This window comes from Lutra lutra, chromosome 4, assembly GCF_902655055.1.
Source record: "Lutra lutra chromosome 4, mLutLut1.2, whole genome shotgun sequence".
NCBI classification, from domain to species: domain Eukaryota; kingdom Metazoa; phylum Chordata; class Mammalia; order Carnivora; family Mustelidae; genus Lutra; species Lutra lutra.
In genome coordinates this window covers 124,377,503-124,438,450 of record NC_062281.1, presented here as the reverse complement: position 1 = coordinate 124,438,450, position 60,948 = coordinate 124,377,503, and the positions used below count along the sequence as shown (strand labels likewise).

The following is a 60,948-nucleotide window of genomic DNA, read 5'->3' as shown; positions in this document are numbered from 1 at the left end:
TTTAAAATACTGTTATAAATCAGTAATAAAAAGGTAAAGAAGCCAATAAAAATGGGCAAAAATTTAAATAGACACTTCTCAAAAAGTATATATAAATGGCCAATAAGCACATACATAGGCTATCAACACCACCAGTCATTAACAAATGAAAATAATAAATATCATGAAATACATCTCCATTCCCACCAGAACAACTAAAGAATAAAGATTGACAATAAGAAATGTCAACAAGGATATGGAGCAATTGGAAGTTTCCTACATTGGTGAATGTGCAACCATTTTGGAATACTGCTTGGCAGTTTCTTAAAGTTATATATCTAACTCATGACCCAGCAATTCCACTTCCAAAGAGATGAAAAGATGTCCACCAAAAAACTTCCTCAAGAATTTTTATGGGCCACTTTAGGGGCACCAGGGTGGCTCAGTCAGTTAGGCATCTGCCTTTGGCTCAGGTTATGATCCCAGGGTCCTGGGATGGAGCCCCATGGGAGGCTCCCTGCTCACTGGAGAGTATGCTTCTCCCCTCCCTCCACTGTTCCCCCTGCTTATACTCTCTATCTCTCAAATAGATAAAGTCTTCTAAAAAAATTTTTTATAGCCACTTTATTCATAATAACCCCAAACAGGAAGCAATCAAGTTTCTATTAAAAGAATGGATAAAATAAATGTTGCTGTTTATATGAATTCACAAGGAACTACCATTCAGCAGCAAAAAGAAACAAACAACTGACACATGCTACAATGTACATGAATCTCAGACACATTATCCTGAGCTAAAGAAGTCAGACTCAAAGGAACCCACACTGTATGACTCCACTTCTAAGAAGTTCGAGAACAGTAATATTCTTTGGACACAGAAATCTAATAGTGGTTGGTTGTCTCAGAGCAGAAGTGTTGGAGTTGCCTGGAAGGGGCAGAAGGAGGCTTTCTGAAGTAATGAAAATTTATATATATTGATTGGGATGGTGGTTTACATGGGTGTATACATTTGTCTACATTCATTTATTTGTGTACATTTGATCTGTGCATTTTATTGTACATAAATGTTAACTCAAAGAAACAATATGAATAAACTTATTATATCCTTACCGTTATAGCAATCTTTATAGCAATTGGTCTTAACCGGAGGTGATTTTACCCTTTCAGGGAACACGTGGCAATACCTGTGGACATTTTTGTTTCACAGGCAAGGGAGTTCTCTAGTGAGTACAGGCCAGGGATGCTGCTGAACATCCTACAATGCATAGAACAGCCCCACAACAAATAATTACTCAGCGAAAATGTCAATAGTTCCAAGACCGAGAAACCATGCTTTATAGTAGGAAAGTGAAAGGGGTCATTTGTAAGGATATTTGATACATTAATATAAGAAAAAGTGGACTTAGTGATGTGGAAAGGGGACACAAAACTGTGAGGCAGATTTAAGTGTGGTTGAGAAGACAAGAATGAAGAGAATTATACTGGGTTCTGGGATTGAGCCCCGCATCGCATCAGGTTCTCTGCTCAGCAGGGAGCCTGCTTCCTCCTCTCTCTGCCTGCCTTTCTGCCTACCTGTGATCTCTGTCTGTCAAATAAATAAATAAAGTATTTTTTAAAAATTGACTCTTAAGTATCCATGTCTTCAAAATACATACTGGTCATTCTTGATACCATCTAATATAAAGCCCCAGCTTTCTCCAGCTTGTTGCTTTTTCTCCTATCTCTTGCCACAAAGTTAAGGTTTGGGTGAGTAGAAAAGAAGGGGAAGCACATTATTTGTTTGTTAAATAAATTTTTTGTTTATTAAATGCTTGTTTTTGTTTTTATTTTATTTTTTGTTTATTAAATAAATTCTATGTGCCAGACATTGTGCTGTGTTATATTTATTTTGCTTTGTTTTTTCAATATTTAAATACCAGTATACCACAGCTAAAGTCATAAAAAAGTAGATTTGATGCAAGAAATTTTAGAGAAAATATAGGTACTATAGAAAAGGCATTTTATAATGACAATGATATAACAATCCTAAATTTGTATTCAGCAAATGACATAGCTTTAAAATACATAAAGCAAAAGTTGACAGAACTAAAAAAAGAGACAGAAAGAAAGAAGAAAAAAAAGAAATAAACAAATTCACAATCATAGTTGGAGATCTTAACACAACTCTTTCAATAACTGAAAGAACAAACAGACAAGAAATTGATAAGAATAAAGAGGATCTGAATAATGTGATCAACCAACTTGGCCTAACATACATAGAATACTATTCCTCACAACTATAGAATGCCCATTTTTCTCAAAAGCACATGGAAGATCTTATCAAAATAGACCAAATCTAATTCAAAAAGCAAGTTTCAACAAATTTCCAAGTATTTAAATTTACAGTATGTTTTCTGACTATAGTGAAATTAAACTAGAAATCTGTAATAACTTAAAGTAACCCCAAATGTCTGGGAAATTAAACAACATACTTCTATATGGTTCCTATGTTAAAAAAAAGAACTTGAAAGTTAGAAAATAACTGGAAATGAATGATAATTAAAATGTGATATATCAAAATTTCTTACATGATGAAGCTAAAGCAATAGTCAAAAGGAATTTTAAGAAGGAAATAATATCTGTTTCAGAGAATAGAAAAAAGGAAATTCTTCCCAACTCATTTTTTGAGGGAGATAGTTTTGACTCTAATACCCAGCAAGGACATTACAAGAAAGGAAAAGTACAGACCAATCTTTCTCATGAACATAGATGCAAAAACCTAAACAAAATATTAGCAAATTGAAAAGGATACTATCTATCTATCTATCTATCTATCTATCTATATAAAATAGAATTTATGCTAGAAATATAATGTTAATTTAATATTGAAAAATCAATGTAAGTCACCACATTACCCAAACGAAGAAAAATCACAATCATCTCAATAGGTGCAAAAAAAGCATTTGATAAAATTCCAAGATGCGTAGGTGGCTCAGTCAGTTAAGCATCCTCCTTCATATCAGATCATGATCCCAGGGTCCTGAGATTGAGTCCCACACAGGGCTCCTTGCTCAGTGGGGAGCCTGCTTCTCCCTTTGCCTATACTGCCTGCCACTCTCCCTGACTATGCTCTCTCTTTCTCTCTCTCTCTCTCTGACAAATAAGTAAATAAAATCTTTAAAAACAAACAAACAAAAATTTATAGAAAAGCATTTGATAAAATTCAACACTTATTCATGGCTTAAAAAAAGAAAACTAGGAATAGAAGGAGACTTTCTTAATCTGGTAAAGGTATCTATAAAATATCTCTAGATAAAAGCATTCTTAATGGTAAAATATAGAATGTTTTCCACTCAGGATTGGGAACAAGAAAAAAGATGTCCATTCTCTTCACTTGTATTCAACATTATGCTGGAAATCCTAGCAAGTATAATAAGTGAAAGAAACAAAATAAAAGACATAAGATTGGAAAGGAAGAAGTAAACAGGTTATTATTCACAGGTGGCATAATTATATATGTATAAAATCCAAGAGAATCTAGCTACTAAAAATAATAGGAATTTAGGAAATTTACTGAATATAAGGTCAATACATAAAAACCTATTATATTTCTAAATACCAGCATAAACAATAAGGAAATGAAAAGTTATAAAAATATCATTTATAATAACACCCCCCCCAAAAAAAACCTATAAGTAAATCTAATGAAAGACCTCTACCCTGAAAACGGTAAGACATGGTTGAGATCAATTAAATAAAACCTAAAATGAGAAAGGTCATGTTCATGGATTGAAAGACTCAGTATTATAAAGGTGTCAATTCTCCTCAAACTGATATACAAATTCAATGGAATCCTACCAAACCCAGCAGATTTTTTGGCACGGGGGGTGGTGAAATTGAAAAGCTGATTCTAAATATTATGTCAAAATGCAAAGGACTTAAAATATCTCCAAATAATCCTGAAAAAAAAAAAAACAAATCTAGAATGATACCAGATGTCAAGACATGCAAAGCAGCAATAATTAAGACTCTATACTACTGAGGTAAGGAGAGTCACATAGACTAATGAAACAGAAAAGAGTTCAGAAACAGACACGTACATTTGCAACCACCTCATTCACAACAAAAGCACAACTGCAATCCAGTGGGAGGCAAGTATGGTCTTTTCAATAAATGGTCTGGGCCTACCGGCCACCCTTAAAGGAAAACCAAACAAAACAAGACAAAAATCTTGAATCTTACCTCATACTATGTAAAAAAAAAAAAAAAATGACTTGAGACAGACCACAGACCTAATTATGAAAGGCAGAACAATACAGCAGAACAGAATACTGTATATTTTCATGAACTTGAAAAAGCTGTCCTAAATATGACAAAAAAACACTACCCATAAAAGAAAAGATTAGACTCCCTCTGCCTGCTGCTTCCCCTGCTTGTGTTCTCTCTCTCTCTCTGACAAATAAATAAACAAATAATTTTTTTATTTAAAAAATAAAAAAAATTAAAATTGGGCAAAAAGACTTGAACAGGCACTTTACAACAGAGGACATCCAAATGACCAAAAGTACCTGAAAAGGTACTTAACAACATTAGTCATTAGGGAAAATGCAAATTAAAACCACAGTACAATATGATTACATCCCTACTAGATTAGCTAAAATCATAAGGACTGACATTACCACATACTGATAGAAATGTGCAACACGCAGTGAAACCACTTTGAAAAGTGTTTGGCAGACCAACTAAAAAAAGCTGGACAGGGACGCTCTTCCTCTGTAGCTTCCCACTGCTTGTGCTCTCTCTCTCTGTGTCAAATAAATAAAATCTTAAAAGTTAGTAATAAATAAATATATAAATAAAGCTAGACCTATGTATACCCTGTGACTCAGCAATTCTGCTCTTGGTATATATCCAACCGAAATCAATGCTTATAGTTTTATTAACAATAGTCCCAAACAGGAAATAATCTAAATGTTCTACAACAGTAGCCAGTGAGCAAACTGTGCTATATTCTTAAAATGGAATACAGTGGATAAAGAACATATTGCTGCTACATGCAACATGGCTGAATTTCATGCGGCAAATGTTATGTGAAAGTAGCCAGATACAAGAGGATGTACTGGGTATTTCTATTTACATGAAGTTCAAAAACAGGTATAATTAATCTACATGGCAATGGAGGTCAGAATAGTGATGACCAGGGGCGCCACGGTGGCTCAGGTGTTAAGCATCTGCCTTCGGCTCGGGTCCTGATCCTAGGGTCCTGGGATCAAGCCCCACATCGGGCTCCCTGCTTAGCAGGAAGCCTGCTTCTCCCTCTCTCACTCCCCCTGCTTGTGTTCCCTCTCTCACTGTGTCTCTCTGACAAATAAATAAAAATCTTTTAAAAAAAAAAAAAAAGAATAGTGATGACCATTTGGGTGGGGGTTTCTGCCTAGAAGGGAACAAAAAAGAGACTCTGGGACGCTGAAAATACTTTACACCTTTGGCAAAAGTTGTCACTCAGGGTGTAAACTTCCTGTACCTCTGCTTAGTGTCATCTGGCCCATCTGGGCTGTCTCTGACAAAACCAGATCCCATGTGCCATCATACAATGTTTTATCTGAGCCAAAGACTCTGTGAATCTGTTTATGCTGAACGTGGACACCAGCGAGAGTGGAGCTGCCACTCCAGCTCATACTAAACGAGGCACTCTCCCTGGAGAGACAAAGATGAGACGAAGATGAGGAAATGAGGCAGTCACGGCAGCTGTGTGAAGTCTCCACTGAGCAAGGAGCCAAGGCCCAGTCAGCAGAGAAGGCCAGGCAAATCTGGGGAAGTGCCTAAACTGGGTCTGTCACATCTTTGTCACAGACAACTGCAGAAGCCACAATCTAATAAGAGCAGGGCAGCTAAGGGCTCAGATTCTTCAGGAATGAAGTCTCTGGTTATACCAACAGGCAAACAAACAATAAGATGAGCCAAAATGCTGGCTAAAAGTGAGGGAAATTGGAGATAAAGGAAGGAGATAAATATCCATAATGGCTGTGAAAATTAATACAGGGCAACATCAGTAAAGTGGAATCAGGAGGACAGGAGGGGAGGCTGGAAGGGGGAACCATAGCACTCAACATCAATTGCAGGAAGAACTGTCAGTTATAGACCCCAAAAGAGAATCATCAAGAGGAAAAAATAATCCATTACATACCTCAACCAGGAAAGATGTACATGGCATTTCCTATGAGAAATCAACTACCCCTGCAACTTGGTCAATTTCCCCAATGGATGGACTTTCTTTCAAAACAACTCTTCCCAATTTCCTCAAATAATGTTCCCTTCCCTTCCTTTTTTTTTGGAGTTGCCATAGCTTGCATGCCCCAAATTACAATTCTCTATTATTCCTGAATAAACCCATTTTGCTGGCAAAAGAACTGACTTTTATTTTAAGATTAACATGGTCTTGAGACCAGCTCTAGCAGCAGACTTTAATTTATTTCAGTATGTCTCTTGCTTTAGGTATTTTAGGAGATTGCAAATGGTGACCACTTTGAAGAAGATTCTACGAATGATTAGACTTGTACCTTCTTTCAGAGAAAAAAAAATAGCTTGGGCCCACACACACAAAATGTAAACTTTACCTTATAACATTAGAGCTAAATATTATGGAAGGACAACAGTGGATCCCAGCAGTTGAAGGGGTAAATTATGTTGGATTAACCTGACAGAACCCCCTTAGATTTTCTTGGCCCAATCTGTGCAACTGGACCCTCAGTTACTTACTACCCCCCTCAGTCCCTACCTCCTACTTGAGGGCCCGAATGGTTCTACTGCCAGAAGCCAACCATTCACCACTTGGAATGTACCTCCTTAAGCACAAGAAGGCAAATGATCTCTCTTTCTAAGCTGCTGCTGAAGGGGCTGGACAACACAGCCAGAAAGTTCAGGGAGCTGATCACCTATAGGAGATGAGAAGCCAAACACTTGCCCTTCCTCCCTCCCACAGACTATTCTAAGGCCTGGTTTCTTTCCACAGCCTCTTAGTAGACATCCCAGATATCAGGGCAAGTGCAGTGGTCAGCTTCAATAACATTTCACCTTTCACTGCTTCCCAGCCATCCCCAACTATTTTCCCTTTTCCCTCACTCTCACTGTTCTGGGATTAAATTCTCTAATTATTACACACAACCTTGCCTTAGGCTCTGTTTTTTTAGGGAACTCAGGAAAAATGTATATAGTTGGGGGTGTGAGATGTTTTAGATATAAATTTTTATGTATAATAAATGCATGTGCTTATTCAATTATTGAGTAAGTTATTTCTGTGTAAAAGGATATTTAGATCATCTGGACAACCACTTTATAATTGAGTATTTCCACTCCTATGAGAAATCAACTACCCTGCAACTTGGTCAATGTCCCCAAGGGATGGACTTTCTTTCAAAACAACTCTTCCTGATTTTCTCAAATAATGTTTTTATCTCAATCTCAATGGCTCACTTTGTATTAAAGATTATGTATTTAAGCAGTAAGTTCTATTTATTAGCTATAAATACTAATCTAATTTTTATGAGCCAATGTCAAAGAAAGGGGGTGGACAAAGTGAAATAGATGCTTACTACAGTGTGAAGACCAAATGAAGCCACAGGATGAACAGATATTTCAACTAATTTGAATATAGTGAAATGGTGGACCAATTTGTGTTTCCACCTGAGGTTCAGCAAACTTAAAAGTGTCTATACAGTAGCTGGCAGTTCATAATTCATATTCTTTTTTTTTAAAGATTTTATTTATTCATTTGACAGACAGAGATCACAACTAGGCAGAGGCAGGCAGAGAGAGAGGAAGGGAAGCAGGCTCCCGGCTGAGCAGAGAGCCCAATGTGGGGCTCGATCCCAGCACCCTGGGATCATGACCTGAGCTGAAGGCAGAGGCTTTAACCCACTGAGCCACCCAGCTGCCCCCATAATTCATATTCTGAGAGACATTTAGTTTCAATAAAATAATTTAATGTTGTTAATTTTCATTATATTGACCAATGGGAGCTTTGGAATAGAGAAATAGAGATCTGATGAGGAAACCGGAGGGAGTTTGCTTTGCACAGTGATATGGAAATTTTATCTTTTCTCTCCATTATAAAATATCCAATAGTATGTTGTTTTCTAATGTTTTTTGGTGCAAGTGGATTCTGTAAGGGAGTACGAAGAGGTGATGAGGCTATGTCAAAATCAATGAGGGTTACAGAAAAGGGGGGTGACACCATAAAGGATAACTGGGAATATGGCTTACACTTAATAAATGCTCACTGAATATGCAGAACAGTCAGACCTCCATGGGCAGGTGAAGGTTGGAGGGTGGTGTTGGGTGGGTCAGTGTCCCTGGTTGGCAAACATTTGTAATAAGTAAATATCTTTCAATGGCCAAGCTGCTTGTCACCTGTGAGTCCCTCCAGGGAACCGGATGTGGGCTCCCCACCCTCATTCCTAGCATCTGGCACAGGTGAAGGCAAGGCTAATAATCCTTTCAAAATGAAACATTTGAAAGTACACAGAATTTGAGACCAAGCTTTATTTCCTTATGGAGGAAACAAATCAATAGTGAAAGAATTTTGGGTCAAAGGGTTAAACACTTTGATAAACTACCTCTGATAGCTTGGAAAAAATGTGTGTCTATATATTCATGTATATATATATAGGTATATATAGGGGTAAAGAAGACCTCTAAAAGCATCATTCTCCAAAGAGAGAAATCAAAGTGCAATGTACAGCAATGGAGTCATTTAAGAGTTCTGTTTTCATCTTGGTCTTTCATCTCCTTGAAGGGGCCCTGAGCAATTCACTCATTCAGCTCAATAATAATGGCTATGAAGGCATTGTCATTGCAATTGACCCTAATGTGCCAGAAGATGAAACACTCATTCGAAATATAAAGGTAAGTTCAGGGGCGCCTGGGTGGCTCAGACTATTAAGCCTATGCCTTTGGCTCAGTTCATGATCCCAGGGTCCTGGGATCAAGACCTGCATTGGGCTGCCAGCTCAGCAGGGAGCCTGCTTCTCCCTCTCCCACTCCCCCGGCTTGTGTTTCCTCTCTCTCTGTGTCTCTTTCTGTCAAATTAAATATATAAAATCTTTTTTAAAAAATCAATCAATTAATCAATCAAGGTAAATTCAAAATGGTAATTATCCATGCTTTAAAAAAAAATCAAGTGTAATCTTGTGATAGAGCAAACGTGAGTTCTCTAAGTCCAACTGTGTGACATTAGCAAATTATTTTCATATCTAAGCCTGTTTCTTCAGCTATAAAATGAAAATAATAACACTAAACTACTAGGATTCTTGTGACAGATGAGATTATAAATGCAGTCACATAACTCAGAGTTTGATACATTGTGGGAGCTTAATAAATGACAGGTTATAGACGATATCGTTGAAAACTATTTAGCTTCACACTAAGGTAGGGCCAGCATTATTTGACAGATATTGTGAGATATGGGAAGGTTAATTCCTTTGCTTAATTTCACCATTGGCTTATATCATATTCTCCTTTTATGGTCCCAATTGTAACCCCCTTGTCTGTTATCCTAATATAGGAGCCTAGGAAGCAAATCTCTGATTTTAGAAAGATCCCAACTCTTCCAATGAGAGGAAACTGTGCATTTTACCAGCCCTAATGCAAAGGAACCCTCTCAGGGCTGCTAGGCAGCCTCACTTCACTTACTACTTCTCCTATGGGAGAAGGAAAAACTAGGGAAAAAGACTCTGTATTCCAGCAGAGGCATCTGACCGCTGCAAGGTAGAGGGATGAGGGAGGTCGTGTGCAACAGCAAACAGCTAAGAATAAAAAGGAAATGCCTTACAAAAGGCTGTAGCACACATCCAGAGGCAGTATTGTATAGTGAGTAGAAGTGTTAGTCTGTAAAATGGGAATAATAATAAGTACCTTCCTCATACGACTTTGTGAGGATTCAACGTAACAATGCATGAATATAAGGGAAGCAGAGTGAAGTGTATATGGGAACTCTGTACAATTTTTGTATATCTTCTGTAATCCTAAATTTATCTCAAAATTTTAAAAAAAACAGCTTCAAAAACATATGCATAGGGACGCCTGGGTGGCTCAGTTGGTTAAGCAGCTGCCTTCGGCTCAGGTCATGATCCCAGCGTCCTAGGATCGAGTCCCACATCGGGCTCCTTGCTCATCAGGGAGCCTGCTTCTCCCTCTGCCTCTGCCTGCCATTCTGTCTGCCTGTGCTTGCTCTCTCTCCCTCTCTCTCTGACAAATAAATAAATAAAATCTTAAAAAAAAAAACATATGCATAGTGCCTTGTATGTAATGAGAGCCCAGTAAATGGTAGGCATAGTCATCAACTACCAGTACCACTTTTAATTCTTCTAGATCAGGAGTTCCTCCCTCTTAACTAAGCCAAAGGGACTGAAGCTTGTTTCTGGGCAAAGTTCCTGAGTGTGAGCTCAGAAGTTAGTAGAGCAAGGGTTCCAAAGGTCACCCTCAAAGGTTCTTTGCTCTCAGCAGCAGCAAGGCTAAAAAGATGAGTTTGGAGAGAACCATTTTATCACCAAGAGCATTTTAGGGTTGGAGAAGTGCAGCAGTTGATGGGGCCAGGGAGTTTACCTATTGAACTAGAAGACTATCAGGTTTACCACCATTGGTGAAAGAAATTCACACCTTTTGAAATCTCTCAATATCAGAAACCTTGGGTAAGTTTTTGATTACCTCTAAATTTAGAAATGACTACTTCAAAAATGAAGTAGTCACTGGAGCAACAGACAAAGTATGGAAGAAAAATGTGGCCAGTGATGTTTCTGTCTCTGGCTGGACAGTGAGAAGGGCTCAGAAACTGCCAGAAGGAGGATACAGATGACTTACTTGAATGACAAAGGTCATTTGTATTTATATGGCGCCTTAGAGCTTTCAAAGTGCTTTCACCTAATATCTCTGGGGGTTTTCCTCCTGAAAAAAATGCACTTCTCACTTCAGTTCGACTTTATGGTTGAAGTCCTGAATGTGCTGCCTGTAAGTTCGTTTCCACATCTTCTCTATAAAAGGAACACGGGGAAGGGCAGTAAGTGTGCTCAGTGTCCCTGAGTAGCTAATAAAAGTAGTTTCCCTTATTTGATGTTCCAGATCCGCAGAGTTGAGGGCTTTGTCGCCTTTCCTGGCCATTCCTGACTCTGCTTTCTGAGGGGATTTTCTCCCTCCTGCCCTCAGAAGGACAGAAGCTGCAGCTCTTAAATACCGGCTTCCCCAGGACAGTCCCCAACTTTTCCCCACCTACAAGGCCGGAAGATGGCGCTGCAGCTGTTCTAGCCACCGTGCCTACACTCTACCCAGCGTTAGAGAAGCAATGGGAGCACATCTACAAGATGAGGGAATGAGAGTCAGAGACTCACTCTCTGTGCGTCCTCTCTCTCTTCCCCCTTCTCTCTCTCCCTCTCCCTCTCTCTCTCTCTCACACACACACACAAACACACACACACAGATACACAATTGGAGTAGTTTGGGGTCTCCTCGATGCATGGGAGCCCAGGCATCTCCTGACTTGGCACTCCTGGACAGTTTACCACTCATCATAACCACTTACTTCATTCATTCAGTTTGTTCATTCATTCAACAAATATTTACAGAGCATTTACATTATGTTGGCACCAGGAACCTAGTGATGTTACGATATGATATCCTTGTCCTTAAGGAATTATCAGCCCTTTTATAAACTGTCATCGTCAACTTTCTCCAAACCTCAAAAGTTTAAATGTCTATTTGGATGTGAGGTCATCTCAAAACCTGGAACAGATGCCGAAGCAAAGATCCCTTATTAATGGTTCCATTAAAACATGGAAGATAAGAGCATTTCATGCTACTTATTGTTCCGGGAGATACTGAAAATTCACATTTCACAAGTCAAATTGTGATATAACACCCTAAGGTCGGAAGTTTTATACCAACTTTTCAACTTTTTGGCAATCTTGACTCGATGTTTTTGTTTTTTTTTTTTTAAACAGTTAATCTACTTTTCTTTTTTTAAGTTTTTATTTATTTATTCGACAGAGATCACAAGTAGGCAGAGAGGCAGGCAGAGGGAGAGGGAGAAGCAGGCTCCCCACTGAGCAGGGTCCCCAATGCAGGGCTCGATCCCAGGACCCTGGGACCATGACCTGAGCTGAAGGCAGAGGCTTTAACCCACTGAGCCACTCAGGTGCCCCTCTGTGTTTTTATTTCTAAAAATGATACAATGTTAAATTCTCCTAGTGGATTGTTAAAAATCTGTCTTTGGGGGAAGGAGGCAATGCAAATTATTACAAGAACTTTTATAATATCCAGGCAGCCATAATTATTATCACTATCTGAAAGGAGGGAAACAGACTCTTTGAGATAAATTCCCCAAGTTTATCCTGTTAGGAAGTGGCAGAGCGAGAGTCCTCCTGTATCAATGCTCAAGCGCTGCTTCCCCATGTAATGATGAACTGTTCCTGCCTCTAAGGCCAGCCCCACTGGGCACTGGGGGCTAGTCACTTTGGTCTGCTCCTGCAAGGACTTTGCTCCCGCAAGTCTCTTTTCTCTTACATTATCTGGGTTGTTTTTTGTCGTTGTTGTTGTTGTTGTTTTCCCCATAGTGTACACATATAATAATTTCCATTTTAAAAAAACAAACAAAACAAAACCCTTTACCCTGAAGTCCTCCTTCAGCTACTTCTTCATTTCTGCATTCCTCTTTAATTCATAGGAAAACTTCTTGATCTCTTGTATTCACTGCCTCTGCTTCCTCAGCTCCTATTCTTCTGAACTCATATGGAGCTATCATCTCTCTTCCACTAAAACAGATCGCTCAGGTTGCTAGATCCATTGCTCAGTTCTTAGTCCTCACCACACTTGATTGCCCAGGAGCATGAGACACCGACAAGGCCTCTCTCCTTCTTGAAACACTCTCACCCCAGTGCCTTTTGACTTCCTCACCATGTACCTGCTGCTCTCTGAGTCTCCTTTGCTGGCTCCTCCTCACCGCACCTCTAATGCTGGGGGCCTGAGGCTCAGTCCTCATCCCTCTTTTTTCTTCTAGCTGTACTTGCTTTACTTGCTTTTGCACTTTTCGGTGGGTTTTGGTTCCAGTAGACCCAATGCCCCCTGGTATAATGAATCTCCTATAATACCCTCTCTACTCTCTTGTCATGAAGCAACTCAGGGAATCTGCAGAGGCATTTAAAATTTAACACTATGGCTCTTTCATTTCAGAGAAATAAAGTTAGGTGTAACCTGAAGATAGATTAATTATGCCACTTCCTTATATTGAACACTTGGTACTATACTAAAAATAAATGCTCTCATAACATTTAGTTAACCCCCAATTTATTACAGTGACGTGAGCAGCTGTACTCATTTTAATTTGGGTTTCTCTCCCAGTACTACTTGGTGCGTGACTTTGAACCCTATACTCTCCAATTGTTAGTTTCTCCCTGAAAGGTTTATTGATACTCCAAAACGCAAATGAAATGAAACCAATAGCTAACATTTCAAAAGCACTTGTGCTAAGTAAACATGGTCTGAAGTGCTTCCCTGACTTCCTTTGACCCTCACGACAATTTTATGAGCTAGTCAATAGAATATTTTCCACTCTATACCTGGAGAAACTGAGGTTCAGGAGGGCTTGAGAAAATTGCAAGATGTGCTAATGTAAGTGGTGGAGCTAGAATTAGTGTCTGCCTCTGGGGTCTGCACTGTCAACCATTACAGCGTGACACAGCATATGGTAAGTGCTCAGAAAAGGTTAACTATTATTATTAATAAAAGGCAATTCCACATTTCCCTTTCCAGCCTGATAAATAGCTAGTCTTTGGAGATGTGAAATACAGGTGTAAATTTGAAGGATTGGCAGCTTTGCCTATTTTCTGTCATAATTGTGCTGGTTACATATGTTTTCTTTTTTCCCAGGACATGGTGACCCAGGCATCTCCATATTTGTTTGAAGCTACAGAAAAAAGATTCTACTTCAAAAGTGTTGCCATTTTGATTCCTGAAAAATGGAAGACAAAGCCTGAGTATGTGAGACCAAAACTCGAGACCTACAAAAATGTGAGAATCTCAAGTTCTTTTTTTCAAGTTCAATTTCCTTCCCTGATTCAGATTTTTTTCATCAAAATATTCTGGAATCAAGTGAAATTGGTTCAAAATCGTCCTGTGTGAATAAAGTCATTTATGTGCTGATACTGATGTGGGAAACAAAAGTAGAAGAAAACTTACTAAGTTTCCTTACTACCTACAGCCTATGGATGGATAAGTCCTTAAAACAGGCAGAATGACATTCCTCTAGGGACTCAACTGTCTTTGTTGATACTTTGCTAGCGGCAAATGCAACCTTAGCCCAACTTCCTGGAACCCATAAGTCTACTTTAACATATAAAAATTCCTTTGGAAACTTCCTTATCTCTACCCTCCCAAGATACTTGGGATACATCCCCCAAGCATATGACCTACTGATACACATTGGAAAGGTCTTATGACTAGGTTTTACTAAATAAGAATATATGACCTTTCCTAACAATAGCTAGCCCCCTCAGGATCCCGGAAACCTTGTTTCCAAAATACTGGGGAGTCTTACACTATCCCTAACCCCTTTCCAACTTGAAAGTTTTTAAGGAGCCACTCCTCATGACTCCAGTGCAGCTTGTTCTGCCCACAGGTTCTGTCCCTGTGCTTTAATAAGACCACATTTTTGCACCAAAGATGTCTCAAGAATTCTTTCTTGACCACTGGCTTTGAAACCTAATGTCTTTCTTACATCAATATTTTGTAATAATGACTTTTCCTTAAATTTCAGGCTGATGTTCTAGTTGCTGAACCGAATACTCCAGGTGACGATGAACCCTACACAGAGCAGATGGGAAACTGTGGAGAAAAGGGTGAAAGGATTAATTTCACTCCTGACTTCCTAGCAGGGAAAAAGTTGAATATATATGGATCACAAGGTAGGGGTAGAAATAAAATATTCTGCTATATTTCTCACAATTTAATAATTTTATGTTCAAAGTAGATCAGCAATCAACATGATCTGAGTGAGCATATATAAGCAAAATAAACTATTATAACTTTCACTTAAAATAGGGAATAAGAATAATGCATTTCTCGGTTAAAGTTTAACTTCTTCGTATTTAGCATACATGTGTAAATGCAGTATTTTTAATTTTTAGAGACTGTTATCTGGTAATATTAGTATGAGATAATAACTGTAAGATAGTTTTATATGTATATTAGGTTTCTATGGATCCTGGGGTGGTGGGTGAACACCTGAACAAATTAAACCTCCCACCTGCAACTCAGGTAGTAGCCACCAGATGGCAGAGATGTACAGTGTGCTCAGACTCTTCTGTACATTCACTTCAGAAATGGATTAAAATGCAGATGCTGTTTAATAGGTGTGGGACCAGACTCAAGAATTCACATTTTTAATAAGTTCCCAGATAATGCTGATACTGTGAGGCCATGGACCACACTTTGAGTACCAGATAGAATATCTCAAAAACCCAAGACTAAAGAAAAGGTCCAATTGTCCTTCACAAAATAAACTACCATTCCCATATCAGCTATTTAGAGCAACCTTTGGAGAAAATTTTAAAAGAAACAAGCAATGGAGTATACATATTATGTACTTTCCAAGTATAATAAAATATGATTCCTTTTAGATAATTAGGTTAACTAATAACTAGTAGTAGATTGTAGTAGATTTCTTTACTATCTTGAAAAGGTTAGAACCAGTTTGATTTTCTTCATTTAAATGGGCAAGGCAGAGAAAACAAACAAAAGAGTGCTAGCACCTCCATACCCCACCCCCAAATACCCTAGAACACCTACAGACCTTATCAGAAAGAGGTGTCAAACAAATGTACTTCTTTGTTGTTCGTTTACAACACTCGATCTCAACTCCATATCAAAAAGAAAATTCCCAACATATGGCTCGATGTGTGTTGAATAGATTTACCTAACTGCCCCCTCCCACTCCTGAGCCCACCTTAGCCACCATGGTCACCACATATAATGCCATTCCTTTATAATCTTTCCTTTCTGTACTGTGATCCATGCCTGCTCCCCCAAAACCTACCCTTTCCTTTAAGAAGCCATGAGTTTTTCACCAGCACTGATAGAATAGTTTAAATCTTCAGTGTGATATACAAGGTCTTTCTTAGCATGTGCCCTCTCACTTAACCTTCCAAATTCAGCATACCTAGGAATTTACATTCCAGAAAAACTGAGCTGAATATAAGTCACTAAGATTCATGCAAATTTAATAAATACTGAGTGCCTATTTAGTTCTAGGCACTATTTCCAAGGCAAGACAGTGAAGAAATCATGGTGTCTGTTCTTATGAAAACAAGTGTCTAGGGGAGAGACTAGCATGTAAGCAGCAATGAAAATATAACATGTTAAGTGTCATAATGGAATGTAATGAAAGCGCAAAGAAGGAGTATCTGGACTAGTCTGAGGGTGTCTGAGAAGGCTTCTAGGTGACTATGAGCCTGATTCTGAAAGAAAAGTAGGAGTTATCCAGATGGAGAAAGAGAGAGAGAGAGAGTGTTCTGAGCCAGAGGAAAAATATATGAAAAGAACCAGAGATGAGCAAGAGCATGGTGTAACCCTAGAAAGTAAAAGGGAGTTTAGGAATTCACTGTGCTTGGAACTGGGTTAAGAACAGCAAGAAACATGGCTACAGAGAAGAGGAGGGCCTGGATCATCAGGAACCTTGTATGCCATGTTGAGAAATGGGATTTCACTTGAGCACCATAGGGCAGCCACCAAAGACTAGCGATATGGAGGCGAGGTGGGTGTCTACTGCCGTGATTCAGGAGTAGGTGGCGGTAAGACTAGAAATATGAGACTAGGCCAAAGCAAAAAGGCAGAAGTATAGTAGGCAGGCCTTGACAGTTAACCAGAATGAGCCATGAGGGAGAAGGACACACTGGTGATGCTGCCTAGGCTGCCTCGTAACTACCTCTGCCTCCACAGCAGCCCGCACTGACTTCCATCATGAAACTTAGACAACTTGGGATTTAGTTATCTGGTCTTCTGCATCATCTGCTGGACCATGATCTGTATGAGGACAAGGCAGTTGTTTCGTCTTTGTATGAGCAACTGCCTAGCACTTACTAGTGTCTTAATTAACATTTGAGGAGCCAAAATAAGGAGTTACATTTTTAAGAAATGTGCAGTTGTTATTTGATTTTTTCCTAAGAAAATCAAACATTTAATTAAAAAAAATTAACATAGCAAAGTATAATGATGTTTGGAAAAATTATTTTCTCCCAGCATGAGAAGATAATCTTGCCATTCTTATTGTAATTGGGTGTTTCAAATATTTCTTACAGGAAGGGTCTTTGTCCATGAATGGGCTCATCTACGATGGGGGGTATTTGATGAGTACAATAATAACCAGAAATTCTACTTATTCAATGGAAAAAGAGAAGCAGTAAGGTATGTATATTTTGATTTAACTTCTCCTAAACTATTTTAAATTGATACCAATTTTTTCAGGAATTGATGGCATTAAAATTATCAGGTTTTTTTCATCTTATTTTTGATCTCTCATTCTTAGTGTCTTATTTTTCAGCTTCCCAAAAACTACCGATTTTGTTCACATTGTAAGTGCTTCAAATAGTTGAATTCTCTACTGTGTAGCTACAAATTATTTGCTTCTGTTTGTGTGTGTGTGTGTGTGTAACTATAAGAAATCCACAGGTGCTATGTTCAGTGTCTCCATCTTCCTGCATCAGAATCAGGGACATAAACAAATCTAACGCATTCTTCAGTGCCTTCAGGGCAGAATGATATCTATGCAGACTTCATTAGTATGATTGGGCCTGGGAGGGACAGTAGAACTTAAAAGAATGACAATCCAAATATTAAAACAAAACAGAATTTATCCCAATTAAAAAAAATTTTTTTTTTTTTTTTAAATTTGGAAGAGAGAGAAAGAGCATGAGGAGGGAGGAGGGGCAAAGGGAGAGGGAAAAGCAGACTCCTTGATGATCAGGGAGCCCGGTGCAGGACTTGATCCTAGGACTCTAGGGTCATGACCTGAGACAAAGTCAGACACTTATCCGACTGAGCCACCCAGGTGCCCCCATCCCAATTTAAATTAAATTTTCTGTGGTGTCAATAGAAAGCAAACTGAATATTTGTAAAGTACTCTTGGCTGCCATTATTTTATGAGTGAGATCGGTTTCAGTGAATATAAACTTCTTTAGCACAAACAGGAAAGACAGGGAACTTCCTAATCTACTTTGAAGAGCTAGCATAATTCAGAATACTAAAACCTGACAGGCGGGGGACCTGGTTGACTTTTTAGATGAATGGGTAAAGAAGATGTGATATATATAATATTATATATTCCACTCTATGTATATAATATATATATTTCATTCAAACTCTGTTATATGGAATGGAATGATGGGATAATATATTCCATTATATATACAATATGCTGTTAATACAATATATAAAAATGGAATATATATATGTAAACATATATATATATACACACAACACACACATATACATATAATGGAATACTACTATTCAGTCATAAAAAATGAAATATTGTCATTTGCAACCACATGAATGCAGTATAATGCTAAGTGAAATAAAACAGAGAAAGATAAAAAAATAAGTAAGGTAGAATAAATTAAAAAAAGACAGAGAAAGACAAATGTTATATGATTTCACTCATATGTAGAATTTAAGAAACAAACACATGCGCAAAGGGAAAAAAAGAGTGAGAGACAAACCAAGAAAGACCCCTAACTAACTGAACAAATTCATGGTTACCAGGGAGGAGTTGGGGGTGGGGGAATGAGTGAAATAGGTAATGGGGATTAAGGAGTGCACTTGTCATGATAAGCAGCAGGTAATTAAAATAAAAACTTAATAGATAAATGAAATAAAATAATTTTTAAAGTAGGGGAAACTCTAGGCAATGTGAAAATCAATATGAAGAAAACAACAAAATCCTTCTAAAGGGTTTAAAAGGATATCAAGATAAATTGGGAGACTTTCAATTCATGGAAGATGTAAATTCAACCCAAATTAATATATAGGCTTTATGAAACTATTTAAGATGCTAACAAGATTTAAAAAAAAAAAGAATAATAGTAATAATAAAGGGAAATTCTACTTATTGAATTTAAGTATACACTAATGCTACATTAATTAAAACAGTATGGACTGGTAGACACATATATAATAATTTATTATTTAATACAGCTAGAATTACAAAGCTATGAGGAAAGGCAGAATTTCTTAAGAGATCAGGACAATTTTTAAATATGTGGGGGAAAAATTAATAGACCCTTCTCCAATTGGATAGAGTCATCATATAGTGAGAGAGTAGGAAAAACTAGATGAATATTAACTCTTTTGTGGTGAAGGTCTTTCTATGCATTCAAGAGTTAGAAAAAGTCATAACTAAAAGAATAACAAATTTGGCAACCTAAGAATTAAAATTGTTATTGTATACAAATCAAACATAAACTAAATAAAAAGGTAAAAACAGAACACAGTATTTAGAAAAATTAAGAAATCAGGCTTTTAAAAGCTTAGTATTATAACTCAAAATGAACTTTTGAAAACCATAAGGAAAACAGTAACATTCTCATAGAAAAAGGGACACTGGAAAAGAAAAAATAATTCATAAAAGAAGAAATAAAAATGGCTGATAAACATACAATAAATATTTAGACTTACCAGCACAAATTTGCCAAAGATGAGAATTATTTATTATTACTCTCTGTGGGATGAGCACTCCCACGATGGCTGTAAGAGGCATGAATTGGCACAGCTTTCCTATAAAGCAATTTGATGACACATAAAATCTGTGAAATTTTTCTTATTTTTTGATTCTGTAATTTCGTGTTTAAAAATCCATTTTAATTAAAGGGCACCTGGGTAGCTCAGTCAGTTAAGCATCTGCCTTCAGGTCAGGTTATGATCCCAGGGTCCTGAGATAAAATCATGAGTCAGGCTCTCTGCTAAACAGGTAGCCTGCTCTCCCTCTCCCTCTGCCTGCTGCTCCCCCTGCTTGTGCTCTCTCTTTCTGTCAAATAAATAAATAAATAAATAAAATCTTTTTTAAAAAATCCATTTTAAGGGAAATCATAGAATGGGCTGTATCAACAGATTTTAAAATGTTCAAACTTCTACTCCGGGAATCAATCCTGCAGCAAACTTGGAAACAGTGTCAAAACTTTATGTGAATTTTTATTTATTCATTGAAGTTTTACTTTTAGTACTGACAAATTGGGGGAAGCATATTAAATAAGTTAAGACTAGATTCATATTATAGTATCAAAACATATAGCTATTAAAATCACATTTTAAAAGAATATTATGAATTATAATGATATATTAAAATCTTAAATATACTAATATACCAAGTTTTTTAAAGCAGGAAACAAAGTTATATGTACAATGTTATGCTGATATATAGAGAAGAAAATACTTCAACATGTTAACAGTAGCTTATTTCTTATGGTGGGACATGATTTTTTTCTTTTCTTCTTAATATTCTTGCTATTTTATAAACTTCCTCTAGTGTTCATATATTGTTTATATACTCAAAAAATAAAATGTTGGGTAAAGGCAGTCCATTTATAATAGCCACAAACTCATAAGCATATAAGGAAAAACCTAAAATACCTATGAACATACAAGAACTATGCAAAAATTGTATGACATAAACTAACTGGAAAAGAAAACCAGGAAATGTTCGCAAGGCTTTTTTTTTTTTTTTTCAATAGTACGTTTTATTTACGCCAACATATATCAACATGATAATATACATATTTCAAATGCTCACTAGCCCATGTGGCCAGTGGCTCCTATACTGGGCAATGCAGGCTCATACTATTTTAATTTTTAATTTTTTTTATTTTTTCAGCATAACAGTATTCATTATTTTTGCACCACACCCAGTGCTCCATGCAATCCGTGCCCTCTATAATACCCACCACCTGGAAGGCTTTTAAGGGAAACAAAAGAGAGCTTCTGATTTATGACCTAGGAAAGAGGGTCCTAGATGAGGATGTGGCTAAGGATGTGGATCCTTATTACCTGATGGTGATCATAAGCCAGACTTGGCTTTTCTGCTGCAGAGAAACAAATTCTGATACTGTTTTGGGAACCCTTCACTGTCTGGCAAACAAAAATGACACTGATGTGAATTTCATAATTTTGCTATTTAAGGTGATGTATTTGTTCATTGAATTATAAGAGGAAGTGGTAGACATCAGAACAACCTGACCACAGAGTCTAACCCTCTGAAATGATTATAGCACCTAAACTTCTAACTTTAATATATTTTCAGATGTTCAGCAAGGATTACTGGTAAATATGAAGCACTACAGTGTCAGGGAGGCAGCTGTGCCCCGAAACCATGTAGAATCGACAAAGTAACAGGGCTGTACCAAGAAGGGTGTGAGTTCATACCTAATAAAGGCCAGACTGAGAAGGCTTCCATAATGTTTTCGCCAAGTGTTAATTCTGTAAGTACCCTGTTCTTTTGCTTTCTTGGCACTTACGAATTTAGTGAGGTTCTCATTCCTGATTGCTGCAAGGAAGGATCTTATTTTAGGAAACCACCAGTGAGCAGCTGATTCTCTGTGGGACAAGCTGGAAGTACAAAATCAGGGATAAAGTCGTATCTTCCCCCACCCCTTTCCTTAGGTCAATTCCTGCGGCTCCATTATCTCCCTCCCAGAAGCTTGGAGTTTTTTTGTTTTGTTTTTTAAAGATTTTATTTATTTATTTATTTGACAGAGAAATAGCACAAGTAAGTAGAGCGGCAGGCAGAGGGAAAGAGAGAAGCAGGCTCTCTGCTGAGCAGGGAGCCCGATGTGGGACTCGATCCCAGGATCCTGTAATCATGACCTGAGCCAAAGGCAGCAACTTAACCAACTGACCCAACCAGGTGCCCCAGAAGCTTGGAGTTTCAGTGCTTAGAATTACTTCAAATATCCTTAAAGGCAGACAAGCACAAAAATTCTTAGTTAAATAAGAAATTTACCCAAAAGGATCAGACACTTGTTTTTATTTCTTAATAAGGACACGATTAATAGCCTTAAATCTGACTTGCAGAGATCTTTTCAGCCTGCATATTTGCTTTTGGTTGTTAACTGTTATTTTCTATCTTTTTAAAAGCATTGGTGAAGGAGTTTGTAAGGAGTTTGTCATAGTTTTAATAGGTTTAAGTAGTTTTAAAATACTTCCTGGGGCGCCTAGGTGGCTCAATGGGTTAAAGCCTCCGCCTTCGGCTCAGGTCATGATCCCAGGGTTCTGGGATCAAGCCCCGCATTGGGTTCTCTGCTCAGCAGGGAGCCTGCTTCACCCTCTCTCTCTCTGCCTGCCTCTCTACCTGCCTCTCTGTCTGTCAAATAAATAAATAAAATCTTTAAAAAAATACTTCCTAATTTTTTTTAATGACAAACAGGTGATAAAATAAACTTGACAAATTATCCTTATTAGTACTAAATAAACATTTTGGCAAATCTGGACAAACTAAACCTAAATACATCAGTTATCACTGACTAAAGTCAGTGGAGAGACTTTGTGGGAAGTCTCTTATCTTTCAGCCTCTTATATAAAATTCTGTTTTCCTTTTAGAATAGAGGATGAAGTAACTTATCAGAGTTACTGGTGGTCTAAGTTTTAAAATGTGATTTACCATGCTTCAAAAGGCCCATCCTTTGGTCTGGCTTTGCAATCCATTTCTAGACTTACTCAGAAATTCGTAAGAGGGGGATGCCTGTGTGGCCCAGTCAATTAAGTGTCTGCCTTCAGCTCAGGTCATGATCCCAGGGTCCTAGGGTTGAATCCTGTGTTGGGCTCCTTGCTCAGTGGGGAGCTTGCTTCTCCCTCTGCGTGCCCCTCCCTGGCTTGTGCTGTCTCTCTCTCTCTCTCTGACAAGTAAATAAATAAATAATCTTTTAAAAAAGTATAATATAGAAAAATAAAAAGAAAGAAACTTTCAAGATGGGGCCCAGATTTTGTGGTTTTGTGTTTTAAATTAACCACAAAGTTAAATTTGTTGTACAGTCAGGTTTGGGAACCTCTGCCTACAGTTTACATATAAGTTTTTCTGATCCCCTGCTAAAATAGAGCCTTATGATATTATGGAAACACAACCAAAACGACCTGGGAAATGCCAATGAGGAGAAAAATAAGTGTTTTACAGATAATGATTACTTTCTAAGTTACTAGAATCTTGGATAATTAGGATTTTTAATTGAATGATAATACTATGAATAACAGTCTGAGGGGAGGAATGAAATTACACATGCTTTGGGTACTGTGGATCCTTTTTTAATCCCTCAAATGCTAGAGATACAAATCTTAAAGATAGGGGAGGAAACTGTCATTTATCGGCTGTGTTAGTATGGACCCTATTCCATATGTTCTCATGTAATTCTTGCATAATAACTATTGCCCTTTTGTAAATTAAAAAAAAAAAAAAACCTGACATGTAGATTTTAGGTTACTCAAAAAACAACAAACTTATATTGAGCTTTTATTATGTGTCAGACACTAAGCCAAGTTTTTTTTTTTTGTTTTTTGTTTTTTGTTTTGTTTTTTTTTTTTTAAAGATTTTATTTATTTGACACACAGAGAGAGAAATCACAAGCAGGCAGAGAGGCAGGCAGAGAGAGAGAGAGGAGGAAACAGGCTCCCTGCTCAGCAGAGAGCCCGATGTGGGGCTCGATCCCAGGATCCTGAGATCATGACCTGAGCCGAAGGCAGAGGCTTTAACCCACTGAGCCACCCAGGCGCCCCTGTTTTTTGTTTTTAAAGATTTTATTTATTTATTTGACAGAGATCACAAGTAGGCAGAGAGGCAGTCAGAGAGAGAGAGAGGAGGAAGCAGGCTCCCTGCGGAGCAGAGAGCCCAATGTGGGGCTCGATCCCAGGACCCTGGGATCATGACCTGAGCCGAAGGCAGAGGCTTTAACCCACTGAGCCACCCAGGCGCCCCACACTAAGCCAAGTTTTGAGGAAGCAAAATTTAATGAGACAATTTTCTACCATAGATGGGTTTGTAGCCCAATAAGTGTACTAACAATGTTAAAGAGGTCTTACTGAAGTATCTCTAGGGTACTGTGAAGCCACAGGGCTGAGTGAAAATTCTTTGGGGGGAGTAGGAAATGAGAAAACATTTTGAAAATGACCTTTTGGCTGAAACGTGAGGGTAAAGTTCATGATGCAGAAGACAGAGGAAGAGGAATTCCTTGACAAAGGGAGAAATCATGAGCAAAGACGAGTTTGAGAACTTATGGATTACAGTAGGGGAAATTAGAGACTTGTAATGCACAGCCAGAGTGAGGATGGAGAGTGAAGCAAAGTCTGAATCATGGAGATTGGTGCTTGCTATGTGAATAGTCCAGAAATAGTGTGTGAGAAATGAGGAGCTGCCAAAGGGTCTTGAGCACAGAAGTAAGAAAGAAGCTGTTTCTGGAAACTGTGGAGTGGACCAATCAGAGGGCAAACAAGATGGAAAAGTCAGATAGGAGACCAAAATAGTCCGAGGCAGGGACCATAAGGCTTTGAATGACGGAGATTCCAATGGAGAAGGAGAAAGATGATGAACGAGAGAAGCAGTGAAATAGATGGATCTTGGTTATTTTGTAGAAGGAGGAAGATAGGATTTCCTGATGGAGGTGACTGGGTGGACAGGAGGAGGAACAGAGTTAAAGGAAAGGTGATAAGTTCGACTGTGAACACATGAAGGTTGAGGAGCTGGTGGGATGTCTTAGTGGAAAGAGCTGGAATGCAGGGTGTTGGTAAGTGAATGGGAAGAGGGAGTGGAAGTAAAAGGATGGAGAGATAAGATGTTACCAGCAGAGAAATGTTAGGAAGTGGGTAGTTTGAAGACAGTGGTGATGCTTGAAATGGCAGTTTGAGAAGTAGGAAGGAAGCCAAGAGCAGATAAATAGATTGCTGAGGAGTACTAAGGGTCTAATAATGTTGAAGATGTGGTATGAGACAGGAAGTCTGAATTATGACTGTGAATTTCCCCAGCAGTGCCCTGTAGTGATTGCGGGATTAAGCCAAGTTTATGGGTTAGCAGGGCAGACTAGGAAGGAGGGCAAGGGATTTAAATATCCTCTCTACTGTTTACCTCTATAATTTTATTGACAATTTCAGGTGGTTGAATTCTGTACAGAAAAAAACCACAATAAAGAGGCCCCAAACCCACAAAACCAAAAATGCAATCTCCGAAGCACATGGGAAGTGATACGTGATTCTGAGGACTTTCAGAAAACCACTCCTATGACGACACAGCCACCCGCACCCACATTCTCACTGCTGCAGATTGGACAAAGAATTGTGTGTTTAGTTCTTGATAAGTCTGGAAGCATGACGGTACGTTAACTGGTCTTGGTCTTCAGGGTGCTGTTCTCACATTTGTGTATGATATGATCTGGACCACAGTTTGTAACAGGCTAGGAATAAACACAACCCTTAGGGTCAGAACAGTTACAGCCATAACATTACCATTAGAAACACCCACCTCAACTCTATTCAACAGGAATTCAACAGCAAGAGTCTCATTTGCCAAATAAAATTAGCTTTTAATTTGTGAGCAAGATCTGCTGAAGTACATAGCCTTGACATTTTTTAATGTTTCACTGACAATATGTCCATCTATAGAACTCTTACTAAAGCAGTAATGATCTAACTACTGCCTAATCTAGCTTGATCTTTTAGGGCTAGTTAAACAAAGGCCCTAAAATTCTACCCAGATGTTACTAATTACAAAGGAGAAATTTAATATGAAAATTTAATTTAATATCAAGACCCCTGAATAGGCTTATTGTCATTTACTCGATGTTAAGGCAGCCATTTTCAAATTTCCTCTCCCCTGTTTTGTTATTAGTCTGCTCATCTAAACCCAACCTGACTGCTTTTCTTTTACTTTTCCATTCAGAATGGTAACCGCCTTAACCGACTGAATCAAGCCGGCAAACTTTTCCTTCTGCAAATAATTGAGCAAGGCTCCTGGGTTGGGATGGTGACATTTGACAGTGCTGCCCAGGTACAAAGTGATCTTGTACAGATAAACAGTGCTGCAGAAAGGGATGCCCTCACCAAAAGGTTACCGGCAGTGGCTGCAGGAGGAACGTCCATCTGCTCTGGGCTTCGATCAGCATTTGCTGTAAGACGAGTTGCCCTGTCATTTGTCAATGTTTACAATTTCTGTTTCCTAAACTTAACTCTGTTTTCAACAAAATTAAGTCAAATTTTCTCCAATATTTAAATTCTTTCATAATAGAGCACCACCTACCTACCTTTCTAAGGTCCCATACCAGGAACGCTCTTCCAGGTGTCCTATATCTCAGCAACTTGGATCACTTGTCCTTCAGCACTTCCACACCTTTGCCAGGCTCCCCCCTTAGAATATTTTCTCCTTCCTCTTCTGTCCCTCAAATCACAGTCATTCTTCAAGGATTCATCCCAGACATCACCTACTTCTGGACATCTTTCCTGATTCTTACAGTTGTACAGAATCACTCTTTCTAAATCCTGTGAACTTTAACAAAAAAATTTCTTCTGACTTCTAAGCTCTTCTGTCTGATTTTCTAATCACGTGCTTCACTCAAGCAAAATTTCATTAGGGATAAGACTTACCTCTTGACCTCTGAGGCTGCTGCACAGTATCTTTTATACAGGAGGGTCTCAATAAAATTGAATTATTTGATAGCACCTGATACCTCTTTGCTCCAAACACATAATCTAATATTCCATAGTTATTTAGAAGATCTTTAGCCCCATGAAACAAAGAATAAGAGGCTGAAAGAAGCTGGCTGATTAAGGTCTCAAAATCTCTGTGACATCTTGGGCAGGTCAGCCTTTTGTCGAATAGGGGGCACAACACGCCCCGGGGCTGTTTCAGATTCCCAAGCAGCAGCAGCAGCAGCAGGAACATTTAGTTTCCAGCTCACACTATTGTATGTGGACAACAGACAACCATTTCCTCAAATTCAGTCTGTCCCCCGGGACCTTTTATTCCACCTTTAAGTTCAGTTCCCTCAAAGTGGTTTCCACTGAATGCACAGTCAGCTGCAGAACCCTTGTCCAGAGGCCTGTGGGCATCTGGATTCTCTCGCCTCTGCCACTCACCTAAGCTTTGATTAAAGAAGAAAATGAGGGAGGTGAATGGACAGTGAAATTGCTGACATGTTATATTAAACTCCTGCTATGCAAAATCTTAGGGGAGATGAGTAATGCCAGATGGCCTAGTGGTGAAGAGAGAACTTCTGGCTCTGCATTTTCCACTTAGATGGGTGAGAGAGAGTGTGAAAGATACAACTGGAATTTAGATGCTCCCCCTGCCCAATGGAGTCCAGTTATGGGATGGGAGGAGCTTGTGTGTGATGAGGCAAAGAGTCTTGGGTCCTACACTGTCCCAAGTTCCCCATTGGTTCCTGCAGCAGGGCCCTTGTTAGGTCTGTTTTGGGCTCCCGTATCTGCTGAGGAGCCCATTGGACTTTGTTCTCTGGGCTTGATTCGGGCCCAGTCATCTTTGCTGACTCAGCCGCACCCTGGATCCCACTACTGAAGCAGAGCCCTAACCACCACTTTGTCCTCCATCCAGCTCCTGAGCAGACTGAACACTCCTCACCCTGACTGGTGAGATGACCTCTTCTCTTTCCTGCTGACTTCTGTCTTCCCAGTGGGATATGTGGGAACTTACACACATTTTCCACAGCACATAGCAGTGATAGAGAGTAGGACAAAGGAATCCAAATTAAGGCCTTTCTCTAGCCTCTCAGTTTGGTCAGATCAAGGCCACAGCCATGGTTGAGAGGATCCTGGGCTCTAGGCTCTATCATGTAGCAGCAGGCACAGTTCTGCTCTCTTCCCTTGTGTGGCAGCCCCTCAGAGTTCAAACAGTACAGCAGAAGTACCCTCTGCTCTTAGCTTTTCTTTCAACCTACTGAAGATGCTTTCCCTTTCTGAGTCTGCTCCAGGGAAGAGAGGTTATTCAAGCTTGATTGCTAGTTTTCCTTACTGGGTCTCTCCTTCTACTCTTTTTAGGGGAACACTGGACTCTTGCGTCCCTCTTCTGAAATGAGTAACACTATTTTTTAAATCTAATTTTCCTTCTATCAAAATCTTATCCAACACTTGAAAAAAAAAAAGATCTGTGCTTTCTACACAATGTAAAGAACTATAATCCATGTTAATCAGGAATGGTTGAAACATCGATGTCATAAGACCATTAGGAGCTGGGGTTAACAGAATAAAATTGTTTATTTTAATCAGAGGGAATGTTAAAAATTTTAATAATTCCCGTGACCTGGGTACTTACCAGTCAGAACTAATACCAACCATAAACAGCTGGTATAGTCAGATGGTGAATATCATACAAGCTAACTCTACCCTGTGTCTAATATCTCCCATATATTATCCCTATTCAATGAAGGTGGTTTCTGAAAGCATCTGGAAACCTCCAGAAGCCTGTCAAGGAGAGATCATATGAAGGAAACTAGAAAAACCTCCTTTGCTGCTTCCCCAGTGCTATGAATCTCTGTAACTACCCTTTTTTTTTAGAGCCCACTCTGCAGTAGAGTAACCAAGAGAAAAGACTATTGTCAAATTCCATTAGTGTTGCTGATTTAAAATTTTATTACTTCAAGAGAGAGAGCTATTTGACCATTCTCAGGCACTTTTGTTCAATCCCTCTGGAATTTCTCTTCTCATTCCCGTTAAATGCTGTTCTCCCAAATACCCTGGCCACACTGATAACTCATATGCTGCATTATGTTCTTAGGTTATTAGGAAGAAATTCTCAACAGATGGATCTGAAATTGTGCTGCTGACTGATGGAGAGGATACCACTATAAGCTCTTGCTTCAACGAGGTGAAACAAAGTGGAGCTGTCATCCACACAGTCGCGCTGGGGCCCTCTGCAGCAAAAGAACTAGAGGAGCTATCTAAAATGACAGGTGAAGGACGGTCTGCTGCTGCTGTGTCCCACTGAATTGCTGAATTGTCTCTTCCACTGTACTGTGAGCTCCAGTGAACAAGGGAGAAGGGGAAGAGTGGTCTATATAGAGAGAGGGGGAATCTTATTAACCAACTACCTGCCTTTTCCTCCAAGTGACCATTAGAATTGACTCTCCCCATTTCTTTTAAGGCCTCAGTTCTAGGATTATGGCAGTCTGGAGGAAGATGGGATCAGCACAGCACTCTAGGTAGGACTCAGGTCTCTTTTCCCAGACACTTTGTAAGTAAGGACTGCAAAGAACATAATATATTAGCCAGGAACCACTCTTTTCCAACTGGCAGCTGGCCTACAGACCCAGCGGGGAGAGATGATAAGCCACTTATTATATAATGCCATGATACAAGTACTCTATTAACTATAGAAGGCATACTAGAATGGAAAGCCTTTGACCTTATTAAGGGAAGGAGAAGGTCCAGAAAGGTGACCTCTAAGTTGAGACTTTAATAAGGAGTAGCAGGCAAAAAGCAAAGAACCCGCTGAGCCCACAGAAGGTCACTCTGACAATGTAGAAAACAATGCATTTTCTCCATAAAATATTAATATATTGAGCTTCTAATCTCACACACAGATGATTTTAAAAGATTCCATATGTGCCTGGCTTCTTTAGCAGAGTAAGTGGGCACAATATTTTTTTAACTTAGGGCCAGCATTATGGATATCAATTATTATGCTGAGTTGTCTCCTGAGGGAGCTAAAATGATGGACTGCTTATTCCTAATACCACATGTCTTAGGCTGGGTTTCCTAGCAGCAGAGCCTGAGACAAGGATTTGGGTGCATGTGATTTATAGAGGGAGAGCTCTCAGGAGAACAGGAGAAAGGGAAGTAGGATAGGACAGGGGAAGGACCCAAGCACAGAAGTGGACTTAGAGTCTAGCTGAAGCCTAACACTACAGGGAGCTCTCAATCTAGAATTGCATCACACGTTTGGTACAATCTTGAGGCAAAGGGCTGACCTTTTGTACCATCGTGTCCATTAGTCATCAGCCGTGGACAATCAAGGCAAGATGGAGGTGAGGGAGCATGTTACTTCTCCAGCAAGCATAGCCTCTTTTGGTAAGGCAATTTTCTGGAAAAAGGAGCAGTTATATGCCATTAGCAGCTAACACTTAGAGCAGCAGGGGAAAGATTCGATTGCCTCGGTAAGGGTATCTGGGTGGGGCCCCAAGAGCATTACCAAAGTACTTACCTTAAACCTTGGATGGCATTAATGGTTTAAAAGTGTTTTCACATCAACTGTCTTAGTTACACGTACTCTAAATAGCCCAAGACTGGGAGACCTGGTGTATAATCTATTTTTTACTATATATTATACTTTTCTATAACTGTCCCTTGTAGCTGTTATTTCTTGCTGTTGTTAACATATATATGTTTTATGATTTAGGAGAAAACCCAAAAGTCAAGCTTGTTAAGATTATGTCTAAAATAAGAATAAACCAATAGGCTTGGAATAAGGCTTAATGAATTCTCTTATATGAAGCATATGACCTTTAAAACATGAAATTTTATGTTACTAGTTTTGACCTATCAGAGATTCATGGCTGCTTTGCAGATAATTGACCTAGCTGGGCAACTGAGATGTTGCCGAAGCTATTATTTAGTAGGATTAAAAATTTAGTATCGACTTCTGAATTAATCTGGATGCCTGGTTGATGGTGATTGATTAATATTTTAAAACTGCAATAGAATATTTATGTCATGTATTCTGCTATCTTAACAGTAGCTAAAATGGTGCACATACTTGCTTTCTAGAAAACAACTTCTGATAATATAATTGTGTTTTAGGAGGTTTACAGACATATGCTTCAGATCAGGCTCAGAACAATGGCCTCATTGATGCTTTTGGGGCCCTTTCATCTGGAAATGGAGCTGCCTCCCAGCGTGCTATCCAGGTCAGAATGTTTCTAAATAATTATAACCAAAATGGAGAGTTTAATGGTTAAAATTTTTAAGTGCAACATTCATCTAGTAGTAAGTTAAAACTAAAAATAGACGTTTTACCCTGATATTGGACATTATTCCTAAAATGTAACACTACTTTTTTAAAGCAAAGCAATTAGTGTTTACTTGTTTGGAAACAATATTGACTTCTCCACAGAAACCAGCAACATACAATATAATAGGTCCAAAAATTCTTTTTTTTAACATCTGTTAACAAGCACCCATAGCAATATAATTGGCTCAAAATTTTCTTCACAGCAGATCAACTTAACACAAATTTTCTGGGACAAGTCAGTATTCGTGGATTATGTGCTCTATTTTTCCATTACCTCAAATCTCTGATATTTGCCAGGATTTCCTTATGGGTGAAAAGTGTTTTGCTCTGTGAAAAGCCCATGATGTCAGTCAAGACACCTGGATTCTGGTCCTGGGCCTGCCATTAACTCTCGAACTGTAGGTTAAGAACTTCCCCTTTCTGGGCCTCAGTTTCTCAGCCAGATATGAACCAGAGCCATAGGCCCTTCTGGTTCTAAAATGTCAAGTAAACCAAATTTTCTTTCAAAAATTTTGGGACTATTCATTAAGAAAAGGACAAATATATTTTAAATGTTCTTCTTGAGTTTCAAAAGCTACTCATATGAATTTTTAAGCTAGAGAGTAAATAATCAGAACTCACATCTATGTGAATTATTATTTTTATTGTGATAATTTTATTGTGAGAGTTTGGATGAAAGTAAAAAAAAATGTCATGTTAAAGCCAAAAATTGACAGATTTTGAAACAACAGGTTTTCTGATGTACCAGGGTAGCATTTATTCACTCAAAGAAGATAGCAATTATACTCATTTGTGTTACCCTAGCTCAGATTTAGAAAACTGAACTCAAGAGTCCAATCTGGAAATTGGAGGAATGTGTCTGAAAAAAGTGATTAAACTGATGAAAGGACAAGTTCACGGTCAGGCAGTCTCTGCCCATTACTTTTGTATTTAAGAAGCCTAACAGTGAGAGAGATAGAGAAATGAGCAGAACTCATTTACCCACCTGCCTTAAGAATCAGATTTAGAATCCCTTCAGTATATGCGTATAAGAGTCCTTTATTTTTTCCACATCCAAGATCAAATCTACCTATGAAATTAGAAATCTGACTCTATGACCCAGCCACCCTATCTTCTCTTAGATATCAGTTTAAGGACAAGAGATAATTATCTAGGACACAGTCCTCAAGGTCACATTCTCTGTAAAAGTCCTGTTAACCCTTCCCCACCTCAGTCTTTGTTCTAACCACTTCTTCATTCTTCTCCAAACAACAAATCAGCCTTGACCCTTGACTTATTTTCATTTATCTTCACAGGGACTACTTGATTTAGTATTGGTTATTTGCAAAAAGTCCCAGTAAGGCCCCTAAAGAGTTAAGTTTATAGTCTAGTAAACAGGATGAGATATAAACACAAGTAGGTATAAAGGAAAACACTGGGAGAACATCAAAGGAGTGACAGAATCAAGATTCTGTGAGAACTCACAGGAGGGAGAGATAATTCTCAGTCAGTAAGTGAGATGGACTTTAGAGAAAATTTCAGAGAGAAAGTGCCATTTGAACCGAGTTTTGAAGGATTGGTAAGGCTTAGATAAATGGAGTTGAATGTATAGACTTCCAGAAAAAGCAGAGAGTATGATAAAGTTAGAGTCAGGGATTCATGAGTGTCATTTGGGAAGTGGTCTAATTTGGGTGTAGGAATAAACATTGTGGAAGCTAAGGCTGAAAGAAAGGTAATTTAGAACTGGATAATGATTAAGACCTAAGTACTAAGCCAAGGACTCAGGCATCATGGAAGGCGTTTAATGGGACAACTGGGAATTGGAGGCAGAATGGAAGAGACTGTGCGATGGGGGCTATATTCTCCAGAATGTAAAGAGTTGTTTTTCTTTCTTAACAGCTTGAGAGTAGAGGCTTAACCCTCCAGAACAATGAGTGGATGAATGGCACAGTGTTTGTGGACAGCACTGTGGGAAAGGACACGTTATTTCTCATCACTTGGACAACAAAGCCTCCCCAAATCCTTCTCAGTGATCCTAGTGGAAATAAACAAGATGGCTTGGTAGTGGACACAAGCACTAGAATGGCCTACCTCCAAATCCCAGGCACTGCGAAGGTATGGACTCAGGTTTTATCCTTCCCACAATTTGACAAGATAAATTGAAGTTTTTACAAAATAGCTTTCTCAATGTGGGTGGTTGCTAAAAGGAGTTAGTATTGAATGAAGGAGAGAACAAGGAAAATTCTCTATCTCATTAGTATGACAGCAAATCAAGGGAAAGGAAATTGATGATATTTTCTACAGGTACTAAAGGGAGAAGTTTCAAATTACATAGAAGTCAACATGCAAAATGGTCCTTGAAACTTCGGGATCATGAAAAATATCACCTCAGGAACCCACTGATTTGATACTGCTTTTTAGAAACCAAGGAAATAAGCATACAGCTTTCAGACCTCATTTTCCCCAACTAGGATTTTCTTGACAGTAAGAACCATGTAGTTAATCCAAATGTACCAGAATTTCCCTTGGTTGACAGAATATCAGAGATCTTCTTAAATATGCTTTTGTAACATGCTTATACCAGATAAGCTCTTCCTATAGGTAGCATTAAAGTCAGGTCTGTGTCATTTACAGTTATTAATTGGAAATGTCTCCATTTGTTTTGGTCAGGTTGGTACTTGGAGTTACAGTCTGAAAGCAAGCTCACAAACCCTGACTCTGACTGTAACCTCCCGTGCTTCAAGTGCTACTCTGCCTCCAATTACAGTGACCTCTAAAATGAGCAAAGACCAAGGCAAATTTCCTAGCCCTATGGCCGTTTATGCAAAGATTCATCAAGGATCCTCGCCAATCCTCAGGGCCACTGTCACAGCTATAATAGAATCAGTGAATGGTAAAACAGTTAACCTTGAATTACTGGACAATGGAGCAGGTAACCATTCCAAAGATTGGAAAACACATCTTTCTTTTCCAAAAAGCAATCAAGGAACAGAAGGAGGGCATGATCTGGTGAGGACAGTTAGAATCAGGGAGTCCGCCACTGGGGGTCTGGCTGGGAGAGTTCTCTGCTTCCCCACAATTCCTATATTTTAAAATGTTGGACAGCATGAAGAAGTGCTTACCTTTAGCTTCTGCAAAGACCAAACACATTAGTGGCTCAAGTTTGATACACTTAGATACTCTAGGGAGTTGTCAGAGGGTATTCCACACTCCCCAAAAGGGAAGGAGGAAAATTAATAGCTATTTTATGTTATGTTATCTTCATTTTTATCTTTACCACACTTTTGAGATATTATTAACCCTACATTACAGATGAAGAAACTGAGGCTTTCACATTCAGAAAGCAGCAGAGATAAATTCAAGTGCAGTTATATGGCACATATAACTGTGCCTGCTATATGTATGCAGACTCTGCATTAGTTTGCCCCCAAAATGAAAATCCTGCCCATTATTTTTTAAATAAATCTAACAGGGAGTGAGAGAAAGAGAATTCTACATTTCTTTATAGAAGGCACATGACTGCTTACTCTGATGCAAGTAACCTTATTAGAACAAATTCTGTAAATGGATTTCCTACCCAAATCTACCCTGGTGAGAAGTCATAAGTTTAAAAAAAAAAGAAAGATAATCATATAACTTTTTTTTCTTCATAGTAATGAGCAACAATTCAACTTAGCTCGACAGATACATTTAATGAATAGTTACCTTGAGCTATGTTGGATGTAGCAGACACATGGCATGACCTCTGATTTCAGAAAGAAAGACAATTCAGGAAGATAAAATATACACATACGAAGCTAAACATACACAGAGACATATACACGCATGTGCACGTGTGCCTAAGAGAAAAAATAGATTTCATCTTTAACGGAATCAAATCCTAAACTCTCTTGGAGATAGTGCAAGGTTATCTTTGCTTTGAAAATTTTTAACCCACATATGAGTTGGAAATATACAAATGCACATCCGCCTTTCAGATATTCATCAATTTCTTCATTTTCCTGTCAAGGTGCTGATGCTACTAAGGACGATGGTATCTATTCGAGGTATTTTACAGCTTATGATACAAATGGTAGATACAGTGTGAAAGTGAGGGCTCTGGGAGGAATAAATGCAGCTGGACAGAGGGTGAGACCCCAGCAGAATGGAGCCATGCACATGCCTGGCTGGGTTGAGAATGGTAAGTAATCTGTAATAACACACCTGGCTTGAGTAAAAGGCTTAGGATCAAGAGAAAACCAGTAAGCCTGTGGGGAGAATGGTGTGATTTGATATCAGGGCTTTTCAGTCTGAACACTATATTTTGGGCCAACACTACATTTGTGACATTTTGGGCCACATAATTCTTTGTTGTGGGGGCTGTCCTGTGCATTGTAGGACATTTACTAGCATTCCTGTCCTCTACTCACTAGCTATCAGAAGCATCCCCCACAGTCATGGCAATCAAAAATGTCTCCAAACATCATCCGCTGTCCTCTAGAGGCAAAATAACCCTCAGATGAAAGTCAATAGATTGAAAGCAGCTTTCTACTGCCTGGGTTCACATTCCAGCCCTCTACCAAAGTATTTTAGATAATCTCTTTGTGCTTCACTTTCCTCAGTTATAAAATGGGAATAACAATGGTAACTACCTCGTAAGGTAGTTATGAGGAATGAACAAGGAAATACATCTAATGAGCTGTTGCTGGTAAATAAAAGTGTTAAATAAATGTTTGCTATTATTTTTAATAAATTTTAAAACATTCTATGATAAAGCTCTTTCCACTGATAGTGGCATTTCTATAGAATAAGGGAATTTACGGCTTATTATATGCATCAATATCACAAGCCCCACTGTCTCCTTTCTCTTGCTCAGACCTGGGAGAATAGTAGATGAACCTAATATCAGCCAGTACACTGAGCCCACATGTAAGCAGGTGGGGAAATTGTGCTCCAAGAAACAGACAGTCCTATACACTCTTGGTCATAAACACTTGCCCTGGATTAGAGCTGGAATTGGGACCAAGTAGTACTGATAGGTTCCAGGACTTGTTTTCCATCAATCTCTTTTACTTAGCACCTGGTGTATTGTAAGGATAGCTCCTCCAAGAAGCTTCCATTGTCCTGTTTACTTGAGTGTGTGCTCAGTAAAAGGGGGATTTTAGGACATGTGGTGTTTCATGCAAAGGTGAGCACAAGAAAAAACAATGCTTTAAAGACATTGCTTCCAAAGCTCTTTCACATATTTAACTTAGTTTATTTTCATTTGTTCTTCTTTCCAAGTTACGGGGAAAACACAGGAGCTTCTTGGTTTAATGGCTATATCTAGCCTCATGCTCAGTGTTTTGCTCACATTAGGACATTACATTCTTCTAATTATGCCATTTTACGGACAGAGAAACAGAGGCTAGAGAGGTTATTGGCCTGTGATAGGACTTGGCTTGGCATTGGAAAGCCATATTTTTCTCCTCTATCCCTTGATGAATACCAAGAGAGATGCTCTCTATTGGTGAATTGAATACTAACTCTGAACCTGCTACAGTATCTACTTTATCTTTGCCCAAGACCAGATGGATGGGTATGAAGATCAATCTGTCTTTACAGACAAAAATTTTAAGGGTTAAAGAAGTAGGTTTTAGGAAAGAGTAAATTCTGTGTAATGCCATGTTAGGATATTATGGAATATTTTTTTTTTGTTATGGAATATTTTTATTGAAATGAGAATTGGAGAACCCTACTGATTGAGCAGGTCAGGGTATTCTTTGAGTTCCAGGATTATTTTTATACAACCTTACAGCAAGAATGTGAAGAATATTGAAATTGCTACAAGCACTAATTTCCTAGGCATTCAATGGAAAATCAGAAGTCTTCCAAAAGCATAAAATTTTAGGACCTCTAACATAAAATAGTTTATGAGAAGCTGCCATCTAATAAGAATGATAAAACACAAATATAGAGAAAGAGGGGGAAAATGCATGGAAGAAATAATCAGGGCAATTCTTGATGGTCCAAATGATTAATTACCAAATAAACAGGAAAAATAATAAAACTAACCACATTAACTAGGTGAAAGAGATTTCTTGAGGCAGTCTAAGAAGGCTTAAAATAAAGGTAGGATTTAAACTGATCTAGGAAGAGTAAAATCAGGATGGGCAAAAAGATGGGAAGAGAAACAACTCCATGACAAATGTCATGAAAATAAATTACGAGAATTGTTATTCCAGAAAATATCTGTAAGATAAAATAAACTGTGATTCTCTCTTTGCTTTTTTCCCTCTGATGCAACCTGATTTGGGATCTTTACACCAAATAGTTAAAATTAATTTTGTGTGTGGAAGGAAAGAAGGCAAAGGCGAGAGTAGGAAGAGGGCAATCTGACAACAAAACAAAGGGAAGTATAGTCATATAATTGCTTGTAATGTAATGTAATGTAACGTAATGTAATGTGTTGCAGGTGAAATAAAATGGAATCCACCGAGACCTGAAACTAGTAAGAACGATCTTGACGGCAACCAAGTGTGTTTCAGCAGAACAACCTCAGGAGGTTCATTTGTGGCCTCTGGTGTCCCACAGGCTCCCATACCTGACCGCTTCCCACCTTGTCAAATCACTGATCTTAAGGCAAAAATCCATGGGAACAAATTTATTAATTTGACTTGGACAGCTCCTGGGGATGATTATGATCATGGAAGAGGTAAGCTGAATGTGGTGTGAACCACGTAAAGGAGTTTTCCAGCCAACAGGGGTGCAGAAGGAGGTGAGGCAGGCAGACATGTTATGATGCATGGGGAAGACAGGAGGCAAGAGGGATTGTGAATGTCCTATGAAATGAAGGGTTAGGATTTTTAAATAGGAGAGGTTTAGAACCTGAAAAGCTGGCCCACATTTATCTTTTAAGAGGTTTCAACCAGTAACAGGCAATCCTTAGATTTTTTTGAAATCTTGCCAAACTGTCTTTTAATAAGCCCCATTCTTAGCAATCACTCTGGAAAGGCTTGGGAATACAGCATAGATCTCTATGGAGCAGAACTGACCTTTGGGAGAAAACTCAGGTCCTACCAGATTTTTGTCTTGAAGTATAGTCTTCAGATGGCAGCATGGGCATCATAGAAATGCTTGTTAGAAATGTAGAACTCCAGTCCCCAACAAGACCTATAAAACCAGAATCTGTCATTTAAGGTCCCTGGGTATTTTTTATGTACATGAAAGTTCGAGAGACACTGGTACCCAAAACTCCTCTATAAATGATAAGCAATAACAATAGTTTAAAGACTTCCTCTCACAGCCAGATGCATATATAGAAATACTGATCAAGGCTTTAGCTCATGCCTGCCCAGTTTTATGTACTTATTTATTTATTTATTTATTTATAGAGAGCATGTGCATGCATGTGATGGGGAAGGATGGAGACAGGTGAAGGAATAGGGACAGAGGGAGAGGGAGAATCTTAAGTAGGCTCCATGCCCAGCAGGAAGCTCTTCAGGGCTTGATCTCACCACCCTGGATCATGACTTGAGCCAAAATCAGGTAAAGATGCTTAACCAACTGAGCCACCCAGGCACCCCTTGATCCAGTTTTACATTTATCACTCTGTTGAGATACACAAACAAGAATGTAAAAAGAATACTAATGCTTATAAATATGGACCATCAATTACATTTATTCACCGGAACTTTATGGAATGGTAATATAGTTTCTTATAGACTTAAAACTTCTTTAACACTTGAGAATTACAAGTCACGATTTTTTTTCTTTTTAGCTCTTAAGTATATCATTAGAATAAGTGCAAGTATTCTTGATCTCAGAGACAATTTCACTGAATCACTTCAAGTGAACACATCTGATCTTATCCCGAAGGAGGCCAACTCTAAGGAAGTCTTTGTGTTTACACCGGAAAACATCCCTTTTGAAAATGGCACGGATCTCTTCATTGCAGTTCAGGCTGTTGATAAGTCCAATCTCAAGTCAGAAATCTCTAATATTGTGGGAGTGTCTTTGTTTATTCCTCCACCGACTCCTCCAGAGATACCTACTCCTCCTTGTCCTGATATCAATGTCAATAGCACCATTCCTGGCCTTCACATTTTAAAAATAATGTGGAAGTGGCTAGGGGAATTGCAGCTGTCAGTAGCCTTGGGCTGAGTTTCATGAGATGAATAAATCATCCACCCTTCTTTTGATTATAAAATTCTCCGAAATGTATTTTAAACTTTCCTGTAGAGGGTGATATAATAAAATCAAATGCTAAACAACTGGCTACATATGTATAAAGACTATCATTTAAATCCAGAAGTTTAATCATCATACAGGCATTTATTAATGATTTTTTAAAAATATTTTATTTATCTATTTGACAGACAGAGATCACAAGTAGGCAGAGAGACAGGCAGATAGAGAAGAGGAAGCAGGCTCCCTGCTGAGCAGAGAACCCCCCCCCCCAATTATGGGGCTCAATCTCAGGACCCTGGGACCATGACCTGAGCCAAAGGCAGAGGTTTTAACCCACTGAGCCACCCAGGTGCCCCTATTAATGATTCTTAAAGAAGAGGTGCTTGCATCAATAAATGAAAGTATGTTTAATTCATTTTAAGGCGCTTTGCCAATTAAAAAAGGACATGTAATTGCATGTGAAAAGTGCCAGATGCCCAACTAGGTCCAACTATCTAAATATAAAAGGCACAGTTTGCTATTTGTATCAACATTACCAGGAAAATGGATTCTCTTCTCTAAATTTGCAAGGATTACGCATTTCAGGAAGAGATTGCATTGCAGAAAGAAACAGTAGGATGATGACGTCTCCTTAGGCATAGAAATGTATGTTATGTCCATGAAATTACAAGTCAGTGATGCTTAAAGCCACAGTGGTGGGAGATGAGGTAGGAAATGTAGGTTCAAGCCAGATGTGAAGTAGAAGTGACTAAGAAATAAATGTTTTTTGTGTGTGTACTTTGTGCTAAATGCTCTACCAATGCCCCATATGCATTATCTTATGTAATACAATTCAGTTCATTCAACAAATGTTCCTCAGCTGCCTATTATATTCCAGGCCCCTGCTAGGTCCTGAGTACAAAAAAAAAAAAAAAAAAAAGAGTAAGAGTTGGCTTTTTTCCTCTAGGTAATAAAGAACATCTGAGAATATCTGATTTTTTTTTTTTTTAATTAAGAGACAGGTATAATCAGAGCTATGCTTCAGAAGAGGTACTTTGAGGACCATGTAAAGAACTGAATAAAGGTTGGAGATATGTGACAGATTAAAAGGGAAGGAGAAGAAAAGGAAAAAAGGAGCCAAATAAACTTAGCAGTATGACAGTCCCCATAGAGACTGATCACAAACTGCAGGGCCTCCCAGAAGTATTCCTGCAAAAGACGTTTCAAGATCTCAGTTCATTAGCATAATGAGTTCAAGATGTGGGTGGCTCTCTGATTGAAAATAAACTATTTTCAATAGGAGATTTTTCTACATAGGCCCCAAATTTTTTTTTTTTTTTTTTTGAAGATCCAATTGGCTTTATTAAGCAATTCATGATTTGGGCAGCATCCCCTCTAGTGAACAGAAAGGGAGTTCTGTGGAGTATACAACATGGAAAGCTTTTACAGGAAAAAGGGTGGGGGTAAGAAGTTGTTAGCAAAAAAAAAAGGTCACCTTCCCTTAAGGGGGAAGGCCAGAAGGTCTTATTACGTGGACTACCTCATCTTTTTTTTTTTTTTTTTAATTACCTCATCTTTCTGTGGAGAAGAATGAGGGTCCATGTGACAGATTACTTCATTGATGCTGACCAGAAAATTCCTGACTGACTGGTTAAGACTACAGTTCCAGGTTGAGGTTGAAAATGCAGTTACATAGGCCCCAAATTTATTTCTATGTAGATCTTCCTTATTTCAAAATAGGATTTCAGGTACCTTAGAGATACATTCAATAAACACAATAAAAAATTAAGAAAAATTAAAAATGAAGTGAAATAAGTATATACTAAAAATAAAAGGAAGGTTCAGTACATCCAATGCCTAATATAATGTTCTGTACAATTGCTACAGCCTAGTTGCACATTTCTTTTTTTTTTTTAATTTTTTTATTTTTTCAGCATAACAGTATTCATTATTTTTGCACCACACCCAGTGCTCCATGCAATCCGTGCCCTCTACAATACCCACCACCTGGTGCCCCCAACCTCCCACCCCCCACCCCTTCAAAATTCTCAGATCGTTTTTCAGAGTCCATAGTCTCTCATGGTTCACCTCCCCTTCCAATTTCCCTCAACTCCCTTCTCCTCTCCATCTCCCCTTGTCCTCCATGCTATTTGTTACGCTCCACAAATAAGTGAAACCATATGATAATTGACTCTCTCTGCTTGACTTATTTCACTCAGCATCATCTCTTCCAGTCCCGTCCATGTTGCTACTAAACTTGGGTATTCATGCTTTTTTTTTTTTTTTTTTTTTTTTTTTTTACAGCTTTATAAACATATATTTTTATCCCCAGGGGTATAGGTCTGTGAATCGCCAGGTTTACACACTTCACAGCACTCACCATAGCACATACCCTCCCCAATATCCATAACCCCACCCCCCGTCTCCCAACCCCCTCCCCCCATCAACCCTCAGTTTGTTTTGTGAGATTAAGAGTCACTTATGGTTTGTCTCCCTCCCAATCCCATCTTGTTTCATTTACTCTTCTCCTACCCCCTCAACCCCCCATGTTGCATCTCCTCTCCCTCATATCAGGGAGATCATATGATAGTTGTCTTTCTCCGATTGACTTATTTCGCTAAGCATGATACCCTCTAGTTCCATCCACGTCGTCGCAAATGGCAAGATTTCATTTCTTTTGATGGCTGCATAGTATTCCATTGTGTATATATACCACCTAGTTGCACATTTCATTTTGAGCTTCCAAGTAGGCAGAACAAAGGAAATATACAGAGTAACAAAATTAACAGAGTCTACAGTGAAAAACATATCAGAGGCTCAGGAGGAGCCAGGTGAAGTTTTACCCTAGATTCTTAATAAATCAGGGAACTGTGATATTAAGGGCTGCAGCCTCAGTGGAATCTATATCATAATCACAATAGCAAGTTTAACAGAGTGCAGATCATAGCATTCCTCTCTGTAATCCCAGGTCACTGTGATGATACAGTGGAGTGACATCCCAGCATTATTTAGGAAAGACAATTATACAGGAGGGAATCAAGCTCTTGAGTTTGCTCCAAAGATAAATTTTGGAGTAACGGATTGCCTGAGAACATTTTCTAAGTCAAACTTTCATTATATCAAGTTTGTTATAATAATTGAACAGCAGAGAGTTCTGAGGCCAGGAAAACTGATGTTCTAAAATTCAGCATTGCTTATTAAGGACACATCCAGGTACTCAGCCAACCAAATGGACAGAAGTTCAAATCAAAGTCTTCTTCTGAAAGTTACAAAACCAAACTGAGGCACACATATGACCAGAGGGCCACTCACTTGACCCATGTGGAAAAATGGACCTGACGTCTCCAACTCAGCCCCATAGAACTTGGCTGCTATGGGTTTCACTTGGAAAATGTCTAAATCACTCATTGAGATTTTAATGTCCCATTTGGGCAAACTCAGTGGAATGTACCATGGGATAAGGCCAGGAACTGCTCAGGATGTATAGTGATAGTTCAGAGAAAAGATAAATGTCAGCGTGTAAATAAGAAAGCAGAGAATGGCAAAGAAAAACATTTTTATTTCCTCTGGGATGTAGGGAAGCTTGTTGCAAAATGAATCTGGAGTCATATGTGGTAAAAAAAAAAAAAAAGACAAAAAAAACAAACAACAACAACAACAACAACAAAAACCCCAAAATTTTGCCTTATGCCATTACTACCCCACAACCACTTTAGTTTTGTTTTTTTTGTTTTTTTTTTTTTTTAGTTTCTCCTAAGCCACTTAAGTGAGTGGGTTAATCTGGTGAATATATCTAAGACATTAGTAACTTAGGACTTTCAAATAAAGGCCTGTGTCCTATGTAGGCTTTTTCATCTGAACCAGAGTTTTACTCTGCTTCCTCTGTGAATCTTCTCTCTGCCTTTATTACTTAACTGAACCTGAACCCTTATTGGAAGACTCCCTTTCCTCTAGAAGATACTACTCCTCCCAATACACAAGTACCAGGGCTGGGTGGGGAGCAGTATTCTCTAAGCTCCCCTTTGCAACTTCCAAACTAGTCCATTACTCCTATGGTCTCATGTTTGTTTTTTCATGGGTTTTTGGAGAAAGTCTTCATCCTAATCTATCACTGATCTATGTCATCATCCATCTGTTTTCTTCACTGTCATCTACCAATCTCACCTAAGACAGGCACCTGGGTAACAATGTTTCCCCCTTGCCTCCTAAAATCATACTGCCTAGTATCAGAATCTATATGAATGAATCCATCAATATCTTAGCCTCAAAATTCTTTGATCTTCACCCCATCTCCACTAAACTTTAGCAAACTATTGGACTGAATCATGCCTACACACACACACACACACACACACACACACTTTTTTTTTTTTTTAAGATTTATTTGAGAGAGACAGAGAAAGAGCACAAGCAGAGGGAGCTGCAGGCTCCCTGCCAAGCAAGGAGATGGATGCAGGACTCCATCCCAGGACTCCAGGATCATGACCTAAACTGAAGGCAGATGATTAACCAACTGAGCCACCCAGGTGTCCCATATATATATATATATTTTTTTTTTTAAGATTTTATCTATTTATTTCAGAGAGAGAGACAGCAAGAGAGGGAACACAAGATGGGGGAGGTATATGAGAGGGAGCAGCAGGCTTCCTGCTGAGCAGGGGGCCCAATGAGGGGCTCCATCCCAGGACCCCAGGGTCATGGCCTGAGCCGAAGGCAGATGCTTAATGATTGAGCCACCCAGGTGCCCCAAAAGTGCCTTTTTCTAAGTAAAAAAATGACAGAAAAAAATGAGAGAATATTGACAATTCCACCTGGTTTGATCTAATACATCTTTTTAAAAAAGATTTTTATTTATTTGAGAGAGAGAGAGAGAGTGCATGCACATGAGCTGGGGATCGGGGAAGAGAGGGAGAGTGAGAAGCAGGATCCCCACTTAGCAGGGAACAGGATGAGGACTTGATCTCCTAATACTTCTAAGGCCCAATCCAGAACTAATAATCGCATAGAACAACCTCACCTAAGAAATCTTAAAATCCAAAAACCTATTCTGACCACAACGTCTTAATCTCTGAGTTGTTCACTTCCTAACCCACTAAACTGGCTTTGCAATTTTATGATGACCTCTCGTTACTCAATAGCCTCTATTACCTAGCCCATTCTCTTTTTTTCTGTACACCCTGATATGGTGTGTCACTTCAAGTATCCCCTTGACAACCCTTTCCATTCCTTCATCTACTTCTACTTATCTTGTTACCATACCTGCCCTGAAAGTCCCTAGCTTTGCATTAAGCATATTGTCTGTGTGCTAGAGGCATTCATTTATCCATTCAACAAAAAAAGTTTTTAAGTATCTACAGTGTCCCAAGTACTGTGTTAGATGCCAAAGATACAATGAGTGAACAAATCAGGTAATGGTTTCTGGTCTCAAGGAGTTTACAGCCAGCTGGCAATAAACAAGCAAGCAGGCAAGTAACAATGCACAATATGTAGGTGCTATTTTGGGGGAAGCATCTATTTTAAGAACCTATAGTTTGGTAGCCAGTCCACATGTGATGTCTGCCAAAGGAAGTGATATTTAATGTCATAATGTCTGGCTAAAAACTAAGAGAAGGAAAAGAAACAAAATGATCCTAAACAAACTTCCATTTCTCCAAATATTACTACATCTTTCCAGTTGGTCAAAATCTACTGCCAGATGGAAGCTGGAGTGACTCTGGAATCAAGTTCTTTTCATTCACTCAATGATAATCCGGTGAGCAAGATCAGCAAAAGAATAAGAAAGAAAATATAAACACCATGTTTTTAAAATTATACTTTAGCTACCTGCATGTGAACCCAATGAATTCTACATGCTTCCAGATAATCCTACATGGTTTCAGACTTTTAAGGAAATATCAAAATCTTTCCAAAGAACGTGCTGTCTAACCATGTTCATTAAAACAGAAGACAAATCAGTGAGACAATGTTCAAGAAAGCTTACAGTAAAATTTCACCAAAATGGTCAAAGATGACAAACCTGATAAGAACTAAATAATGAGGGGCGCCTGGGTGGCTCAGTGGGTTAAAGCCTCTGCCTTCAGCTCAGGTCATGATTCCAGGGTCGCCCCACGTCGGGCTCTTTGCTCGGCGGGGAACCTGCTTCCTCCTCTCTCTCTGCCTGCCTCTCTGCCTACTTGTAATCTCTGTCAAATAAATAAATAAAATCTTAAAAAAAAAAAGAACTAAATAATGAGGGCAGGAAATTCATTGAATAAGAAGCCTAAGCAGTGCATAGTTATTGTAATTGAGAAAAATCTATTTAACCCAGTTCTGGGCACCCAATGTGAAAAGGGAAACATGTTAAATTGTTCTTCTTATCCTATTTAATTGTTAGTAGAGATAAATCTTTTCCTAAATGTCAGAAGTAACCCCAAATCCATTAGAAAAACAACAACAACAGCAACAAAACATATGTGATGAGCTGCAGAATGGATAGCACAATGCATACTGTAGAGGGCAGAGCAAGCTCATGCATGAGTCCAGCAGGAATAGAACTGTAGCTAAGCCTACTCATAGGGTTTAGCTGTGAGACCCAGAGCAATATTTCAAGAAACCAGACAACCAGTCTGCTTAGAGGAAGCCTTATTCAGTATCTGGGGGTTGGAAAGCAGAATACTACCATCACCATGACTATCCCACTGACTTGGGGGTGAGGAAGAGGTGTTGGTGGAGGGAGTTGTGAGCAGGATTTCAGGGCTTTGAGCACAAAAAGAGAAAGGTATTATATTATCACCATCATCATTTGCTCTGTTACCTGATACTGATAACAGCCATCATTTACTGATTTTACCAAGTGCTAGGCACTAAGTGCTTTCCATACTCACAACCTGGCCCTACCCTATTATTTGAGAGGCCTGGAGGCAAAAGTACAAACAAGGGACCCACCTAAAATATGTCTAAATATGCAAACATTATAAATCAGACTAACAAACTATTAAAAATGGTTTTTTTAACCTCCTATCTTCATAAATATACCTTCATTATGACTTGGAAAGCCAGATTCAAATTTAAACTTCTTGGACTCCTCTATGGGTCGCTTGGGTGGCTCAGTCAGTTAAGCGTTCAACTCCTGATGTCAGCTTAGGTCTTGATTGTATAATCATGAGTTCAAGCCACATATTGGGGTTTGAAAAAACAAAAATAAATAAAATAAAATCCTTGGGACCCCCCACCCTAATGTCATGCTGGAATATGGCAGGTCAGGAAGAGATGGGCCATGGAGCACCCTTTTTTTCCTACTCTTCCCACCTCCAGTCCTCACCCTGAGGGACCTCATGTTCATGGGTGTGGCCCCTTCAAGCCCATGTATAATATCAACAGCAGCCCTTTGCCCATTTCTCTAGCCTGGAAATGCACATACTTCTGACACAATCTGCTCTAGGGAGAACTGTCCCTGGTACCCAAATCAGTTCTGGGCCATATAGATCATGGAAGGAGGGTCATTAACTAATCATGGAATTTCCAGTTTCAGGCATGAGTGGTGTGTTCTAAAAGTGGGGAAGAGGGTCATCCACTTGAAGGGTACAATTCCTTAGCCCTCTGGACTCCTTACCCCATAGAAAAGGCCAGTTACATAATTATGGGAACCTATCGCAAAATGAAAATGCAGGACTCCTTGTTCAAGCAGCAGTAAATAATGTTATTAAAGCCACCAAAATGCAAAGCTTTTTCCTTGCTTTCATAGTCTTTCTCAGCTTGTCCTGGTGTTTTAGTTATTTAAAGTTGTTCTAAATAAAAATAAATTATAATCTTAAAGTGCTTATATGACTTTTCTATTCATCTTTATATGTACAATGGGAGTCCTAAATGCAAATATAAGAATACCTAGCTTGTATAAGAAACACACACAATCTGTATTTTGTAGCTTGTACATGCATGCATATTTCATTCTTGCCAGAATGGTGAAAACAGTGCACAAAACCAACTCAAGTTTTGGTTTTTGTTTTTTTTTTTTTAAATTTCACATCTTATTATATGTGCTCTACCTTTAACTTCCTTGTAAGAAGAAGGAACTATGGGTGGCCCTATTTTTCCCTTTCCTTCTATACCATCATTTTCAACATAAGTAGTTGGCTAACAAAGGGAAGTAAAAAAGTAAGAAAAAATACAAGACAATTTCTTTGTTGTTTGTACTTCTTAGATTATCATTGTCTTTTTTCTTGTTCAAAGAAAGTTCTGGGTTGAACTGAAAGCTCAGCCTCTAAGAGCTGTCAGGGAGACACCTACTTGATTGTAGATATAACATGTTCACCTGGTACTCACTTTGAGTCGCATTGAACTCCAGTGCATTGTGGGTCCACTCAAAATTCTGTTTATGGGATATCATGAATGCTTTATGCAAACCGGGTTGCGAGGAATGGTGCATGCTCATAGTGCATGTATTTCCTCTACTTAAATGCATGGCTTCATTTACAAGACACAAGCTCAAAGACAAAATTAATGAGAATTTCAAGACAATGACAACAAAGCATTAAACCAAGCACAGGACATTTCTGAGTAGAGGGCCATTTGTGACTACACAGATCAGGCCTGTGAAGCCAGACCTGGAGATACAATTATCAAAGAGCCAGAGCAGGGAACTCTAAAGGGAAGAAATGTCACATTAAAAGGCTATAGGGGGTTTAGTCAGTTGGGCACCTGACTCTTGATTTTGGCTCAGGTCGTGATCTCAGGATCGTGATATGGAGCTCTGTGTTGGGCTCTGTACTGGGCATGCTTAAGATTCTCTCTCTCCTTTTTCCTCTGCCTCTCTACTCCCACACTACTAATACTCTCTCTCTCTCAGAAAGAAAGAAAGAAAGAAAGAAAGAAAGAAAGAAAGAAAGAAAGAAAGAAAGAAAGAAAGGAAAAGTTAGTTATATAGATGGGTAACTAGGGCTTGGAGTTCAGTAAGCTGCCTGAAACAATTGGTAAATGACTTCAGTAGTATTTAAGCACAGTAGGTTGAAATCTGGACACCAACCTCTTTAATCAGTTTACCTTAGTCCCTCATGAAACAGACACTTAGTTGTGTGAACTGGATCAATACTGTACAAGCCTCATATTTTCAGACATTCTTTTCCCCATAGCCAAGAACTTCCAGGTTGATTCATTGGCAGACTGGCTCCAGCAACATAGTGGCAATGATACTACTGTTATGCATAAAGCATTAGCTTGATGAAGAGAGAGGAGGCAAGTGACTTTCCTTAGTAGTAATAATTAGAATACACAGAATAATAAGAATAACAAGAATACTTATTGTTATTTAGTAGTAATAATGAGAAGCGCAAATATTTACCATGTGCCAGGTATTGTTCTAAGAGCTTCTGCTCTGTTATCTCATTGTCTTCCCAGAAAGTTTATGAGGTTGGTAATATTATTATCTACATTTTACAAATGAGGACGCAGAGGCAGAGTGGTCCAACAAATTGAGTATGGTCACACAGATAGTGACAAAGTCAGCATTTTGAACGCAGGCAGTTCTGCTATTTTGAATCATCCTTCTCGTTTCATAGATCCATCTTTACATTAGTCAGGTCTGTTTGCAGACAGGTGGAACTAAACCAACTGACCCAGACAAGATGATCAGTAATGTTTCCAGAATAGTAGTACAAGGAACTATTTTATCTGACATAACTAAAATCTCATGTTAACCAGTTTTTCATGCTTTTTTTTTTCAGAAAATAATTTTTAAATGTTCCCCTTATAGACCTAATTTTTTAATCATGTAGCCAAGGCTCCATATGGAAACACATTTTATTTTTAATTCAACGTCCTGTGTCCCTTCCTTATCTACACTTACACTATATCCAGGAACCAGGAAATAGGAGGAAAACTCTGCAGGCTCATAGAACTATTACAAGAAACTGTTCTCAACACTGCTATTAACTTTAGAATTGAGTGTCAATCAAATTTGCTACCTTACCGTACAGGATTGATTGTTCCATTCAATTTCCACAACTGGGAATAAGGGTATGTTCTAGTCCTAATTTTCTATGTGCTGTGAGCAATCCCACTGACTGGTAACGCAACAACAAAATCCATACTACTAAATTAAAAATATATGGAACACTATTTTTACTTTTAAAACTAACAAGATATTTTTAAATGTTAATATTTATAAAATGCAATGAGGTATACACTCTCGGATACTATCTTGTGAATTATAAATTATACCAGGGCACTGTCTTTCTAGAAAGCAATTGGCAATGTCAACGGTCACAAATATCTTCACCTTCTAACACATCAGTTTATGTCCAGGTATCTGTCATGAGGAAATAACTAAAAGTGCCAATAAAGATATTTATAGCAGCATTATCTGAATGATACCCAAACTGAAAAACAATTTCAATGTCTAACAATAATAGTAAAGTATGATGTATTCAGGTGGTGAAATTGTATTCAATCATTTTAAATGGGATTTATAAAATATTTTGACATAAGAAGATGAATGTCAATTTAAATATATGTATATAACCACTCACTAGTTATGGAATATTGGGCATGTTACTTATTTCTCTGTACTATAGCTTCTTTATCTGTAATGGAGATAATAAGTCCTATCACAGGACTGGTGATAGAAGATTAATTGAACAAACGCAAATAGAGTGGTTAGAGCAGGACCTGGCACAGAGGAATCACTAAGGCAATATTAGTTACCTCATTACTTCCTTCGTCTTCATCCTTATTCCAAATACCACCAGCAATTTTCACAGAGCTAGAACAAATAATCCTGAAATTTGTATGGAACCACAAAAGACCCTGAATAGCCAAAGCAATCCTGAAAAAGAAAAGCAAAGCTGGAAGCATCATGATCCTAGACTTCAAGCTCTATTATAAAGCTGTAGCCATCAAGACAGTATGGTACTATCACAAAAACAGACACATAGATCAATGAAACAGAATCAAAAACCCAAAATAATCTTTTGTAGAATGCTTATAATATGTCCAGTTTTTAAATGTTTACAAAATTGAATGTATTGTATAGTCTTAATAGTTTAACAAAAAAGGGTATATGTATTTATAAAATAGAAGGTGATTAAAATTTCCTTCTTTAAACCTTATAATTTTTTTCCAATTTTTAATAATAAATATTACTTACAATCAGAGCAAAGATTTTAGACATAAAAAAAAATCTACATAGTACAGAAGCCAAAACATTGAGGAAAAAAAACCAGAAGAGTGATCTTAGAAATTCAAAATGACAACAAAGAATAAGCACTGGGAAGACAGAACAGAGCCAGAAATGAGAAAAATGGAGAATTTAAAACTCTGCCGTATAAGGACATCTCAGCAGTGCCTTCAGGGGCCACCATGCTATGTTAAAGATACCTGGGTCACCACACACCTCTACGAAGATAAGCAAACTTCCAAGACTATTGTCTTGGTCTCCAGAGGAGACTTCAAAGGTTGATTTAGAGAATGATGATCTCAAGTTTTCAGCTAAACAAATTCTAACATTAACTAGAAGATGCCACACAGAGGCAAGCACAAACACTCAGAGAAGATGTCAAGGAAATGAGTTTTCTCAACTCCTCTGCCCCATTACTGATTACCATATGAATTTATTTGATATTGCTTACTAAAATGAACTGAAAATGTCACTTCCCTCTGTAAAAATATGTGTGTGCCTCAATAAAATCTGTTCCTTTTGATAAAGACTTATCCTGGTGCCTACTGGAGCACATTCATAAAGACTCTTGCCATATGCACTCACTCAGGTCCAATTATATTACCTAAACTATCTTCAACACATCCTACTCAATGTATTCCCTTTTAGAAAGATAGGCATGAAAATAGTTAAAACTAAGTTTTCAAACTATATGAATTAGGCTTTAGTTATCTGGAAGTTTCAATGACATTATTCCTGATTGATTACAGACCATTAAGGTTATCATATATCCTACAAATAATAGCAAGGAATATCAGATTGGCTGGCACTGTCTATACCACAACCTAAAGCATCTGCCAACCAGGGTGTTTTCCATTCCAGACCTTAGGAAATCATTCCCCAGATAGTTTCAGAATCTGATTTGGATTGAAAACGTTCCCAGCAAAACTAATTATGCATTGGTTCCTTAATCTGTATTGAATTTTGCACTTTATGAGTTATTAGTCCTGCATTATCCTTCATCTGAAGTCAGGCTGGTTCCAAGTTCTCTCAGGGACTTAACTTCCTGAGCAAGAAATGATTTAGTTGCCTTTCAGTAAATATTTGGATCAAATGGAGAGGGCTCTTGGCTACTCTAGTTTCATTATAAATCAAGTGGAGAAGTGTTGCTTTGGAAATCATACAACCATGCGTTCAGAAAATGAAAGAGAAATGACTCAATATAGGACAAACCATATGACTTAAAATTACTGTACAGGTGGCATAATCCAGGTCAGTGTGATTTCAGGTCACATATATAATTCAACCAAGCTCAATGGTATCTATTTCTTCAGTCTGTCTATTGCAATATGGTTCCTTTATCTTTCACTTCTTACTCTCTATGAAGTGTCCTATAAATCATAGATTCAGTGGCACACAGATAATAAAAATAGTATCATTTGGGATGCATCCAACAGAACTGGCTTCCCTTCCACAGGTTTGAACAATGTCTCCCTAAAGTGGCACAGAGCATTTGGTGGCTTTATAGCCAATTATACAAGGCATGAAAACTGGAGAAGGCAGATACAAAATTGCTCATTTACTGCAGTTCAGAAGCTTATTTTGTTATCTAGAAAAACTCTCAATATCCCATTTATCTTGGTATACAAATGAATCCCCCGGAAGTCTGCATTTAAAACTACCCTGATTAGCCCTCCTGCCACTCCATAAACAGTTATTAAATAGAGTTATCTTAATAGATATAATTCTTGGGGAACCTAGGTGCCTTAGTCAGTTAAGCATCAGATTCTTGGTTTCTGCTTAGCTCATGATCTCAGGATTCAGAGATCAAGCCCCATGTGGGGCTCCATGCTAGGGATGCAGCTTTGCTTAAAATACTCTCTCTCCCTCTTCCTCTGCACCTCCTCACCAATTCATGCACCTTCTCTTTCTTTCTCTTTCTCTCTTTCTCAAAAAAAATTTAGATAGAATTCTTAAATCGGGAGACCTAGCATTGTGCTAAATACTTATCACCATGGGCTAGCTGGTAAGAAAGCCTAATGAGTCTTTGAATCAGAATCTTGAAAATGGTTTTAGATACTTTACAGTTTTAACAGTTCTCTACTTGAAAAAGCAAAAAAAAAAAAATCACCATCTAAAATGATTTAAATCATCAACTAAAAAAATAGGTCTAATGGAAAAAATCTATCATATTTGGATTAAATTCATTGACAATAAGTGACATAAATAACTCTGTAAAAAGTCAGTGTTCCTCAGGAACTGTCTTTAATCATTTGAGAACTTTTTTTTTTAATTTTATTTTTTATAAACATATAATATATTTTTATCCCCAGGGGTACAGGTCTGTGAATCGCCAGGTTTACACACTTCACAGCACTCACCATAGCACATACCCTCCCCAGTGTCCATAATCCCACCCCCACCAACTGCCTCCCCCCATCAACCCTCAGTTTCTTTTGTGAGATTAAGAGTCACTTATGGTTTGTCTCCCTCCCAATCCTATCTTGTTTCATTTACTCTTCTCCTACCCCCTTAACCCCCTGTGTTGCATCTCCTCTCCCTCATATCAGGGAGATCATATGATAGTTGTCTTTCTCCGATTGACTTATTTCGCTAAGCATGATACCCTCTAGTTCCATCCACGTCGTCGCAAATGGCAAGATTTCATTTCTTTGATGGCTACATAGTATTCCATTGTGTATATATACCACATCTTCTTTATCCATTCGTCTGTTGATGGACATCTAGGTTCTTTCCATAGTTTGGCTATTGTAGACATTGCTGCTATAAACATTCGGGTGCACGTGCCCCTTCGGATCACTACGTTTGTATCTTTAGGGTAAATACCCAGCAGTGCAATTGCTGGGTCATAGGGTAGTTCTATTTTCAACATTTTGAGGAACCTCCGTGCTGTTTTCCAGAGTGGTTGCACCAGCTTGTATTCCCACCAACAGTGTAGGAGGGTCCCCCTTTCTCCGCATCCTCGCCAGCATCTGTCATTTCCTGACTTGTTAATTTTAGCCATTCTGACTGGTGTGAGGTGATATCTCATTGTGGTTTTCATTTGTATTTCCCTGATGCCGAGTGATGTGGAGCACTTTTTATGTGTCTGTTGGCCATCTGGATGTCTCCTTTGCAGAAATGTCTGTTCATGTCTTCTGCCCATTTCTTGATTGGATTATTTGTTCTTTGGGTGTTGAGTTTGCTAAGTTCTTTATAGATTTTGGACACTAGCCCTTTATCTGATATGTCATTTGCAAATATCTTCTCCCATTCTGCCAGTTGTCTTTTGGTTTTGTTAACTGTTTCCTTTACTGTGCAAAAGCTTTTGATCTTGATAAAATCCCAATAGTTCATTTTTGCCCTTGCTTCCCTTGCCTTTGGCGGTGTTCCTAGGAAGATGTTGCTGCGGCTGAGGTCGAAGAGGTTGCTGCCTGTGTTCTCCTCAAGGATTTTGATGGATTCCTTTCTCACATTGAGATCCTTCATCCATTTTGAGTCGATTTTTGGGTGTGGTGTAAGGAAATGATCCAATTTCATTTTTCTGCATGTGGCTGTCCAATTTTCCATTTGGGAACTTTTAATTGATGCTTATTTTGACTAGTATCCAAGATGCAATCTGATTATTTTAAAAGTCCTGATATGCAGAAATGATAAAGAAAATGGTCAATTCCTAGAAATGTTTCTTGCTGTACCCAATCAAAGAAAAAATTCTTTGTTCAAAAAGCATTTTTTAGGAGGAGGAGTCAAGATGGCGGAGAAGTAGCAGGCTGAGACTACTTTAGGTAGCGGGAGATCAGCTAGATAGCTTATCTAAAGATTACAAACACCTACAAATCCAACGGGAGATCAAAGAGAAGAAGAACAGCAATTCTAGAAACAGAAAATCAACCACTTTCTGAAAGGTAGGACTGGCGGAGAAGTGAATCCAAAGCGACGGGAAGATAGACCGTGGGGGCAGGGGCCGGCTCCCAGCAAGCGGCGGAGCAATGGAGCACAAATCAGGATTTTAAAAGTCTGTTCCGCTGAGGTACATCACTCCAGAGGCTTAACCGGGGTGAAACCCACATGGGGGCAGCATGGCCTCAGGTCCCGCAGGGTCACAGAAGGATCGGGGGTGTCTAAGTGTCACAGAGCTTGCAGGTATTAGAACGGGGAAGCCAGCTACAGAGACAGAGCCGAGGAGTGAGCTCTAAGCTCAGGGTTACCTTGAACCGGTCGCAGGCTCGGTCACCTCGGAGTGCGGCCGGAGGCCAGGGTGATGGGAGTAATTGGGTGCTGTTCTCTGAGGGCGCACTGAGGAGTGGGGTCCCAGGCTCTCGGCTCCTCCGGGCCGGAGACCGGGAGGCCGCCATCTTCATTCCCGTCCTCCGGAACTCTACGGAAAGTGCTCAGGGAACAAAAGCTCCCAAAAGCAAACCCGAGCTGATTACTCAGCCCGGCCCCTGGTAAGGGCAGTGCAACTCCGCCTGGGGCAAAGACACTGGAGAATCACTACAACAGGCCCCTCCCCCAGAAGAACAACAAGAAACCCAGCCAGGACCGAGTTCACCTACCAAGGAGTGCAGTTTCAATACCAAGGAGAGCAGCGGAATTCCAGAGGAGGAGAAAGCAAAGCACGGAACTCATGGCTTTCTCCCCATGATTCTTTAGCCTTGCATTTAATTTAATTTTTTTTTCTTTTTCAATTTATTTTTCTCTTCTTCTGCTAAATTTTTTTAACTTTTACCCTTTTCTTTTTTAACGTTTTTAACTAGTTTATCTAATATATATATATATATATATATTCCTTTTTATATTTTTTCTTTATTGGTTTTCTTTTTTTAATTGTTTCTTTTCTTTTTTTTTTTTTTTCTTTCTGAACCTTTTTATCCCCTTTCTCCCCCCTCACGATTCGGGATCTCTTCTGATTTGGTTAAAGCATATTTTCCTGGGGTTGTTGCCACCCTTTTAGTATTTTACTTGCTCCTTCATAAACTCTTATCTGGACAAAATGACAAGGCAGAAAATTCACAACAAAAAAAAGAACAAGAGGCAGTACCAAAGGCTAGGGACCTAATCAATACAGACATTGGTAATATGTCAGATCTAGAGTTCAGAATGACGATTCTTAGGGTTCTAGCCAGTCTCGAAAAAGGCATGGAAGATATTAGACAAACCCTGTCAGGAGACATAAAAGCCCTTTCTGGAGAAATAAAAGAACTAAAATCTAACCAAGTTGAAATGAAAAAAGCTATTAATGAGGTGCAATCAAAAATGGAGGCTCTCACTGCTAGGATAAATGAGGCAGAAGAAAGAATTAGCGATATAGAAGACCAAATGACAGAGAATAAAGAAGCTGAGCAAAAGAGGGACAAACAGCTACTGGACCATGAGGGGAGAATTTGAGAGATAAGTGACACCATAAGACGAAACAACATTAGAATAATTGGGATTCCAGAAGAAGAAGAAAGAGAGAGGGGAGCAGAAGGTATATTGGAGAGAATTATTGGAGAGAATTTCCCCAATATGGCAAAGGGAACAAGCATCAAAATCCAGGAGGTTCAGAGAACCCCCCTCAAAATCAATAAGAATAGGTCCACACCCCGTCACCTAATAGTAAAATTTACAAGTCTTAGTGACAAAGAGAAGATCCTGAAAGCAGCCCGGGAAAAGAAGTCTGTAACGTACAATGGTAAAAATATTAGATTGGCAGCAGACTTATCCACAGAGCCCTGGCAGGCCAGAAAGAGCTGGCATGATATATTCAGAGCACTAAACGAGAAATACATGCAGCCAAGAATACTATATCCATCTAGGCTATCATTGAAAATAGAAGGAGAGATTAAAAGCTTCCAGGACAAACAAAAACTGAAAGAATTTGCAAACACCAAACCAGCTCTACAGGAAATATTGAAAGGGGTCCTCTAAGCAAAGAGAGACCCTAAAAGTAGTAGATCAGAAAGGAACAGGGACAATATACAATAACAGTCACCTTACAGGCAATACAATGGCACTAAATTCATATCTTTCAATAGTTACCCTGAATGTTAATGGGCTAAATGCCCCAATCAAAAGACACAGGGTATCAGAATGGATAAAAAAAAAAAAACCATCTATATGTTGCCTACAAGAAACTCATTTTAAATCTGAAGACACCTCCAGATTTAAAGTGAGGGGGTGGAAAAGAATTTACCATGCTAATGGACATCAGAAGAAAGCAGGAGTGGCAATCCTTATATCAGATCAATTAGATTTTAAGCCAACGACTATAATAAGAGATGAGGAAGGACACTATATCATACTCAAAGGATCTGTCCAACAAGAAGATCTAACAATTTTAAATATCTATGCCCCTAACGTGGGAGCAGCCAACTATATAAACCAATTAATAACAAAATCAAAGAAACACATCAACAATAATACAATAATCGTAGGGGACTTTAACACTCCCCTCACTGAAATGGACAAATCATCCAAGCAAAAGATCAACAAGGAAATCAAGGCCTTAAATGACACACTGGACCAGATGGACATCACAGATATATTCAGAACATTTCATCCCAAAGCAACAGAATACACATTCTTCTCTAGTGCACATGGAACATTCTCCAGAATAGATCACATCCTCAATCCTAAATCAGGTCTCAACCAGTATCAAAAGATTGGAATCATTCCCTGCATATTTTCAGACCACAATGCTCTGAAGCTAGAACTCAATCACAAGACGAAATTTGGAAAGAACCCAAATACATGGAGACTAAACAGCATCCTTCTAAAGAATGAATGGGTCAACCAGGAAATTAAAGAAGAATTGAAAAAATTCATGAAAACAAATGATAATGAAAACACAACAGTTCAAAATCTGTGGGACACAAGAAAGGCAGTCCTGAGAGGAAAATATATAGTGGTACAAGCCTTTCTCAAGAAACAAGAAAGGTCTCAGGTACACAACCTAACCCTACACCTAAAGGAGCTGGAGAAAGAACAAGAAAGAAACCCTAAACCCAGCAGGAGAAGAGAAATCATGAAGATCAGAGCAGAAATCAATGAAATAGAAACCAAAAAAAACAATAGAACAAATCAACGAAACTAGGAGCTGGTTCTTTGAAAGAATTAATAAGATTGATAAACCCCCAGCCAGACTTATCAAAAAGAAAAGAGAAAGGACCCAAATAAATAAAATCATGAATGAAAGAGGAGAGATCACAACGAACACCAAAGAAATACAGACAATTATAAGAACATACTATGAGCAACTCTACGCCAACAAATTTAACAATCTGGAAGAAATGGATGCATTCCTAGAGACATATAAACTACCACAACTGAACCAGGAAGAAATAGAAAACCTGAACAGACCCATAACCAGTAAGGAGATTGAAGCAGTCATCAAAAATCTCCCAACAAACATGAGCTCAGGGCCAGAGGGCTTCCCAGGGGAATTCTACCAAACATTTAAAGAAGAATTAATTCCTATTCTCCTGAAACTGTTCCAAAAAATAGAAATGGAAGGAAAACTTCCAAACTCATTTTATGAGGCCAGCATCACCTTGATCCCAAAACCAGACAAGGATCCCATCAAAAAAGAGAACTACAGACCAATATCCTTGATGAACACAGATGCAAAAATTCTTAACAAAATACTAGCCAATAGGATTCAACAGTACATTAAAAGGATTATTCACCACAACCAAGTGGGATTTATTCCAGGGCTGCAAGGTTGGTTCAACATCTGCAAATCAATCAATGTGATACGACACATTAATAAAAGAAAGAACAAGAACCATAGGATACTCTCAATAGATGCTGAAAAAGCATTTGACAAAGTACAGCATCCCTTCCTGATCAAAACTCTTCAAAGTGTAGGGATAGAGGGCACATACCTCAATATTATCAAAGCCATCTATGAAAAACCCACCGCAAGTATCATTGTCAATGGAGAAAAACTGAAAGCTTTTTCGCTAAGGTCAGGAACATGGCAGGGATGTCCATTATCACCACTGCTATTCAACATAGTACTAGAAGCCCTAGCCTCAGCAATCAGGCAACAAAAGGAAATTAAAGGCATCCAAATCGGCAAAGAAGAAGTCAAACTATCACTCTTCGCGGATGATATGATACTATATGTGGAAAACCCAAAAGACTCCACTCCAAAACTGCTAGAACTTGTACAGGAATTCAGTAAAGTGTCAGGATATAAAATCAATGCACAGAAATCAGTTGCATTTCTCTACACCAACAACAAGACAGAAGAAAGAGAAATTAAGGAGTCCATCCCATTTACAATTGCACCCAAAACTATAAAATACCTAGGAATAAACCTAACCAACGAGACTAAGAATCTATACACAAAAAACTATAAAGTACTCATGAAAGAAATTGAGGAAGACACAAAGAAATGGAAAAAATGTTCCATGCTCCGATTGGAAGAATAAATATTGTGAAAATGTCTATGCTACCCAAAGCAATCTACACATGTAATGCAATTCCTATCAAACTACCATCCATTTTTTTCAAAGAAATGGAACAAATAATCCTAAAATTTATATGGAACCAGAAAAGACCTCGCGTAGCCAAAGGAATATTGAAAAAGAAAGCCAAAGTTGGTGGCATCACAATTCAGGACTTCAAGCTCTATTACAAAGCTGTCATCATCAAGACAGCATGGTACTGGCACAAAAATAGACACATAGATCAATGGAACAGAATAGAGAGCCGAGAAATTGACCTTCAACTCTATGGGCAACTAATCTTCGACAAAGCAGGAAAGAATGTCCAATGGAAAAAAAGACAGCCTCTTCAATAAATGGTGTTGGGAAAATTGGACAGCCACATGCAGAAAAAATGAAATTGGATCATTTCCTTACACCACACCCAAAAATCGACTCAAAATGGATGAAGGATCTCAATGTGAGAAAGGAATCCATCAAAAATCCTTGAGGAGAACACAGGCAGCAACCTCTTCGACCTCAGCCGCAGCAACATCTTCCTAGGAACACCGCCAAAGGCAAGGGAAGCAAGGGCAAAAATGAACTATTGGGATTTTATCAAGATCAAAAGCTTTTGCACAGTAAAGGAAACAGTTAACAAAACCAAAAGACAACTGGCAGAATGGGAGAAGATATTTGCAAATGACATATCAGATAAAGGGCTAGTGTCCAAAATCTATAAAGAACTTAGCAAACTCAACACCCAAAGAACAAATAATCCAATCAAGAAATGGGCAGAAGACATGAACAGACATTTCTGCAAAGGAGACATCCAGATGGCCAACAGACACATAAAAAGTGCTCCACATCACTCGGCATCAGGGAAATACAAATGAAAACCACAATGAGATATCACCTCACACCAGTCAGAATGGCTAAAATTAACAAGTCAGGAAATGACAGATGCTGGCGAGGATGCGGAGAAAGGGGGACCCTCCTACACTGTTGGTGGGAATACAAGCTGGTGCAACCACTCTGGAAAACAGCACGGAGGTTCCTCAAAATGTTGAAAATAGAACTACCCTATGACCCAGCAATTGCACTGCTGGGTATTTACCCTAAAGATACAAACGTAGTGATCCGAAGGGGCACGTGCACCCGAATGTTTATAGCAGCAATGTCTACAATAGCCAAACTATGGAAAGAACCTAGATGTCCATCAACAGACGAATGGATAAAGAAGATGTGGTATATATACACAATGGAATACTATGTAGCCATCAAAGAAATGAAATCTTGCCATTTGCGACGACGTGGATGGAACTAGAGGGTATCATGCTTAGCGAAATAAGTCAATCGGAGAAAGACAACTATCATATGATCTCCCTGATATGAGGGAGAGGAGATGCAACACAGGGGGTTAAGGGGGTAGGAGAAGAGTAAATGAAACAAGATAGGATTGGGAGGAAGACAAACCATAAGTGACTCTTAATCTCACAAAACAAACTGAGGGTTGATGGGGGGAGGGGGCTTGGGAGAGGTGGGGTGGGGTTATGGACATTGGGGAGGGTATGTGCTATGGTGAGCGCTGTGAAATGTGTAAACCTGGCGATTCACAGACCTGTACCCCTGGGTTAAAAATATATTATATGTTTAGAAAAAATAAAATTTTTTTAAAAAAAGCATTTTTTAGGGGCGCCTGGGTGGCTCAGTGGGTTAAGGCCTCTGCCTTCCGCTCAGGTCATGATCCGAGAGTCCTGGGATTGAGCCCCGCATCAGGCTCTCTGCTCCGTGGAGAGCCTGCTTCCTCCTCTCTCTCTGTCTGCCTCCTTGCCTACTTGTGATCTCTGTCTGTCAAATAAATAAATAAAATCTTAAAAAAAAAAAAAAGCATTTTTTAGACCTCATCTGGAATGCACCAGAAGATTGGTAAATTCAACAAGCTGTTATTAGCTTGATGTACAAATGAATTCTTCCCTTTTATTCCTCCCAAAAGGAGCCTCTATATCACTAGACACAGCCCTGAGTACTGAGGACCCAGAGTCTCACACTTGTTGACTGGTTGACATAGGTCACTGTTACACAAGTCCAGAAAGAATGTTCATACCACCACAGGACCATTCTAGGAGTCCCCATGGTCAATGCCCATAATGTTTAACGAGGACCATCTGGGGAAAACAGTAGGAGTGGGGCCCAAGGAGAAAACAGGTCACTGGTATAGAAATCACTATTTTCAGGAGACAGTCATTAGTCTATGGGATATAAGATAATAGTTGGTAAGCTTGCTATAAAAATGATGGAACAGTAAAGGAGGCTAAAAT

At 38.7% G+C, this 60,948-nt stretch overlaps 1 protein-coding gene and 1 long non-coding RNA gene across 2 annotated transcripts; one reads left to right on the top strand and one right to left on the bottom strand.

The window, feature by feature from the left end:
• The first annotated feature begins 8,651 nt into the window (after nucleotides 1-8,651).
• Nucleotides 8,652-39,196, top strand: CLCA1 (chloride channel accessory 1). The gene is made up of 14 exons (XM_047728560.1): nucleotides 8,652-8,862; nucleotides 13,873-14,013; nucleotides 14,759-14,906; nucleotides 17,298-17,403; nucleotides 21,290-21,467; nucleotides 25,120-25,338; nucleotides 25,904-26,131; nucleotides 28,751-28,925; nucleotides 30,772-30,878; nucleotides 32,861-33,076; nucleotides 33,632-33,893; nucleotides 34,971-35,141; nucleotides 37,395-37,634; nucleotides 38,700-39,196. Exons 1-14 carry the CDS (start codon nucleotides 8,701-8,703, stop codon nucleotides 39,080-39,082), a joined length of 2,736 nt encoding a protein of 911 aa, XP_047584516.1. The 5' UTR covers nucleotides 8,652-8,700; the 3' UTR covers nucleotides 39,083-39,196.
• Nucleotides 39,197-40,777: 1,581 nt separating this feature from the next.
• LOC125099180 (uncharacterized) lies at nucleotides 40,778-42,046 on the bottom strand. Its single transcript, XR_007127044.1, has 2 exons — nucleotides 41,805-42,046; nucleotides 40,778-40,976 (listed from the first exon to the last, which is right to left on the bottom strand). It is a non-coding gene; the product is annotated as an uncharacterized LOC125099180 (long non-coding RNA).
• Nucleotides 42,047-60,948: the final 18,902 nt, after the last annotated feature.

Coding starts and splice junctions, on each gene's coding strand:
- CLCA1 (XM_047728560.1), top strand. CDS start 8,701: ATGGAGTCATTTAAGAGTTCTGTTTTCATCTTGGTCTTTCATCTCCTT. Junction 14,907..17,297: donor GAATATATATGGATCACAAG/GTAGGGGTAGAA, acceptor TATTTCTTACAG/GAAGGGTCTTTGTCCATGAA. Junction 26,132..28,750: donor GGCTTCGATCAGCATTTGCT/GTAAGACGAGTT, acceptor TTATGTTCTTAG/GTTATTAGGAAGAAATTCTC.